The sequence below is a fragment of the Amblyomma maculatum genome, chromosome 7 (assembly GCF_055883805.1).
Source record: "Amblyomma maculatum isolate TAMU_Amacu chromosome 7, ASM5588380v1, whole genome shotgun sequence".
NCBI classification, from domain to species: Eukaryota; Metazoa; Arthropoda; class Arachnida; order Ixodida; family Ixodidae; genus Amblyomma; species Amblyomma maculatum.
Genome location: NC_139350.1, coordinates 143,802,454 through 143,874,542, shown reverse-complemented (window position 1 = coordinate 143,874,542; position 72,089 = coordinate 143,802,454). Strand labels below are relative to the sequence as shown.

The following is a 72,089-nucleotide window of genomic DNA, read 5'->3' as shown; positions in this document are numbered from 1 at the left end:
ATGTTAAAGTATGGCACCCTGCGCTGAGAATTTGGTGCCTCTTGAAACGCGTCAGTGAGGGCTCTCTGATCAATAACGTTCTAGTTAGGTATAATTCAGTTTCTTTTTTTAGGCTCATTGATCTGCTCGCTTCGTGAAGCCCACCTCTTCCCCCTGCCCCCGTTTTAGCTAAAGAGAGGCAGTGAGGACCTTTCTCCTTTCAGACACCTGCTGCATACGTATAGTGACTTTATTTTTGTATAAAAATGCACTCCAAAGGCATCTAGTTTCATCAATCGCTTTGTGAACATTTCTAGCGTCTCTTCGTTTTCATTGCCCTTCTTAGTTCACCTCGGTGCAAAATTACGTCCCCGCAATCATGTGATGTCTCTAAACAACAGCAGTGGAGTAACTGTTACGAAATGCGCAGAACGGCAGCATGTGGCCAGCATCAGGGCGGGAGACGAATACGAAGCGGACGCATCCTCCTGTTGGTCAAAGTCACTGGAATATGTTGATGTGCCAGACACAGCTCCGGTGACAGCAGTTTCGGTGGCTGAGAACAAATTTCATTCCGTGAGTACTCTCAACGAGGCAAGCTTATTTCCTTGTGGAGGAGGCTTGGTTTGCATCTAGGTTCCAGCTGTTCTCTCAAAACGCAAAAAGGCCATACCAAATTTTTTTAAATTCATATGTGCTTACCATTTATGTGCTGTACGTTAATGACTTCGATTTAAATAGCTGACAATTCATAGTTTTGTAAGTTTGAGGTGCATTCAAAGGGTACATTTGTACCAAATATTATGACAATTCTGAAATCACATCGCAACAGTACAAACAGCAGGTATCAGCTGCTAAGGGCCAATGTACTACCATATTTCATTAATATTAATCAGCCACCACCTGTCGCACACTGATATTTGCATCCAAGAAGTAGTGCTGATGCACAGTGTGTAACACAATGAAGATACTAATTCAAACCAGTGTCTCTCATTTTGTGATGTGGTGTGTTAATAGGCTAAATCGAGGGATAATTACTACAGGAATGGCACCGAAGTTGAAATTTTATCTGATTTGCTAATGTTGTTTGAAATTCGAGGTTATTCTGCAACATTATCGCCCTCGTGGTATATTGAATTACAAGAGCACATCACTCTAAATTTGCATTATCAAGTGCTTGTTTTTTCATTTTCCTCTACAGAAGACCCGTGCTGTGTGGCAGAAGATCGATTCGCCAGTTATCAAGAGAACCCGCATGGCCACCTGTGCTTCTGCAACTGGGTGGTCAGTAAATTTCGTCTCCCAATGTCAGCTTTGCTGCACCAGTTTTGTTCAGTATTGGTCTTCCTATATTTGTTTTTCACACTTTCTGTATTTCATCCTCTTATTCTTTTATTATCTAAAGGAACTGTACATGACCTTGCTTCTCGCTTCTCTTTTTTTTTTTCAGCGTTGATGCAGCTCTGTCGGCGAAGAGCGACTCCAATCGGCGAGTCTGCACTGGCCTGAAGAAGTCAGGGTCGCGATGCAGGGCAAGCTGCGTTAAAGGACGAGATTTTTGTCGGCATCACTGCGAGTGATTAGTACTTATAAGTCATCGCATTCCCTTCTTCTTCATCATCTTCTTCTTCTTTTCTTCTTCTCTTTCCGCCTTCACTAAACATCACCTACTTGAATACTCCGAGTGTATATATCAATGCTTTGTATAGTATTTGTATAGTCACTGTCTAAGCCATTACAGAGACTTCTGACTGACTGCGCGGAGCTTTTCTTGATCATCCATGTTTATGGTGTTGACAAATGCGGTCACATATTTTTCTGCAATCTGTGCTGAAAGTTTTATACATCGCATTAGCCCAGAAGCCGGCGCTGTGCGGCACCTGTTTATGGCGCAAACCGAGATGTCACTACACTGTAGACTAATCAGAAACACTTCGCCAAATTCGAAAAGGACTCTTGGCCCAATTGAGGCACATGTCATAGCAGATCAGAAATATTCTGATTGACGCCAAATATTTCTGGAACGCCGTTAACCAGTGTACAGGTGTAAAAAATCGGTAATATTAATAAGGTGGAAAATAAATCCGCTTCCTCAGCGACAAGAAGGACGCGCAGACCATAGGCCATGAAGGTTGGTTGGTAAAAGTTGAGTTGGTTGGTCGGTCCAAGTGAATGCTCTGGGAAATTATTGCTTATTATAGTCTGTGAGTGTGAAGGATCAAAAATAAACCTTAGGAAAGAAAATTACCATGAGACATCCACGCTTTTGCCTTCAGATTAGGTAACTAGTCTCAAGTGGCATCAATAGCTTTGTTTTTTGGAAACACTTTTTCATCATGTTCACACAATAGACTCCCTTTAAAGGGTCACTGACGACCCTAAGAACCAAAGAACGTTCTGATCAGTTGGCTGTGAGGCGTCGCCTTACGAACGAACGGCCATGAAACTCAATCTGTCACTTCCTTCTTCGGAGTGTTTTTATCTCCTGCCTGCTCGAATTACCTTCGCAAGCGTTATTTGCCCTCCTCCTGCGAGTTTGGCGTGAAACGTACAGTCATGGCCCCGCCTTTGCAGGTAGATTTTTTTTTTTTGCTTATTACCAAGCATTCTAAAATTCGGAACCTTTTGTTGCGAATTGCCGAGAAACGAGCATTAGGCGGCATGTTTGTGCGCCTTTTTCTTTCGGGCGGCATCAGCTTAATCAGGGCCCGATGTCCCGACAAGGAGCTTTCTCCTGCAATTCTTACAACACTGGGCTGGTGCACGTATGCGTGTCTCTGTATGTTTGCGCAGATATCCGAGTTTAAGTATTTCCTGTATTACGTGCGTATGAGCAGCAGATCTAAGCGAACACTCTGAGTCGTTAACGGACTAGGAATAGTAACTAAAAGACTCCTTTTTGTGAGGTTGCATGCATTTGCGAAAACGAAATAGGTCTAAAAATAGGTCTTCACCAAGCCTTCACCAAGCCTTCACCCGCCTGTCATGGAGAAGAACCAACCTATGACGTACCTGCCAGTACGTCATGGACAGGTCATCGTAGAGAACGTCATTGGCTTTCTAAAAGCGGCTAGCATGAGACAGTTTTGATTTGTATTGGCGAGCGAATACGTGTTAGTTTAGATACCACTCAGTCTTTTGAGTTAGTGCATGAGTTGATCCAAGACACTTGTGGCTAGATTTGCAATATTTTAAGTGTTTAGCTCCTGATTAAAAGGGGTCTTCTCGATATTATTAACTTACATCGAGTCGTGCGCTTTTTGTTGGAGTTTTGGCAAATTTAGCAGCGGTTAAGTGTGGAGACGGTGCATATGATTACTTATTTTAGTAAATGAATGATGGTTCTAAACTGCAGAAGTCGTTTGTTCGCACTTTGTCGCATCCACTGGAAAATATTTGCGTGTGTTTAACAGGTGGCTTCCAAACATCCTTAGTATAATTCAATCTGCTGATACTGCATTTCCAGTGAAGACGAGCGGGCTGTTAGCATACAACGATATTTATGTATTTTTCCCACGGATGTTTAAAACACAACTAGCATCCTATTAATGTTAAGCTTAGCCGAGTAGCTTAGTACTTTATATTGTTGGTGTCTCATCGAATTTTCAACCAGCTAATTCAACTTCTATCGAATGCCTTTCCGCGTCAAATGGGAAAGCCCTGGATTTTATTAAAAACCGATGAACGAACACTTTCTATATTGCCCTTGTCAATGTGGGGCATATAATGAATAGGTGGTTGTCGTTGTGCCCTCGGTAAAGTGTGCATACCCTCGAATTTAAATTATTAACTGAAAGATTAAACCGAAGTCTGGCATTACAATGAGGAATTTGAAAGGCGAAAAACAAAAAGAAAACGCTGCCTTTCCTGTAATCTAGAGTAGATATAAGCATGGTTACAGGCATAGTACTTCGTCGGCAGGGAAACTAATACTCTGCTTTTCTGTACAACTGCCAATGTGATCGCTTTGCGCAAGGCTTTCGTCTGGCTTCATCAGTTCGTTTAAGCAGCTGCGATGGTGACCGCATTGAAATGCAGAGAAATACAGAAGCGTACGCGGCTACGAAGAGCCGCTGGCCTCACAAGAGAAGCGTTGCGCGTTGCAGAATGCATTCGCTGCTACTACCAGACACGTTCAGACGGATAAAAAGAGGAAAAACGAAACAAATTTCTCATTTCGCTAGCGTGCTGTACAACGCAAATAGCGCGCGAAACGACGCCAGTGAATCTAAAAGAAGGGTGATTGCGTGTCTTGTTTTTGTGCAGGCCTAGCTTCTTTTCGGTTGTATTGGCAAATTGACTTTTCTAATCATATCAAATCTAATTTATTCGTTATTTTTTATGCTGGCCACAAGGAAAAGAAATGTTAGGGTAGGAACGAAAAGCTGCAAATGCAGTAACTTGACGACGCACCTACCCCTGCTCGCATGGACCACAGACATTACATATATTGGCATGTGGAAACAAGCGAAAATTTTTGCAAAGGAATGTACAACATAGACAGGTGCTACATTCTTAGGCTGTGTACTTAGAATGTTTCAAAATTAGAACATTCTAAGCCGTGCATCGTCCATGCATTCCAAATGGCACGTTTTTTTCCCAACTTACCCGCCTTATTCTTGGTGAGAAACCGAGGGCACGTATGTTTCTGTCCATGCGACTGCCGATGCACACTATAGAAGCTACGGTGGCGCCACCTCAAGGTCGATTTCAGGCCGACGAGCCGCGAAACGCCGGCAATTTTCCGGCAATATCTTCTGTTGATGATTATGTGCTCAGCTGCATCCATAAGTATCGACATCGCGTTATCCTGTCCTGTGAGATTAACAGCACAGCCAGATGTGGAGTTCAGGATAGGGCAAGAAATTTCAGGTGGGGGTAGGGGGCTAGAGAAGGTCTATCTGTCTTCCACTACTTCCAGCCTAATTTATCTATTTGGCCTATAAACAAACCCTATGGTATGCTCACATTTATTTATTAGAGTTTTGTTTAAGTATGTTTGAGATAATATTTAGTATCATAGCATTTAAATAACGGGTTGTAAAAATGAATTCGCAAAAATAGTGTGTGCATTGTTCACTTACTGACGCAAGTGCCACCTCAGCAAGTACGCAAGAGTCAAGGATTCGGCAAGTTAGAAAACACCTTTGCCTTCACATGAAAGCAATGTAAGGCAGTTTCGTTTTTCGTAGAAGAGTTCACTCCGCCGGGGTGGCGCAGTGGTTACGGCGCTGGACTTGTGCGCCCAAGGACGCGGGATCGAATTACGGCCTCGACGGCCGCTTTTCGGTGGAGGTGAAAAGCAAGGCGTCCGTGTGCTGTGCGATGTCAGTGCACGTTAAAGAACCCCATGTGGTCAAAATTCCCGGAGCCCTCCACTACGGCGTCTCTTATAGCCTGAATCGCTTTGGGACGTTAAACCCCACAAACCTACCTTTCGTGGAAGAACACAAAACGTGCGGCTTTTTGCTGCGTGAAGGTTCCTGGAATGCTATGCGAAAATCTAGATACATACGCCTTTGTAAGAACCTATCAGAGGCCCACTTTTAGGTGCTCCATTCGGCCTGTTAGAGGGTAATTCCCGGAAATCAAGATTTGCAGTTGTGCCCTTATAATCGAATTTAATTTTTATGCACCTACATATGTGAGATCTTAACCGTGAAGAATTGGCCCTGTCTTTGAAAATTAGAGTAATGGGAAAAATGATTTCCGGGTAGGAGCAGAGAAAAAAATTTGTTGTGGTTTAACTCTGATGAACCCTATTTGAATTGCGATAGCCACGACGGAAGCTTCGCTTGCCTGCTACATTATTCCCCTAACACGCCCTATCAGTGTAAGGTGCTACATTATTGGGAACACTTAAGCTCATCCTTTAAGAGTATGACGCGAGAGCATAAGCTACCATCTCAGATATAAATTAGAATGGTTCAATGCTGCTGAACCGAATGTGGAGCGAAAGCATCAGCTGCTGGTGACCAAGCGTTCTTCTTCTTTCTTTTCTTCTCTTTTTCTTCTTTTTCTTATCCTTCTTGTTTTCTTTTTCCTTCTTCTTTTCCTTTTCTTTTCTTTTCTTTCTTATTCTTTTTCTTCTTCTTGTTCATCTTCTTTTTCTTTTCCTTCTTCTTTTTCTGCTTCTACTTCTTTCTCTTCTCTTTCTTCTCCTTTTTCTTTCCTTTTCTTTTTTTCTATTATTCTTATCTTCAAGGTCAAACATGGCCCTTCCCAGACGATGCCGCGGGCCGAATCCTGGCGCAGTATTGCTATCCCAATAATGAAGTCCGCATGGTTACCGCCCTTTTCGCGCGGTATTCAGCGGTAGCTCTTCGGCTGTTTTCGGTTGCCTGTAGATAGATTCAGATGCCTTGAACGATATGTGCATGTATAATGAAGCTCCTTTATTTGGCAACTATGCATGTAGCTATTCTGTATCAATCTTCGACAGTCATGAAGCACGCCTTGCCATTTGACAACTAGGAGAAGATCAACTGATGTATCTGTATCAGTCAGCAATTTATTGTGCAGAAAAACGTGCTTGCCATCTAGCCCAAGCATATTTGTCAGGTGCATTATTTTATACCGAAAAATTTTCCCAGCGGGTGGCGTGGTCGCTCCACTTTTGCGCAGGGGTGTACATATATATCACTGCCGACGGATGCGCAAGGAACACATCCAGCATCATGGAGTATAAGATAAGCTATGTTCAAGATACGTTTTATCTGCATTGTCCAGAATTATTGATGTGTCAATGACGCAGAAATTGCCTTTCTTTCCTTTATAAAACACTTTAATTAGTTTGCTGGCCCTCGTATTACTACTACGTGCAAAAATCCGCACATCAGAAAGACTTGCTTCGCAGGTGATTGAAGGTCAGGATCTAATATGCTTCGGCAAATTTGGACCTCTTTATTTCGTTCTACCTCTCTTTCATTTTTCAGGATTGGCTCATTAACACATCGTATGGTTAGTCCGATGTAGGACCAACCGCATGGGAAGGGAACTTCAGACACAACCCCTTCGGCACATTTTATGAATTGCCGCCCATGCCTCGTACCTCAGCCTTTTTCCTTCCTTTTCTCTATTCGAGAGCAAAGGCTTCCGAGCTGCAGGGGAGCCGAAGAGACCAGTGATACCTTATGCCTACTCGCAACTTTCTTCAGGATAAGGGCCAGCTTGTGCACATACGGCACGGCCACCGGTCTCACCTCTTCTCGAGGGACCACATCCCGTTGTCCCACTGCCTTCTTCTTCATCTTCTGTAGAGGCTTTCAGCGACCTGAGCCACGACTGAACCCGGGATCCTGGCTGAAGCCAGCCTAGCCAAATTGGTTTTCAAAACGCGGACGCATCTTGTGAACGCATGACTTCTTTAGTGCAGTCTTGAGACAGCGCTAAGCTGTACCCCTTGTCACTAGTTTACAATGAGAGGAGTCAAATAACAGAAGCTCCTTTTTTGCGCGTGGAACATATGCTCAACAAACCTGATCTTTACACAACTCAGTGTTTAGATCTAAAAACTAAAAAAATTATTTTCTGGCAGTTCAGAGGTAAAATCCAAGCCTTTTTTATGTTGTCTAAAAAGAGATAAAGCACTGTCTACTGTATCAGCCAAGTTAATGCTACCGTCCTTAGTTAAAATAACCAAAAAATAGTCAACATATCCAAAAATTTTAAAAACATGGTTAGCTGGTACAACGAGCTGAAACATTCGATCCATTTGTGAAAAATGTTACATAAAACCGGAGTGACACGAGCCAATGCAATTACCGGCATTCTTCAGATATATCCATTGGTCAAAAGAAATAAAAGTATTTTGTAAGTAAAACTTTGCAATACTTAATTATTAATGGAAATACCGGTGCAGTTTTGAAAAGGAACGGGATCATTTCTTTAAAAACAGTCCCGAACGGAAATAAATACGGCATCCACGGGGTACAAAATAAAATAAATCAACAACATCGATAGAAAAGGCATGCCCAATCCCAGTCTAAGTTTCCAAAATTTCATACACGTCTTCTGATCTTTTTGTAAAAAAAAGGTCACCTACTAGCCTAATCAAATGCTTCAACAAGTACAGTCTAATCTGCTTCTTTCACGGCCTCTTTTCTGTCACTATTATTCTTAAAGGTATACCTAGCTTATGGGCTTTCACCGAGAAGAACACTTTCAGCGCATTATTTTTGGTTTTCTTAATTTCTTTTGCAAGGCTGAACAAGCCCAGGCGCTAACACATATATGCGGCACGGTTTATTACTTTAGTAGATTTAACAGCCTTGGGTGAAAAATTTTTTTCTTTTGTGAGTGCGTTTTGTTTTGGCGCCTTTAATTTAGAATGAATAGACAGGATCGAAGCCAACAAGAAGTTCTCCGAAGTTGAAGATAATTTGGTGGAATGCAGTGTGAGAAATGAAGGCATCCCCCACCAGCATATTCCCATTTCATGTTAACATTCACTTACTTCATCTGACGTGCAAAACAGCACCACAGAAAGTCCCGCAGATATACCTGCACTAACGTAATCGGGTACTCACGTCGCTTTGCTGTAGTCTCTGCATATCCCTCGTAAGCTGCTTGTTCAACGCACAGACCTGGAGATCTTGGCGTCTTCGCAAAGCTTCTTTTCCAGGGGCACTCTGTGCTGCTACTTGTCACCGATGACATTTCCTTTCGGCCTCGGCGGTGCATACCTCCGGATCTTGACGAAAGTGGACGTTTGCTCCGGCGGTACGTTGGATTGGATTGGTACTGAGGCTTCCTTTGTTTTACTAGGTGGACCCGAAAGGTCCTAGCCAAGTCAATTCCCTACTGTGACGGAGTCTGTCCCGTCATGGCGCAACGCCATCAACACTATTTATCTAGGATGCCTTATCCAGTTCTCAAAGCGTCGTTTGGTTGCCTCCACTGCCACAGCCCTCTCATCCCGCTGTGTCGCATCACTGTCCACCGCAGCGTCTCCTTGCGGCTGTCCAGATGTGAACCCCGGCACCTGTGGCAAAGTTGACCCGCTCATATGGGATGATCACTTGGTAAGTCAACACAATATGTTCAATCGTCTCTCTCCTGCCCGCACACCGCACACAAGACATCCGCGTTGTCCTTGCCCTCGATCCGCGCGTGCCATTTCTTCTTGCGCAGCACCCCCCACGGGCCTCAAAAAGCAGAGCGCTCCCCAGGGAGTTGTCATAGAACTGCTCCTGAGTGATGTCCCTCTTGTGCGTGGAGTACATACCAAGAGCCGGCTTGGCAGCTGCAACCGTTCGCCACAATCTGGTCTCCGTCGCTGCCAAGCGTTCACGCACCTTCCAACTAGTCCAGCAAGTATCTTTAGTGTTTGTCACAGGTTGGCAGTGGTACTTCATACTCTGCACTCTGTTCGCGGACCCTCCTCTTCCAGCGTGTGCATACTCCGCAATACAAAAGGCGGCGTTGTACTCGATGAACCCAGCGGTCCACCCCCAGAGTCCACGAGCGCATTTCAAAACTAATCTTGACCACTGCCTCCCGGGCCTCGAAGCAGGACCACCCAGCATTACCCTGTACCGCCTCGTTGGGGGATGAACGATGGGCTCCCAGTGCCTGTCTTCCCACCTCGCTTGTCTTCGCTCCATAAATTCCCGCGTCGAGGACATGGTACACAACACTGCATTCGCATATGTCAGCCCTGGCAACATCACCGCCTTCCAAATAGTGCGCAGGACCTCCATTCTATTGAACGACCACAACGCCTTGGCTCTGAGGACATTCTGGCTGCGCACCCCCTTCGCACGAAGGCTGCTCTCGTAGTCTACGAGGTAGGCACGCTGTGTCATGAGGTCTATCCCGAGGTACCTGTAGGTGAAGCCCACGAAATTTCGCGCCCTTGTAGGAGACGTCTCGGTTCCACAGCCGTTCTGACATGAGACCAGCACAGTACTGCACTCTTCCTCGTGCCGAACTGTAGACCCAACTGCTCTGCATGCGCTGTGCAGATCTCAAGCAATGTTTGCAGTCTTGCCTCTGAGCCCACCATAAGCACAATGTCGTCTGCGTACAGCAGGCCCGGAAGGAACTGTTGCACTACCCGGCCACTGTCCATGTATGACAAGTCAAACCCTTGCCACACCTTTCCAGTTGACCCTCAAGATCGCTCAGCAGCAGCATCAACAACAGCGGGAAGAGAGGGCATCCCTGTCGTAGACCCCGCTGCACCTCGACCGGACAAGACTGGAGGCCTTGCCACTCCACAATTACCTTGGTGTCTGTATAGAGGGCGCGTAGCCGGGCGATGACCTCTTCAAAAAGACCCCCGACGCGCAGCATCCTTCACAGGACATCATGTTCCACGCAGTCATATGCCTCCTCCACATCAAGGAATGTCGCCCAGAGCTCCCTACCCTGTCCCATCGCTAGTGTGATGCACTGCGTCAGAATGAATAAATTGTCCTCCAATCTTCGGCAATGACGGAAACCCTGCTGCAACTCACCCAGCACTTTCTCTCGCTCCCCCATGCCTGAATTTGTCTGCGTAGGATTTTAGCAAACGCCCTGTATATAATCGGGTTCACCGTGACTGGACTGTAGGCCGCAGGGCTGCTGCGATTGCCGGAGCCTTTGAACAGGAACAGCATTCTGCTCAATCTCACTTCATCAGGAATTTCCCCGATTCCGAGTAGTAGCTTAAAACTGCTCACAGTTCCTGTCTCTGTGTAGGACCCATCCTCTTCAGGAGCGATGTCGGGACATCATCTGTGCCCGGTGCTGTACCGCCCGATGATACCCTTCAGCTCCATCTCCCTGACGTGTTCCAACCACTTTTGCAGGTCCGGTTGTGACCCTGTCATTGGTAGCCCTGGCTCGTGTTCATCAGGCTGTGCGCTGCCCTTTCTGAACGACACTCTGACTCAGTCACTCGATCATCAGCTCTAGGCTCTCCTTTGGCGAGAGCAACTGTAATGACTGGCGCTCCTGTAACTATTGTTTCGGTGCTGCATGACCGTACAACCTCTTCACATGTTGCCAGACCGTAAGTGGTGCTTTCCGCCCACTTTTCCTAAGCTCATCCAAAAGCTTTCTATTCGAGGTCCTAATCTTCTGCTGTACAAGGCTGGCTTTCTTCTCCTTGTTCTCCTTATACACCTGCCACAGGCACAGAATGACTCCTTCGGGCTGTATAGTTCGCAGCACCAGTCGATGGTGTCAGTATTCCTCTTTCCTTTCCATGATCGCCCTTAGGACCTCAGCATCCTACCAACGCTTGGTAGTATAAGCCTGCCACGCTTACTTCTGTGCCTTCGTTTATTGTGAGGCATCGTCTGTACCCGTTCAACCAAGGCCTCATATCCTTCCGCCGGTGATAATTCTGAGCCCTCTGCTAGGTGTTCTATGTCACGGCCAGGCAGGAAAAGACGCCTGTGATCTGGTGCCCGCTGAGTACAGGTATTGCCACCAAAGTCCAGTCGTATTCTGTTGTGGTCGCTCCCAAAGCTATTGGTCAAATATTTAGGGGAATCCCCCAAGGTGGAGTAGATTTGTAATAAGGGAGTAATTACTCATTGCATCCACCCAAGCGCAGCCATACGGCTGCGCTTGGGTGGATTTCCAAAGCTATTCTTGCCTTCTTCGTCCACAACCATGCTAGATAAGAGTGCATACAGCTTTGGTGATATCAGTGCAAAGCCGATGGAGGACCTTTTGCGTCTTGAAGCGTAGGTAATCTAGCCGTCACACTTCGGCTGTATATTTCCTATTACTAAATCAAATTGGTCTGTAGCACGTAGTAATTATCGGCCGCTAGAGTCTGTATTTGTATCGTTCTCCTCCAGGTGCCCAATGAAATCTCCTAAGACCAGTATCTCATGGTCCTGTCGGAAGGCCTCAATTGCTTGTCTTAGACAGTCCCACAAAATGTCATTTTTCTCATTGGCCGCATTTCCACACCACATATAAACAATCGCCACCGCTAACCTCTTTCCTAATAGCGTTCCAGTAATCCTCAAGTGTTCCTGGCATTCTGGCTTCGCCCTCGCTCAGCCACGGTCTGGGCGCAAGACAACACCAACACCTCCCCCTTTCATTTCTTCGTTCACCCAGTTGCATCCCTCCCGCTGATGATGATTGACTTTGACAGTGTGCAGCGCTCATTGACAACAAAGAGGGAAACAAGCACTTCTACACAGAAAACAAATGAAAAACGTCTGCGGCATCCTGGTCCTCACATTATACGCCAATCTCCTACGCCGGCAAAAACAAAGCTCTACGAAACCACCCACCCCCTCTTCTATGTCTTAGCTGAAGCTTGCTAGGCTAGATTTGGAGTGTAGTCACAATACAGTCATACATGACGTCCCCGGCTTCCTAATACTCAACGTGAAGCGTTGCATTTGCTTCAGAGGCATAATGATTAAAAATCAATATTTTTACATCGTGACCACTTTCTGGACGGCTCTAGCGACAACCATCTTCGGTTAACGATTTTAAATTTTGTGATGTCCTCCTACTTTCATGATAAACCTTCCTCTATCACTCCTACCTTCCGCGCGGTTTCCATGGAGCAGTTAGCATCGTTGTTCAGAAAGAGATTAGTATTACTCCCACTGTAACTGCTTCTCAGCTAAATGCATCCATTCATTTCACTACTCTCATTCTTCTGGTTGGCTTTTCTAATTTGTTCTGTTTAATTTTTTAATTAGGTAAGATTGCCTTGTCTATCTTATCATAATAATAATTTTAAATCAAAAGCGCGAACAATTAATGTATTTTGTCTGATTAGAATTATCACCTCGTGGGCATTTTCCATTCTGAAGAGGCTCAACAGTAGAAACATTGCACTGTGTTCTGGCCACTCCTTCAGTGTTTGCATATGCCACATGCACAGATACGAGAAGAAGAAAAAATGAGAGCGGTCTCGTGTTTTCGCCTGGTTCACGCGCCAGTGTTTTCTGCGAACGGCGACAGCAGAACACCGCAAGGGCAACCGTGGCCTTCAACATTCCAGGCCTACTTGTACGAGGTAAGTCCATGGCAGTGTTTTATTGCCAAGCAGTGACGACAGCCAATGACCTGCGCTCTAGCTCAGGCCAGCGGTGGGCCTTGGGCGATTTCGTGGCGGCTATTGCTAGCTCCACCAGGCCGCGTGCAGCCAGCTCCGGTTCCCTGCATGAGGACATCTTAACTAAGCATTTGGTTTGGCGTTTTAAGGCGAAGGCCTTTAATGCCTCATACTGTCCTTAAGAAATGTGTCCGCGTTTCGGGTGCATACCTTATATGTGAATGTGCCAATCACCATTGAATCAATACTTAATCAATGCAATCGGATGATATCGAAGCATGATGCAAGGCCTTTTCAAGATATCATGATAACTTACTATTAATAATAAAATAGTTAAGCCGATGCCCATAGGAACCCATGCATTTGGAGGTCGTTGTGACTATCACTAACCACCCCGCCGAGGTGGCGCAGCCGTTAAGGCGCTCGATTAGTGTGCCCAAGGAAGCGGAATTGAAACCCGGTCTCGGCGGCTCCGTTTTTATGGGGGTAAAACGGAGTGGCGTCTGTGTGCTGTGCGATGCCAGGGTACGTTAAAGAACCCCAGGCGGTCGAAAGTTTCCTAAGTCCTCCACTACGGCATCACTGATAGCCAGAGTCGCTTTGGGACGTTAGGCCCCACAAACCAAACTAAGCTATCTCTAACCATCACTTACTAGTGAAGGGGTGTTTAGCTAACACCAACCAGACATGAACTAGTACTCAGAAAGTGCAAGTCATGGTTAACTATCATTACCCAAAAGTAATGGTTAGACGTTTCTAGACGTCAATTGCCGTCACATGGTGACTTCATTGGTTGTGCCGTCATGACCGAATGTGATGCCATCACGGCGTCACATTTGGTCATGTGTAATAACCATAAGTGATCATGACGTCACACCCGGTCATGACGTCACCAGGCGATTCACGCATATATGAACCTGACCCCGCCGCGCGTTCGATCCAGGCGTCTGCACGGAGACTGATTTGGCGCTTCTTCGAACACCGCACCACAGAGCATATATGGAAATAGCATAGTACATCAGGCATCAGCGGCGTTTTAAATTTGTTGACAGCAAAGACAAGGCTCAGTATCTGTCACAATTCTAGTCAATCACTAACGGTCTCGCAGGGGATGACTAAGCAATGTGGCGAGGAAGGCTTAGTGAACCAAAAGTGTCTCCTGCATTTTATGAATGACTTTGCGCATTCTGAGCTGCGTTAAATTATGTGCCAACAATTTCGCGTATAGACTACAAGCGGCTGGTCACTGCAGGCGTTTTCAGAATACCGCACTGACGACAGCCAATGACCTGCGCTCTAGCTCAGGCCAGCGGTGGGCCTTGGGCGATTTCGTGGCGGCTATTGCTAGCTCCACCAGGCCGCGTGCAGCCAGCTCCGGTTCCCTGCATGAGGACATCTTAACTAAGCATTTGGTTTGGCGTTTTAAGGCGAAGGCCTTTAATGCCTCATACTGTCCTTAAGAAATGTGTCCGCGTTTCGGGTGCATACCTTATATGTGAATGTGCCAATCACCATTGAATCAATACTTAATCAATGCAATCGGATGATATCGAAGCATGATGCAAGGCCTTTTCAAGATATCATGATAACTTACTATTAATAATAAGCGCAGCCACTCACGCCATTGGCAACCTGAGATACGCATACGCCTCCACAACATAAGAAGGCAGCAGCAAAAGCTAGAGGGTATCTCGATTCTGGACCCCACCCGCGGCTCCGGCAACATCATTTATTAGGAGAAGCCTATAGTGCCCTACGTACCTCCACTAGCGACGTCATTTTCATAAAGGATCAACTAAACCTGTATGCTTTGTTTCTCCAGCTTAGGTCATATTGCGAACAATAAAAAAGTGGAATAAGGTATTTTTGTACATGGTTTAAACAGTGACAAGCGTACGTATGGAGGTTCTATAGCCCATAATAATTAGAAATGCTTAGTTGTTTGCAAATTACGCTTAAATGCTAGTGTTTTTTATTAAGACAGCATTGGTCTCTGGCCGCCATATACATTTAGTCCTGCGGGACGAAAGGAACAAAGGCGGCACTTGGAAAGTCTGCCCACAGACTTTACATGCAGGCTAGTTCATGTTCTCACAGTTGTGTGGTATGTTTCATGGTCAGAGTTGACCCGCAGGGGTCGTGCTGGAGGGCACTTATTCATTTTTGTTTCTTTGCAGAAACTATAAGTTCTCCGAACTGTCATACATAACGGTACTGTCACTTAGGTGTACTTATGTGCGGAACGGCAGCAAAAGAATCTCCATGCAAACCATTTTCGTTGCCCATCATGTCAGATTTTAGTTCCCTGTTATAAACTGCAAATACCTTTTGTTTTTTGTTTTTCTAAAGTGATATGGCTGTCATGAAGACATCTCAAACAGCAACTTTTATAATCATTAAATCAAAAAAGTCATTTTTGTGTTCTGTATCATTGCTTTCGCTTTCATTGTTTTTCCCTCATGCAAATCCAGACCACCCGTCGCTACTACCGTTGCCCGCCACAGCGCTTGCAGCGCAGCCAAGGGTTGAATCGCAGCATCCCCCAGCAGTAAGCAGCATCTCGTGGCTTCATTGTCCGGATAAAGGTAATTCAACGTGAACGTGCGTTTTTCAGGAGCATTAGATCATTAGTAGCTTCTTCGCCCTGCTTTGCAGCTAGCTCTCGCGTCTTCGGAGAAGGATGTCATTGCTCAGCGCCTGGTTCCCCTATTCATTATGTACATCTTGCGGGTGGTACTGGGTATAATTAGGTCGCCACCATGGCGCATGTAAGAGGCTAGAGTTACTCGAAGCTTTCCCAGAGCACCGCAGTCCTCCTCCGGCTCCGCCCGAGGATTTGGAAGGTAAATACATAGCTTTTACAGCCTAATTAGGTAGCAGCGAGAACAATGAATTCCTATACTGAGCACTAAAGGCTCTACTCCGGCAAATAATTTGCTGGTCAGTAAGCGTTTCATACCTGCCTTGCACAACAATTACGCCGATGGTTCCCGGCATAGCTTTCTTCAAGCAATGCCCAGTGTATGTTTGCAGACATTACCTGCCCTTTTATGCGAATTCTGTTGGGCACTTTTGGGCTCCGACCATCATACACCTTCGATGTCCATAGCCTGAGGATTGCGATCCGGTATTCTGAAATTTTTTCGAGGGAAGCTAACAATGAGCAGAAATACTGTTCCGGGGAATTTGTGATATGTGGTTACATTATCAAGGTTGGGCACGAGGTATCGTGCTGGCGAAACAAGGTGCCAAGAATCGGATTTTGTTCTGTACTTGGTACGGCCTCCAACTTGGCGTAATGATTAAACTTTTCGGTACTGCCTTTAGGTGTACTTAACCTCGAATACGAATCACATGCCTGCTTAATCGACGCGCGGGCTGATTTATTGCAGCACACTCTAGTCTTTGCCAATAATAGCCTCCAAAACGGAACGCGATGTAGCTGTCATTGCTTTTTGAAGCAGAAAACCTATTCGAACTCGCGTTTATCGCATTCGCCTGAGCATCTTTACCTCTTTTCAAGAGCCTTAGGCAGTGACAGGTTCGCTAGCGGCGACAATTGTAATATATATTCGCCTAAGCCGTAGCAGCTACGCCTGTTGTAAAGGCCAGCAGGAAAGCTTAAATTTACTGGTACTTACTGGGACGCATGGACGTTTCCGGACGGCTAAACAATGCATAATCATCTGATTTCCAGTGTGTACGCGGAACATTTTGATGTTGAATAGCTTGGTAAAACAACGGATTGTTTGTATTGAGCCAAACGGGTTTCTTTTAGATGATTACGCAACTACGGTCCAGCTTTTTGCGGTCCTCGCTATAACCGCGGCCGTGGAGTGTTACCCAGCGATGGCGCTGAATGGACATTTTCTCAGTAGCTCAATCTTCTTGTCGCTGACAGCGATAATACGTTTCACGGAAAGCCTTAATCCGTGGCATATTTTCTGCAGCGATTCGTTCAATATAGCGGGTAGGGATAATTTTTCAAGCAGTAGATGAATGCAGGGCTCGTCGAACCAAGTCTGTGAAGAGAAGCGTGAGTCCTCTGTGGACACACAACGTTCACTTATTGCAACCCACAGAGAAGAGTGATTTAAGGCATTCGATATGTTATTTTAATTACGAAGGGTAAGCCCCTGAATTATTGTGAGAGGTAAACGTTTCTATTCATTCCACATCAGACGCCGCCGGCTAGCTTTGTTAGACACCGGCTCTTTTTCAAACGATGCCTCTGCCGCTGCAAGGTCGCTGGTTAGCTGCGATTCTAGATTTTATTATGTGTCATAAGAACCACGATGTTTCATGGCATATGAAGCGCTTCTTCTGTCAATAATGGCTACTCGGTACAGCACGAAGATTGCTGGTGCCGGCGACCATTGTGAAGTGCGTGTCTACGAGGGCCAGATATTTGCACGGCGAGCTTTGACCTTTCTGAGTATATCGATTTTTTTTTTTTTGGGGGGGGGAAGTGGGGGAGGACGTCTGTTAGTGGTTAGTTTAATAGAGAGGGTACAGGGGGGGGAGGCAGCTATTAGAACATTTATCGCCGTTTTTCTTCGAAAACTGTTGGCTGAGATGATCTGCTTCTCCCTCCTTTCAATCCCCTGCTGAACCAGTGTCGTATTTTCAAACGACATTTCTAGCTTGAGCGCAGGAGTGGTAACACTTGAATGTCACCCCGAAGATTTTATGCATTAGAGCAGCCATTAATCCTCCTTATGGTTATCTCCCTTTGCGGAAAACAGCAGCAGCACCACGATACTGGGACGATTGGGATGGAGACCGGCGACCGCGTTAACACAGTGGACAGCAACAAACCTGGTCCCAGTGGAAATGGCAGACAGCCCCGTAAACGGTAAGAACCCCGTCGAAAAAATCTACAGAACTGTGTCAAAAATACGACAAAATATCCTGTAGTTCTGTCGTAACCTTAAGAATTTTCTGTTGTTCTGTAGTACTTTTCTGTAGTTTTGTAGTTTTTCTGTAATATATTTCTGTTGTATGTAGTTCTGTAGCACTTTTCTGTTGTAACTACAGAAATTTCTGATGTTACTACAGAATGTTCTGTAGTCACAACAGGTTTCCCGTCAAAAAACGCACAGAAATTCTGTCGTAACATCAGAAAATTTTCTGTAGTCTTTTCCGACTGGGAAATTCTGTACTTTTTGTCCACCAGTGTTTTGGATGAATTTGTGTTGCATCCGGCATAATTACATTCTGTGACGTAATAACAGAGTTTATTATAAAGCTAACTTATTCGGCCTTACTATGCTGACATGTGTTTCCGTTGTATTAATTGCCCATACGACGCAAGCGCCTTCACTAGGACAGATACGCTCAACTCCACCCCCCACATAATTATCCTAATCAGGCATCAGAGGGTCCCATGACATCTCCCCAGACCGCATTTGTACTACGACGGGATTCAGGCGTAACGTGGTATTTTCGCTTTTCTCGGGTCAGTTGCTGTGACCAACAGGGTGCCGGGACTATGGCCGCCGTATGGGTTAGGGCGATACTGTTGCCTGCGTCTGAACACGTGGAGGCAATATCACATTTAGGCTATTTTTTTAACAGATGACGGCGCCGTGCGTCGGCACCCCAATGCACGTCATATTGTTACGTGGCGGCAAGCAAAGAAGACTGCACAACATGGCGATAGGGTGAAGGATGATTTCTTGGTTGGCCTAGCGCGAGGGCTTCTCTCGCGCCACTGCCTATCGTCTTCTTCTTCTTAACACTTCCCGGGGCCACCGAGCGATCGTCCCGATCGGTTCACTTAAAGTTGATGGTGACGTGACGATGAGGATGTTCAAGAAAAGACAGGACTGAATAACGTGCTTGCCACCACGATGTCTGATGCGTGGGTGATCCGCCTCCCCTGGAGATCCGTCACCAGAGTCCATAGGACCAATGGCTCGAGGTCACGTCGAACGGCTTGGGCGGGGGTTACGTGCTCGTGTCCATCGGTTCCTTCGGGTCATTCGGGTCCTTCGTCTCGTTTCTGGTTGGACTGTCTGTCCTCCTTGTTTTCATGTCCGGGCTGGGGGCTGGACGATGGTAGTTGATCGGATCTGGGCTGGAAGGGCTAGGGCGAAGCTGCTCGGCGATGTCCCTGGGCCCTCGGATGATGGTCCCGGCTTGCAGATGGCGTCGATGCTATTAGGCGAGGATGGGGAGGACGTGCACCGCTCCTCCAACGAAACATTTTACCTGGCGGCAAGCGAACAGGACAGCACAACATAGCGATAGGGTGAAGGATGATTTAATGGTTGGCCTAGCGCGAGGGCTCCTCTCGCGCCACTGCCTATCTTCTTCTTCGTAACAATAATAACGGCCCTTAAGAAGTCAAAGCTGCTCTGGAGTTTGCCCCTTGTTGCTCTATTAGCTCTTATCCTCTCGCCATCTGAATAAGTGTCACGAAATCGGCGCCCATTTTCATCAAGCCGGTACGGCGCGAGGCCTGCACGGCGTCGCGTGGAAGGCATGGAGAGCAAAGCCCCCTTCCCCGCGCGGGAGAGCGTGTAGCTTTGTACGCGTTGTTGTCACCCTCTTTCCCCTTGCCCGGGGAAGACGGTGGTTCATCGGCCTGGAATGCGCCAGAAAAATCGAGCATCTGCTATGGGACCTAGCCAATGACGACGCGCGGCTCGACGGGAGGAGAAGAGGGAGCTATAACCAGCGAAGCTATGTGTGTGTGCGCGCTAGCTTTGGCGCGTGTTAACAAACAGACGCGGCGCGCCCTATTTAAAGCGACCGCGCCGCTTGTTGAGTCAGTCAGTCAGTCAGTCAGTTCGTCAGTGTTTGCGACGTATTCGCCTGTGCTTCGGCTGGACTCCCGGGGATCACCCGCTGCTGGCAAGCCCACGGACTTTCAAGGGAGCGGCGCTCGTCTCGTATGGCGGCCACATCGTGACTCTTGAGGCGTCGGACTGCAACAGTGCCCGGTGAACAATTTGGTGTTTGTTTATGTCTCTCTCGTGTTTGATCTGTTGTAAAGCCTGTGTTATTGAATCATTCTGTAGTCGCATGCTTAGCGTTTGTATTCTGTGAACCTGTCGTCTGTGTATTTCAAGTGATCTTGTGTATTCCTTTGTATCGTCTCTTGCTGTGCATAAATTGTGTTTTGTTTGTTACTTCTGACTCCGATCCTTTCTCTGGTTTGAACCGGCGACCGCTGGGCACCAAACGACCACCCCCTTCTGTCACCACAAGGTAGTTGAATTCCGGCTGAGCTTGCCACGCAGGTCGAGGGCATCTCCTTTGCGACCGGAACAGCTACCCCCACTCACTCAAAGGGTGTCTGGGAGTGTGCGCACCGTTAAGGGCGCATCGTTAATAATACCCCCTTAATTATTAACGGGTGACAATAAGGCAGTTAATGCAGCATTCCATTCCTTGTCGTTGCTCCATAAACCAACGATGTGTTTGCGCCCATCCGCCATGAAGGAACATTTTTGCCCTCGTCTGTATCACAGGAAGCGCGCACTTACACTGGAATTTTAGCACGGACATGCTCATCCTTGCATTGCTCCGCGCCAGGTGCGCTGATGTTGTATTAATGAAACATCTTTTACAGGTTGTTATTTTTAAACATAAAAAAACGTATTATGCGGGAAAAGGCGTGATTGAGAGAGAACAAAAACCTGAAAAATGTACTGACAAACGTAGTATGGAATGTACAGCCCTGGCAAACGTGTAGAACCCAGGGGGTTTGCTTTTGAGGTGTGTAGTGGCGCTGATTAAGCATTAGAGGAGATCCTTCCCATAGGAAAGGGTAGGGCGAAAACAGGTTTGGAACACTGCAAATTTATTACAAGCCGCTCAAATTGGCTCAGAAGCTGTCCCCCTGGGCTCAAAGCTTTCGACAAAGACTGCTTTTGTCAAAGACTGTACATACACTTCTATCATTTACTGGAAACTGCTGTTAGATATTGATAGCGCAAGTTGTTAAGGTCGTTGGTGGTGGTAAAACCTTTTTTAAGGTCTTATAAAGTTTTTGTTTTGCTTTCTATGCGTTCACCACAGCGGGAATTGATATGTGCGATGTATTCTATCTGTAGAGTTAAAAATAGCAGCAGGTACCTCGCGCTCATCATTGTCGCCGTTACTTTCGAATGTTTCTCTCCCTAGAGGCAGCACATACACCTAGACATGATTTTTTGTCGGCGCATGTGTACTACAGGTCCTTGAATCTCCTGAAGTGAAGCGGGTAGAAGGGTTTCAAGTGAATATGGGCGTTGGACAAGAGTCCTGCTAAACAGAATCATATCTGCGGGAATCAAAAGAAGAGCGGGGCTTTCAACATTGAGCTGGCTACTCCGCGTTTTAGGGTACACGCCTCAACTTTGCGATAGGAAGAAGCCGCCGTGGCAGCTGACTGCCTATTCCGGCTTTCTTCTCACGTCACTGACAGCCAGGCCCCACGCTCGATGTTTTCGCTTTAGTAGATTGTCGTTGATTTTCTTTTTATGCTCCTCCGCTTACATTTAGGCATTGGGGGAAGCCATCCTCACAGTCCACTGCCACTGCACTGTGGCGAAGCCTCGGCTATCCTACACGTTTGAGTGCATTTCACACCTACTTGAAGGAATGCCACGATCATCACTTTTTTATTAATTTAGAGCACAGGAATTGCCAATAACGCCGCATCAATATTAACTCTAAACGACACGTTGCGAAGCGTGATCTATCTTGGTCCTAATCAGAAAAAGCAGAACGCCAGGTTTTAAAATTATTAAGTAAAAAATATTATATATAAGTAAAAAAATTATTAAAAAAAATTAAGTGAAAAGAACTAAGTTTGACAATATCGGATCGGAGCGTAACTTTACACTCCGCAGTAAAGCACTGGTAGCGGTAAGAGAATACATTTAATTAGGACACGTAGTGACCGAGAATCTGGATCACGTCGGTGCAATAACAATTGGTAACTTACAATGGGATGGAGTGCACTTGGCAGACACACGCAGGGGATGGAACCCAGTTTGTCTCTATTCCCCAAGAGTAAACTATATAACAACAGTATCCTATATTAGTACTACACTACATGGCGCAAATGGGAGACTAACGGAAAGGGTTGGACTTGAAGTGAGGACAGCGCATAAATGCAGTCAAAGAAAGAAATAGGTAAAATAGAGACAGGTAATAGCAGTTTGAGTCACGGTAAGATTCTGAGTTAGTAGCATCTAACAGAAATCCAGAAGCGTCTTTGGGCAAGGGGTATAATATGAAAAATAATAATAAGCCATTTGAAAACAATCAATTCGAATATAACACGATCAAACTTGGCACGGGTCGTCAGATTTTGCGGGAGGACGGGCAGTTTTCCTGAAGGAGCACTTTTCACCTCCAGTGTCTGAATTCGAGCTGTCGCCGGCGGTGACCAGTATTAGCCCGGGAAACAATATTCCGGTGATTTCCTGCCAAAACAAGCTATAATACGAATTTGTGAAAGATATCTCGCTTTTTTCGAGCGCACTATATTTGATCAAACAAAGTTCAGCAGAGCTGTTATTTTGGCTTACTGAGACATTTTGTCAACGATAGCTCAAAATAATGGACATGCGCTGATGTGGGCTACCTGCTGCCAGCATGTGCGGTGCCATCTATTCAGGACATGTGTTCTAATTTGAGCTCACCTTGGAGAAGCTTTAATTTCGTGCACGTTTTACTTCCGGAGCCTTTTAAGGCGACTTTCAAGTTACAAGAATCGTTTTTGCATTTCAGCGCGGAAGAAGAAGTGACAGAATGGCATTTGGAAGATTTTGACATGGGGCCCTTGCTCGGAAAGGGGGCGTTTGGAGAAGTGTACCTGTGTAAAGAGAAGAGTAACGACTACGTCATAGCATTAAAGGTCAGTACTGAGAATGTAGAGTACATGAACTTATTGATTCGATTATTTCGCTCTTGTAGTAAGCATTCAATTCGTACGGTACACCATTGCTGCCGTACGGTTCTATTATTCGATCTTAGAGGACTTACATGTTGCATCAGCGGCTGCTTGAAGGCCTCATTTATGCGGAGTAATTTATTACACGTTGCCGGAGTAGTATTTAAAAAAAAAGCGCATATAGGTAATCGCGGTGCAGTGTAAAGTGGCATCATGTACGGACCTTGCACGGTTATGACTGGGTGGTTCACTATGTAGAAGTAGCGAAAGAAAGTTTTATTTATATACGATGGTTGAAATATAACATTTCTTCCGAAAACAAAACAGAAATGTGGGTATTTATTTAATTCGCAATGACGTCTAATATTTAACACTCTATCATAGACATAATGTCACTCTGCTTTAGAATCCGGCTGTGGAAACCACAATTACGTTTCTTTCAAGGGTTCCAAAATAAACACCTGCACACGGGGCACAAAATCATCCAGTATATGCTCTCATGCAGACGAGAGTCGTCATATGGTATTAGAGCACAGAGTCCACCAGTTCTATGGACACCGCCTCAGGCGGGCCTGATTTGAACAGCGGTCAACGCAGCCATCTGCCCTAGCAGGCAAATGGTCGCTCTCGCAGAATAAGGCTAATTAAGGAAAATACCCCGTGAAAATTCGGATACAATTATATTCGTTGCTTTCAATAAGGTATACTTTTGATGAAGTTGTAAGAGCATAATGCGCCTTATTTCTTTGTTCATGCTGCTTGTTTAGGGAAAAGTGTGGATTCATTCTTACTAACGCTGGAGGCTCACGCGAAATTATTTAATGACGACGCCCGATAGTTTTATTGCACGATCTTGTATAGCGGTTATTTCTAGCGGGCCGTGCAGTGGACATTTCACGGTCAGAGCCCCCCATTTCTTCCCGTGACCTGCCTCGATTGTCCTGCACACTCTTATCACGAGGAGACTCACTACAATTACCGTCCGAACGCAGTACGTTAGGTCTTCGTTACGATCTAGCTCTTTAGTTCGAATTTGCGGTGTATTGAAACTAATCTTCGAGCTCTATTTCGTTCAACTTACCGAGTCTAGACTGTTTTACGGAACAATGTTGCTCTTCGGTGCTATATGTCTATGTGAAATGCATGTCTCGGTGATTGGCACAAATAAGCCACCGTGCCCTTTATATTTAGAGTCACCGGATATTTAGATTGATGAGCATACACAGAAGCGTCATGTGCCGAGAATGAGTGCACAAAGAAGGCTTTTGAGGTTGTTTCTTTATAAACAAAATCAACATACAAACTCCGCCCTGTCAGAACATGTGGCGTTTGCGACTTCATCTCTCGCTTTTGTAAGCAGCTCGCGAGCGTGCTTTTAGAGACAGGTAAGCGCATGTATTTGCAGCGCCACATATCTGTGTTGCCCTATCTATCGGAAGTCAAGCGCCTGATTTTAGTCGCCACCAAATAAATAAAAAACAACAACGCAGGGTCGAGGAAAGGGTAACCATATAAACGGAGGTGTACCTGCCACAAGGCTTGTAGGATTGCAGGATGATTATGGCAGCGCTGTTAGGTAATAATCTTGGTCCTGCACTGAACGCATCCACTGCTTTTAGAGTTAGGGGCTTAAAATACTGAAGCTGTTTAATATCTGAACTAGGGCTCAGAGACGTCCGAGAGTTTTTCTATGAAAACGCCCGTCGGAAAGTGAAAGCACTCCGAACAGTGCTATACGAACAAGCATTTGGCGAGTTTGCAAAGTAAATGGAAACGAGTACATGTCTCGAAGCTTAATACACGTGTATCCAAGCGGTTTAAGCCATGTGACGCGCTTAGACACGTAATTACCTGCGACTCTGTTAGAACATTTCGCATCTGCTGCCTTGCTTAATGTCCAATCAGCGGCATCCACAACCGTAGGTTTCCTTGCGAGCACGATTCATGATTGGAGTAGTTCAATCTTGCCAACGCATAGTATAAGATGATTCACGATGCTTATATAAAATTGGTGGGAGAAAACAAACGCTTGATCTATACTGAGAAAAATATTTTTTGAAGCCATATATGGTGGGGGGGGGGGGGATGTTTTTCCTATTCTATTGTTTAGGGAGACCAGATATATTACTAGGAAACTCCAGAGAGTGAAAGCCTTCAACCCAACAGACAAGATAATATATTCAGAGAAATGAAGACTAATAAAGAAGTGTAGTGTCCGACATGAGGAAGTATATTACAGAGAGACTTGAGCAGGATGTAAAGAACGGCGGTGACCTAAAAAGAGTGAAAGTTAAGCACAAGCAAAAATCAGCTGTTCGCGCGCAGAGACAAGGGGGACATTGTCGTTAGCAACATGGATATACTAGTAAATGTAGCCGAGGTGTTCTACATTGATTTATACAGTAGAGGACTTTTATCAGCATGATATTGTGAGTAGTGGTAGTAGAGAGGAATCAGATGTTCCGTCGAATATTATTTGGGGAGGATCTGATTTTTTAAAAGGACAGTGAAGAAATAATGGTGAACATTCTGTCCACCCTTGTATGTAATACTTTATCTCCTCCAGAGTACTGGAAGCTTGGAAGAGCGCTACTATTAATCGTAATCCTTAAGAAAGTGGACGTCAAGGATATAAAAAATTAGGCCGATCTGTTTCGTGTTTCCTGTAATCACAAACAGAAACTATAAAATGCTTCGAGAGCCTTTTCTCAAGGCTACTGTACGATTGGCCACGTGCACTGTATGAAACAGGTGATAGAAAAACCCTCGTGATATGAACGACGCCTGACATAAAATTCATGCTTGGAACGAAATCCGCTAGCAAAATTCGTCCGGTTATTCTAAAGCTCACTGATTACCGAGAAAAGGTTTTGGAATTAAAGAACTGCTCAAAGTTTAAGGGATCTGGGCAGTACGACACTCATGATTACTCGCAGAAAATACGCGCTATTAGAAAACCATTGTGGGACAGCACTGCTAGCATCAGGGACCGTAAAGAACGCGTGAAACTAGTATTCGACAAAATAGCAGTGAATGGAAATCTTTACCTATGGAATTTCGATAAACTATAAAAAGTAGCCGTTCCCAATCGAACAAAATTGTGACATGAGAAGAGCTCCTTCCCATTGTAGCTCTTGAACGTTAACTGTCGAAGCGTTGTAAATAAAACTGCAGATTTGGAATACTTGTTTACCATTCAGGATCCTGACGTGGTAGCAATTACTAAAACCTGGTTACATGATGAGATAAATGACAGCGAATTTGTTCCCCCTGAGTTCGGAGGTTAACGTCGGGATCGCAACAATAGCGACGGTGGCGTTGCACTACTGCTTAAGAAAAAACTTTTGCGCATGAATGATCACTAACCTTGAATGTTTGTTGGGCAAAATGCTCTGTGATGAACACTCTGTAATGGCTGGCGTTGTTTACAGACCGCCAGGTTCTGGTTTGGATGTGCTAGAGAACTTGAAAACCTACATTATGAACAGCACGACCATTAATACCAAGTTTGTGCTATGTGGCTATTTTAATCTTCCGGGTAAAGATTGGCCTATATTTTCGTCACGTAGTAGTGATGTTGCCCATAATGAAAAACTCATTAACAATGCGTTTTGTTTCGATTTAAATCAGTTCGTCAGAGATTACACACGTATTCAGGGTAAAAGTAACTCGGTTCTATATCTGGTTTTTGTACGTGGCAACTTCCCCTTTGAAATTCAATGCGAGGTTGTTGATGGCACTTCAGACCATCAAGCTGGCTTAGTTCACTTTAGCTCAATTAAACAAGGTCAACTAATATAGCTCGTGTGCCAGTTTTTTCTTCTGCAGATGACATTAGTATTATAGATAGATCAGAACTATTATTTGGTGAACTTCTAATTGGCGCAAATAACAATCTTGATGACGTAAACTGAATGTGCCTGAAATTCAAGAACACTGTGCTTGCCTATATTCAGCGGTTGGTTGCCTTTACACTTAGGAAAATAAACATGACTAATCCATGGATTACGAGAGATGTAATTCATTTAAAAAGAAAAGTAATCACGAACGGAACAATTTTTACAATGGTCACTTAAGTAGGCTATTATATGAATCTCCTGCTAATTTCTGTCGATTCATATCACCAAACACATCTCGCACTGACAAATTTGTGATAAACAATCGGTCAACATGTGATGAAGCAGAAATCTCAGACGCTTTATATGAACATTTCAAATCGGTCTTCACACGTGATAACTCATGCACACCTCATTTTGCTGAATTTGATTGCCTGCCTGCCATTGAAGACTTGGAAATAACTGGACCGGGCGTGATTAACCTTTTATTAAACTTCGACGAGAGAAAATCCTCTGGGCCAGATGAAATACCCAATTCCTTTTTGAAGAGGTACGCTGAATGGCTGTCGAAATTTCTGACAATTATCTTCAACGCAGCTCTGTCGTCAAGTACTTTGCCGGAAGACTGGAAACTGTCACAAATAAAGCCGTTACATAAAAGCGGAAACAGGCAACTTGTCTCGAATTATCGACCAATAGCTCTAACCTGTACCTGCTGTAAGTTATTGGAGCATATCATTCATAAACAGATTACCGCATTTCTTGAAACTCATTCCATTCTTTCACTAGATCAGCACGGTTTTAGGACGGGTTTCTCGACTGTGACCCAACTTGTTGAAGCAATTCATGATTTTTTATCTGCTATAAACGACCGAAGTCAAATAGGCGCATTATTTTTAGACTTAGCTAAAGCATTCGATAAAATCGCTCACTCGAATATACTAACTAAACTTCGTAGCATATAAAACATTCTATACTCTGTAACTGTTTTCAAGCGTACCTGACATCTAGACACCAATATGTTGTCTATAGAGAATTTTCTTCTAAATTTTTGCCAGTTGAATCCGGGGTACCCCAAGGATCAGTATTTAGACCTTTACTTTTTCTGATTTTTATTATTACATTGTTGATGGTTGTGGCGCAAAGCTCCGGTTATATGCTGACGACTATGTATTGTACTGTGTTATTAATTCACATGAAGAATATGTGAAGTTGAACACTGATCTCAATCGGGTTCTAAAGTGGTTTGCCACCTGGCAGATGTGTGTAAACTATGCCAAAAGTGTGTTTTACCTGTCACAAATAAGAAGCATCCACTGACGTTTGACTATTCAGCTCACGGTAACCAACTTGTCCGAGCTTCTGAATACAAGTACCTAGGTCTTCACATAACTCACGATTTGAGTTGGCACCATCATATTATACACATTGCTAATAAATTCATGACAAAATTACATTACTCGAAGTGATGTCTCCGTAACTCGTCAAAGGATGTTAAGCTGCGTATAAATCTCTAGTGCTACCTCTTTTTGAATACGGCAATATAATTTTGGAACCGCTTACTTTAGTTAATATTAATAGAGTGGAAAGAGTGCAAAAGAAGGCGGTCAGGTTTATCTTCAATCAATGTGGCAAAAAGTCGGTTACGGAACTCAGGGATAGAGGAGGTTTGATTGCATTATCAAACAGAAATAAGATAGCACGCTTGCGTTTCCTGTTTAAAGTTGTAAAAGGCAAATTAAGTAGCAACACGCATGAATTGGTTGCCCTTTCTTCTGGTTATGCTACGAGACGCAGAAATCCTTTTACTTTGCTTCCTCTTCAAACAATGTCTTTTAAGTATTCACTCTTCCCTCGTACGGTAGTAAAGTGGAACGGCCTCGATGGTGCATGGTTTGAGGTGGGAGACATCCAGCAATTTTAGGTGTTTATTGAACGTAGCATGTGAAAAATAGTCATTGTTATTTACAGTCACTTGTTTGTTTTTTAATTCCATTCATGTGTCTAGGATTTCATGTATTTTATCCTTTTGGACAATATTTCATTATTGTTTTTGCTATTGTGATGTTCACTGTGGTCATTCCCACCCTGACACGGCTCCTACCTTCGGGTTAGCAGTATTGCAAATAAATAAATAAACAAATAACTAAATGCCCTACGAGAAGGCATTTATCCCCTTCGAAACCACATGAGTCATGGCTGTATAGCGATATCAAAATGTAGATGGGCCATACGTGAAAATAGTGGAACATTTCTATAGCGACTGCACAGGGACCATGTACAGTCCTCCATCAAGAAAGAAATAAAGTTCCCATAAGGAAGAGTGTTAGGTAAGCAGATAACTGTATGGTTCACCCGCTTCCTTAAAGTAACAATTCGGACACCTCACTTGAGAAAAGTTAGGGAGGATGTTTGATGAAGAGTGCCTCAGTAATATGCGGTTTTTCGGATCACATTGGCGTGCTAAGTAACTCAGGGGACAAATTGTGAACTTTTATATTGATTTATTGAGGAAAAGCGAAATGGTGGGTCTAAATAGTTATATGGAGAAGATTAATGTTTTACAGCCGCGAATACATGAGCGCCAATACATGGTGGAGAAACCGACCTTCAGGTTTCTACATTTTCAACAAAGCCTGTACATATTCCAGCACGACAACAGTATCGTGTGTACAATCGCCAAATAGGCGGCACACGATGTGGGAATGTCTCATAGCACAAACGTCTGGCTTACATACGCCACCAGCCTTATTCCGTTTTTTATTCTCCGGGCACACGTTCGTGAATTTGGTATGGAAGCAAAGACTGTGCGACATTTCTTGCCATAACCTTTTTGAGGCCATGCAGTCTGCGACGAATACGCCGAATGACTGCATGCGTATGTGAATTGTGGTTGGTGAAGAGTACCGACATTTTGGAGTAACTGATTGGAGGACTCAGGAATAAAGTGTGTGCATCATACGCAGCAGAGCGCTGCCAAGTTTTTTACCCGTGATACTTTCAATGAAGTGATAACAGGATTCCAAGAAAGCTGGTAAAAGGCAACACAAAAGTATTTAATTCTTGAGCACTTTTGTGCACAGACTGGAGCGGTAACTGGAAATTATGTAGACTGAAATTCCTATGTTTAAACGCAGATCTGAGAGAGCATGAGAACTCAAAGAAAGGCAACTGATACCTCACCTGTAATTTCGTCGACAAAAATGGTTCTGCATGGCGCAATTCAAATCACGCATGTTCTTAGGGGCCGTCTGGACGCACACGTGAGATCATAGGCGCCTACTGTACGATGAAAGTATTGCCGTTTTGAGTCAGCTGCGATCGCATTGTCTGATAAGGAATAGTGCTATTTAAATGATACTTAATATTTATGCCTTACTTCATTAAATTCGAACGTCCGGCAGATATGTTTCTTCACGATTGTACGTTTTTATTCCCGGGCAATGATTCTATTTATAACTTTATACCGCATTTTTTTTTTATCACGGTAGGTTGGTTACTAATCTTGAAAATGCACAAAAATGTACTCATCCTGTCTAGTTCTGTGTGACTTTAGCATACCGTTGTGTCTTGTGTACGCTCCGTTTCAAAGCGGTTTTTTAAATCATTGGTGTATGTGAATGCTGCAGTCGTCTTTTAGGGGCCCAATCCTTACTGGAACTGAGAAAAACTGAACGCCTGCTTCGCCAAGTGTTCTCTGTCTTTGCCGCTAATTTGCGCTAAGGTGTCTCTTGAATAAAAGGACTCGCTACAGAGTTTCGAAAACTGTACCATCCAGCGTAAATGGTCTTTATGAAGTGAGAAATGTGTTAGCTTTAAAGACCCATCGTCCGTCAGTCAATACTTTACAGACAGCCAAAAGAAACCGTGTTGTTGAAGATCGGAGGCGGACCTTTGAGAGAAAACATTCGCTCTCTCGATGCTCTTGATGCTGCCTCGTTAGCCGACTTTTGCCCCTTGAGGCTGTCTGAAAGAGTACGGGAGCTCACCCCCATAGGTACCAGCAGTCAGCGTAGAGACGCACTACTGGTTAACGCGCCTCATTCGAAAAGCGGAGGCATCAATCCGCCCACCTACGGGTTAACCGAAAACTGCTTGCTCCTTTTTGTATAGCTCCGTGTTAAGGCGGCACAACGAAGTTCAGCGCAGGGTTCCTGTTTCCGCGTAACTTTTCAACGCCTACTAACTTTGCCTGAATTGTTCATCATCACAACTTTGCGCGTGCAGGTACTGGACAAGGAAGCTGTGCAGAGGGCCAACATGGAGGCACAGCTTGTTAGGGAAATTCAGATTCACGGTCAACTGAGGTGAGCTTGCTCGCACTTCGCTGTCGTGAATGCGCTGTTAGTCTAGCTTCTAACACGTTGCGTAGTGGCTTATGCTGTTGCGCAGAGCTTATCCCTGCTTTCTGGGCTTTCCGCATTGGTGGAACTGCCAGCACGAATCAATTGCTTGACTCCCCAATCGTGCCCTGAGGGAAACGGTGAAGGAAGGAATGAAAGTAAGAATGGTGGCAGTCCTAGAGAAGGGCAGCGTATAGAGTCCGTCCCTTGGGTTTTAACGTCATCTGAAATCACACTATAAACAGTTACGTTTTGCTTCCAATGAAACATATAATTCGAACTAGCGTTTAGTACGGTTGCAGAGCAGGAGGCGATGAGAAAGTTGATACAAATCCGGCTTTCCGGGACATGTAATTTTGCGTCAACACACTAATGTAATGTGATCGGTAATATGATCTAAGCATGCTTCTCGTTCAAATTAAACTATGTGTGCACCAATTCGTGCTTTTTGTTAAATTTCTTTTAGTCTCGTTTCTTCTATTTTTGTTTTCACCTTTGAAATAGGAGACTTCACGGGCCTTTTTTCCTGAGATGTCGGCTGAGGGGTCCAACACTGATAAATTTATATATTGCTGCATACCATTCAATTATGTATTTGTCGCAGCTGCTAGCTTGCTGCATTATCTGTGTAATTGTAGAGCACAATTGATTGTCGCGAGACGCAGCTTCATCAGCTACTTTGACGCGAAAGAAGCGCCGAAATGTGTCCCAATGATTTCGGCCGCTACGTATGTTTCTGTAAGGGTCTAGGTTTTGTGGCTTCATCTAGAGGTTTCTGCGCCGCCTTGAAATTGAGTGATGATGGGTGCGACACGTTTTCTTTGTTCGACGGCAACCAAGCATGTTGGCTGTTATCGCCGCCGCCGAATCTCTTAGTTTTTTGCGACCGCAAGTCAGCCAAATAAATGTTTTAATCAGTAAATTCCAAGCCTCTTCTTTCGTCTCCAATGGCCTTGTCCCCAATACGTGACAATATGCCTATTCCATGGGCGTGATTTCAGCTTCCAATGCATTGAAAAAATTGCGCCGGGGAGTTGAACACTTTATAAAAAACCAATGCACAGTTTTTTTGGAAATATTGTGTTAGAAGCGGTCAAATATTCTAAGACATATTTATGAATTTGTTGTTACAGTTTATATACACCTGATATACGCAGGGAAACATTGCTCCTAAATTTGTCGTGAGCTGGCATTGTGTGGTTAAGACTGTGATAGAAACCTACGGGGTCTCTTTTCGAAAAACTTATAGTGTGTAACACACATGCTTACTCCGGATATATTCATTTTTATGGTGTCATTACGCGATAGGTGAAACAATAGCCTTCGTAAGCGCTTTCCCAAAACTTGTTCAGGGTTTTTGGGTACCATTCGTAACGTTGTTCTACAGCGTAGGCTGTTCTTTCCACTGCTTCTTTTTATGCACCGTCCAGGCGCCCAGTCAGTATTAGACGCTGCTACAGGGTCTTCGCGTTTCCTACACCTAACTAAAATTTGAGGGAAGCACACTCCCTAGCCTGAGTGTCCCTCGGTAATTTCGGCGAGTAGACAGAGCTTCCAGAACAGAAGGTCGATCATCGCGTTCTGTTTTATGCTTTGATTGGGGCTTCGCAACGTCCGATTGGGGTTGTCGCTAGGACATGTTCAAGGCTTTGGTGCTAGGTCGTCCCGATGTTTCAAAAATGACCAAGCAAGCAGCACGTGAGCCGATGGTATTCAGACGGCTGATACAGGTTCTTCAAGACAGTGCCGGCAATATATCGAATATAAAGCTGGAAGGTGACAGAGCAGTGTGTCTTTATATTAACAAGGCTCGTTCAGTTTTTCACCACCATGTGGTGGTGCATGAAATGCGTTGGGACCGATGCTCCTCGCGTGCATATGATGACACCTCGACTTTTCGGAGCAACCTGTACGATGTTCTCGTTACCGTACGTGCATGATCGTGATCAGCAGCTTGCACCACAGTCTACATCTGACATGAATAACTTCACGCAGTTTTATTTGGCTCCTACATGGCCCATATCTGCTGGACGCGCTCGTTCGAAGGAGACGCAGAAGGACGCGTACAGGGGATGCAGCGAGAGCATCTTCCTTTTATTGAGAGCAATGCGGGGAGGGATGGGGGGATGGGGACTGTTTCGGTTCCTGTCCGCGTTTCCGGTCTTCAGTACAGTCCGCTTCTGTGAGCGCTTAACCGGAGAGCTCCAGTGTAGAGACGTCACAGCAATGTCACCAAATTTAATTTTCTCTAGTATACTTTGAATATGGCAGAGTTTCTGGAGTTCATTTTGCCAGTTTCTAAGCAATGCAGCCACATTTCTTCACATAAAAAGAGTTGTTTGGTTTCATATATCCCTCCAATGTCTCAACACTCCTTGAATTCATGCTGTACAGAGTGTAATTTACCATGCAGTCCAAAATAATCATTGAACGTTTGTTTGTATATAATCGCACCAGAAATCACGGTGATGTAAATGGCGCACACGTTCCGATTTGTCACGTCGTATATTTCCAGAAGTGGAGTACCTTCGTGTGCAGAAAATATCTGAATTTGGATAAAATCTTGGCAAGACATTATTTTAAATTCTACGAGCTAAAAAGAGTCCCATGTGCGAAGCTTAAGTGTAAAGAATGCGAGGCATTTTGTTTCGTCTCAGGACTTGTAATGGCCAAGTAATTGACAAATTATGCCGCTCCGCGCGTTTAGTCTATTTAGCAGCCCGCAGTAACAGGTAAAAGGCCGTGAATGACGTATTCACTGCAGCGGTGCGTCTGCGTCTGGAAAGCGACCGCTCTAATGAGGAAAACTAATTCTTCAAAAGTCTACAGAGCTTTCCTTGCCTCGAAAAAAAAAATGCGCCTAGGAAAGCGTAAGCGAAAGATACGGTGATCTTACCTCCCAACTTTTTTGACGCGATTACGAGCTTCTCCGCAATGGTCAGGCGCTATGCGAAGCCTGAATATTATTTCAGCTGTAATGGGCTTGAACACTACTTCCAATATAGATTCTACTGCAAACATATGCTTGGTTTACCTAGAAGTGCCATGTCTTCAGTTGTTGGAATCGTTCCAAACTTTCCGAAAAACCAGAGAAGTGATTGCTATGCGTGTCAGTGCTGTTGCGTATGCTTACATTTGCTTGGTCCTTCTTCCATATAAAAATGAGGGAGCATTAGCTAGATAACCAGGTCTTCTGACTGCGTGATCGTTTTTCCTCTCGCGAGAAAGCGCACGTAAAACACTCTTCAAGCCCCTCGTGAGCTTTCCAAAGTAAAAATGCTTGCTAAGAACCCATTTCTGTTTTCTCGTTTTCTGTGTCGGATTGGATCTAAGTGCCTTGTGTATTCCATTTTCTGGCTACTGTTTAAATTCGTGGCACTCCAACATTATTCTAGTTTACTCAAAAGTTTGGTAATACTATAAATAAAAATGTTGAAATATATACTGAAATGCTTAAACATTTTCGCATCACACTTTATGCACCTTTCAATTTATACGTGCGCATACTATACAATGCTATGTTGTACACCACCAATGGTGACAGAATTGCTCAGCGGCTACTTTGTCCCACTTCTCGCAGACACCCGAACATCATTTGCTTATACAATTGGTTCCACGACGAAGACAGGGTCTTCCTCATCTTAGAGTACGCTCCGAAGGGCTCGCTTTTTGACAAGCTTATGAAGGAAGGATGTCTGTCTGAAAACGCAGTCGCAACGGTGAGTTCTCTGCTTCCTTCTGCTTACCCACATTTAATCGTGCTGGATGCTTTGATTCCTACAATCACCCATGCGACGTTTTCCAGACGCCCCTTTTAATGCCGGGCGAAAAGTGCTCTGCCCATGAGCACAAGAATCGGGGTTATCTTTCTATTCGGTCAATAAAGTCGTAATGATTCTATTGCTGAAAGTTGTAATAAAGGCACTGTTGAAACAGGGGTACTGAACGCGCAAGGGCGCGCAAGTGCACACCCACACACACGCACACACACAGACACACACACACGCATGCACCTCACTCTCCCTGTCTCCTTGTGTAGTGTTTTACTCATTTTCACGGCGGGAGCTGCTTGGAACTTGTTTTGTAGAGATGAATTCGAATGCGAGGTGTTGAGTCCCTTCTTGACGCTCATAGAATATGGTTTCAACCGAAAATATAGTTTAAATGCAATGGGAAACCAAGCTAAGCTCTTGCCATGAGGTGGCGTATATAGTATTAAGTGGCCAGTAACTAACTGTCCTGTATAACAAGCGAATCTTCGAAAATATGAATTTAACGTGCGGAATAGCTTGGCAACGCTGTGAGAAGCTTGGGTACAGGTGACTATTTGGGACACTTTCGCGTGCCTTATGAGCGGCGGGAATAAAGAGGGTATTTTTTTACCATTCACAGATACTTACTACCTATGGGTTACGTCGGTGCTGTAGTATAGGTGGATTGTACAGCAATGCTGACTTTGAGCACCTTATACGGTTCGCGTAATTTACGGAGCAAGGTTATGTTGCGAAAGGTATGGTCATGAGAACCTAACTCATGTCAAAATTGTTCTGGATTTAACAATTTGGTTGAAAATAACGAAGCACGAATAAATTTGAAGGCTTGTAGAGTTGGCTCTTCTGAATCAGCGATTGCAGAACAGCGTCCCTCGCATTTAATAAATATGTAATGCACATTCCGCTGGGGTACATCACAAATAAGGGAACTTCGCTTTGGCAACGGTAAGACGTGCTGCGACGTTATTTTATAACAGTACAAAACCAACTCAAGCAATTATGAAATGCGCACTTTTGAGGATCGGTATTTCAGTCACATCACCGATCAAGTACAATTAGGAGCTGAATTTACCTCCGATTGTGCGGTCCTCAATTCGGCATCTTGTTTGTTCCCCATGAAATCTATAACGTAATTTTTATTGCGTAGCGTGACTCAACCGTATTAAATTTGACTATTATATGAATATATCTGCGTGGTTGTGCAATCCACCACTTAAATCGCCACTGAAGTATCTCTCCCGATTTTTGAAACAATTATCTGTGAACTTGAAAAAGAATCATCTAAAAAGCAATAATTGCTTTGGAACGAATCGTTCAGTAGAGGAACTCAATTCTTGAGCCCATTTTAGCAGGATGAAAAGAGCATACAGAAATCTGAGGATATATCAGCCAAAACAGTTAGGTTTGGGAGCATGAGTGGAAGTGGAAGCTAGCAGGAAATGAAACCTTGAGGATTTCCAGACGCCACATGCTTGCTGCAAGTACACTACCTCAAGTTCTTGCGGAGTCCTCTATATGCGGGCACAGCTGCAGGACATTCTAAAACCCGCCACAAAGGTGACATACCGCGTTTCCATCCCAGCCCCACTCAATGCACATAGGTCTCAAGACAGCTTGGATCTCGTGGCACGTGTGGAACGCTCTCAAGAGTATCTGGTTCTAAGCACACGTTCCCGATCACCTAGAAGTGCACACATTGGGGATATCCCTTTGTGGAGTAGGCGTACGTGAAAGTTGACGGCTGTGGCATCAAACTATATTGGGAGCGGCCCTGACAGAAAAAGAAAGTGTTGGCTAGAGACATTTCTCAAATAACTCATTATATCCCCGTTTACTGCAAAAGCTATACTGCATGTCCTTGAGTAGTTACTGTCGGTGATAAGGAATCATTTAGCTGCACGCGCTTGCTAGTAAATTTGCCGAAATCCTAGTAAGCATATTCTTTGGCCGTACTTTCTGCATATAATTTCGGGCGCACCACCATATCGCTAGCAAACGAGAGCACTCACTCACCTATTTGTATTTGCAGGAGCGCCGGAGCGCGTTGTGTTCGCAATAAATGCTGTGAGGGTTGTACGCAGTTCTGCAAGATAAGCCCAGCCTTTTTGATCTCGACTACAATTCAGTGAAATGACAAGTTTTTAGTTATTCCTCACTCGTTGATAAGTAATTTTTCAATAAATAAGAATACCAGAAATTTTTTCTTTCGTTTGGAGAATTCCTGAAGATGCACTGGAAATACCTGATGGGCCCACATATGTGTACATTATTAGCCAACATTCGTTCGACGTCTAAATTATGCTCCTCTTGAGCCATACTTGTCAAAATTTGTAATGATGCAACAATCAAATTGGCATATTTTTGGATATCAGAGTGCTAGATGTTGCAGAACAAACAAAACAATTTAGATACACACATAAGCCGCACACGCGCTACTTTACAAAGAGAAACTTTCATCCTAAAAAAAACGAATTTATGCTTTCTTGCCTTGTGTCTCGTTTAAGATGCTTCCACTGGACTAGTTTCGAAAGCATCACGGTCATAACCGCCATAATTCGCCCAACATAGCGTTTCAGCAGCAACCATAAACGATAAGAAAGGAGGAATGCTGGGCTTCTACAGAGACACTACGAATAAACTTCAAACTTCAAAGTGGTTTTGCATGCTTGAGACCTGCCATCATTGTGGTGCACATGACTAGCACTGGTTCGCAGCACTGTCTTCTTGGGAACCCTAATGGCTGTGTCAGCTAGAAGGGGCTAACACTGGATGATGTGTGAGCGTGGATTTTATGATATAGGGTCCCTGGACGTTGTGGACCCCTTTAATGATGTCATATAGTTATTGGTTTACTTCTCTAGCGTCGAGGGCGACAGAAGTTTCGGGAGCGTTGTATTTTTTAACTTTCAGCAGACCAATAGGCTTAAAATCATGTTTCCTTTTAGGTTTTAACCAATCTTGCCTTGCTGTGTTCGAAGTTGCTAAAGTTGTTCGGTTTCTTCTCACATTAAACAATACTCTAATACATGAGTACTGGAGGTGATAACATTTTAACGTAGAGCAAGTAACAGTAACTCTAGGTGTTTACTGTACGCGCGTGGTTTAAATAATGAATCCATAAGGCATGCCAAGAAGTCAGTTATCGGTAACTGGAAAGGCGAACTGAATAGGGGGATTCGCTGGTCAACGCATGGTGTTGATTGAACTGAAGCCGTCAGTTTGAATGACTAGAACTGGGCGGGAAGTCTTACGAGGTGCACTCATGAGAAACGGGGCTTGTATCGGTATCTTCAATATCATGCCCAGAAAGATGAATCATGTAGAAACAAAACGTTTGCGACATTTAAAAAAAAATCAAATAGAGGGACACGTATTTCAAATATGTTGCAATGTGATAGAAAAAAAAAAGCAGCTGATGACATCCGCATTTATGCCATTTTTGCGTCTAGAGAGAGTCTGCAGATGGCATGTTCCTTGCAAGCTCACGACGAAACCCAAGAGCCGAGAAAATAATTTATTCGTGCGTTGTACCTGAAATGCTTCGGTGCTTCTGGAGAATAAAATTAGACAGTGAAAATGGCATTAGATACCCCATGTTTTCCAGTGTGGCATATAGTTGCCTCAGGTCTCAATCGATTGGGCCTTTTGGGCGGTTAGTTCCCGGTACAATGACAGTAATGCAGTGAACACGCGTGACAGATCTTTGGTCGTCCAGTTGGGAACTGGGTTCTAATATTTCGATGAAAGGGCAATCCAGCCTCTTTTAAATTTTGGTGTGCATTCTTTTTTTGCATTCTTGGACGATACGCTGCGTACCTCGCTCTTACAGCTGCTCATAAGCACTCCTCTCGATGCCTCTCATGCAGTATGTGTTCCAGTTGTGTTCAGCGTTGAACTACCTGCACTCAAGGAACGTTATTCACCGGGACATCAAACCAGAGAACCTTCTGTTAGGCCTCCACGGTGAAATCAAGGTGGCGGATTTCGGGTTGTCGGTGCAAGCTGTGGCCTTTCAGAGGTGGGCACACCGACCAGCTTTCATTAAGTATCGGTCGTCGTTTGTAGTACCTATATGGAGACTACTAGCGCTGTTTACAGTTATGTCTCCATGGTAGGCAATCAGAGCAACGGGTTTGTCTTAACAAAGCGCAAACTAATTTGTTAGGTCCAGAGGGGATTGAAATTTCGAGGTAATGTTTGGCAGGTATAGACAACATTTTATTCTTACTCGGCCAGCTTGCATTTACCGCTCCTTGTAGGGGCGGCTTCGTTCTTCGGTTGGCCGGTGTGCCATCTTTTCAAGCAACGTTTATTTTCCCCTAACAACTAATGATGTGCGAGGCGGGGCTGAAACTGACTTCAAGCGATTAGCCGGGACAGCCGCAGATACTGGGGAACTAGTCTAAGCTAGTTATGAGTTTCAGCACCTCGCTAGAATTGCAAAGAGATGAGCGTGCCTTATTTCACGGTGCATAAACGCGCATGTTGATACTTGCAATGCCCTTTGCAGGCGGAAAACGTTTTGTGGAACTTTGGACTATAGCGCGCCTGAGATGATAACCAAACTACCATACGACAAGAAAGTGGACATCTGGAGCCTAGGAGTACTCATTTACGAGCTGCTCGTGGGAAAAGCTCCATTCCAGGCACCTACCGCTACTCGCACCCAGGAGCGCATCCGAGATGCCACGGTCATGTTCCCGATGCTCATGAGCAACGCCGTGTGCGACCTCGTCGGAAGAGTGAGTAGCCTCCATTGTCTTAAGTAGCTTGAGCTTGAGGCTGGTGGCAATAATTGGCCTTCATGCAAGTCAACAAATCAAACGAGGAGTTCATTATTTTGTCCACACGGCTGGTTAACCAGGCGATTCAAATTATCCATAATGTGTTTTTCAACAACCAAAACATATATTTTTTGTAGTGACTGCTGTTCGTGGCGCGTGTAGGAGACATATATTTCACCTGATAGCTTGTAACGAAAAGAAGAATAATAAACCAATAATTTCGATGTTGGGACATGTAAATATAATACTAAGGTGAAGGCCGTCCAAATTGCGAAATCGTATACAAGGAGAAGTTTTAAAATTTAGCAGTGGAAGTTATAGTGCGTGGTATCAAACGTGAAGAAAACACTAACGAAAACCAAAGTTGGCATTCAACGTTGCACATTGAATAAATTAATTGGCTTTGAGTAAATGCCGACACAGCTTGCTTCTTTTCTCATGTGGAAGATGTCAAACGTGATTCCTGTGACGATATCACGCCACACAGATGCCATTTTTACACTGCGCGATGCAGCAGAACGACCCTCGGCGAGTAGTAAAAAGCCTACCTTTTGGGCTAAAAACGTACGAACAACGATGCCGTTTAGGAATTTTTATAAACTTGGCCTAACTTCACTGTAAAAAATCTTCGCTTTCAAAATATTCATTGCTGGATGAGGTGAAATACGAAACAGTTGATCATAAATTTATGCAATCAGTTTATTACGCACTACGCGCAAATAATATACTCTCTACTGCAAAGCGCACCAGCAGACAAACCGCTCACATACCTTTCATGGCTTTTCAAAGAAGGATCTGAATTAATAATCTCAAGCACAGCATATCCTGTAGCCGCCGCTTTGTGCTCTTACTCCTGATAAGGACAGAACAATGAGAGATGGCTCGACCATGGTCTCCTGAACCAATGTTACTAGACTAGCTGCATATAAACTCTCCGCCCGTGCTTTTAGTGTTGATGTTTTCCTTCCCTCGCAAGCCTCCCGATGCTGGGGCCGCTACATCTTGCTCCGCAGTAGACGGTCCGTCGCAGCCTACAGCTCGCGTAGACGTGTAGCTTGTGTGTGTTTCAGGCTCGCTGCTATTTTTCCTTGGCAAACTTGCGATACCAGGAAAAAGTGGTACTCGCCTAAAACGTCTTGGCCAGTCTCATCGCTGCGTTTACTTGTAGACTGTTTACACCACTGTATCAGAAACCTAGCAAGAAAATGGATGCATCGTGAATAATAATTACTGGCGTATGTACCGAGCTCCTGACAAAAAAACGCAATAGCCACCCATACGCGCATGTCTGTACGCGACCACCCACATATGCGCGCATGGAAACACATAACGTCCACACGCATACGAATGCACACTCATGTAAGCTCCCAAGAACACACGCACATATCATATGCAGACACGGACGCCCACACAAGCTTACCCATACGTGCGTGCCCATACGTGTCCGCGTGCGAGTACATTCAGTCGCACTCACGTACACTAACAACTGCCATGTACACGCAAGCACTCACCCGCAAATACTCCCCACACACACGCACAAATAGCCATTTTCACGTACGCAGACACTCTCGTATACCCACATGCAGGTATAGGCCCCACACGCTGAAACAGACGCACATAAATATGTGCGCCCACATATACCATAGGCGCGTATGTACACACACGCTAGCCCACCTTCACACACACATGCACACACTCACACTTACGTGCACGCGATCGAACTCATATACGCACACAAACGCACAAATACGCACTCACTCCCCAACACGCACGCAGGAATTTACGCAGATACCCACCCACGCAAGAACACATGCGCACAAACACGCACACGTGCACATACGCGCACAAGTGCGGCCAGATACGCGCACACTGACCACACGCATACGCAAACAGGTGCTGACCCTCAGACACACATAGCACACAGGAATGCAAAAAACACGCATGCATGCACGCCCACAGAAACACAAACACACATACATACGCACAGACGCATGCCCACATACGCTCCAACATACGCGCATGCACGCGTAAGCACGCACGTGCGCACGTAGAACAAAGAAAATATGAGAAAGCTGCGCTGCACAGCGCCACCGGCTAGTGAGAGAGGGAAGCAAGTTGCTTCTACAGCTCCATGATGGCGCAGGTACGTGGAGCTCACGCAGAGCCGCCGAGCTTCACAGCTAGAGCTTGTATACTAACTTTTATTTCTAAAGCAACAGCAGAACGTCATGAGGCAACAGAATATGAAGGGATGTCCACACAGTGCTCACTAAAAACGAAAATATTATTCAGGAAGCAATTTCTTAAAAAGGCGCTGTGTGAGCAAGCTCATTTTTGATGCCATAAGGTGAACTACGTATGCAAATATTCATGTCTTTACTGCAATATAGCTATACAATGGGTACTTACAAAACTCTGATCTAACTGCATTGCCTGAGAGGCCTCGAAAATTTCTTTAGCCAGCTGACCTTTGGGTTTATGCACAATTCGCCTGTTTTTATCCAGTCACTGGCAAGAAGAATCACGGCAGTCAACAGCAATGTGGCGCGCGGTGTTCCTCGCATTATGTTTCTGCTCCCTCAGTCTAACATTCAAACAACGATCAGTTTTGCTAACATAGCATCCTCCGCAACCGAAGACGATCGAATATGCTTGGTTTTTTACGAACTTCGCATATTTTACCTCATGCTCTTTCGTACAGACGGGACCAGCTTCACTTGACTTTTCGAGACCATTTACACGAGCACAGATACTTCTCAATTTCACAGGAGCTGAAAACCCGCTGCAGCTCTCCTTACAATTTTTTTCAAATTATAGGAGACGACATGTACGTAACGTATCACAGACATATTTTTTCCTCCGCTCCTTTGGTTGACTGCTGTGCCAGATTTTAACTTCTTCAACATGCCCTCCGCTACTGCTACTAAAATACGAGGATATCCTTCAGTAATGAGCCTCTCAAATGGACAATGAAAGCTGTTGACAGTCCAAGGGGGTGCATTATTTCTTCATGGCGTTACTGAGTCAACACCCGACAATGCCCCTTTTTACGAGCTTTGAGTGAGAGGAACTGTTCGGAAGCTACGGCATTATATTTTTCTCTTCATAGGACCAGCACATACGTGTATCAGTGAAGTACAAAGTCAAGAAATTTTCTAGTCATTCACAGGCGCTTAATGTGTCACTTCAAGAGGCGCAAAAACTTGAAAAATAGACCGAAATGATAGCAATAAATTCTTCACCAAAATTTACCGAATCAGATTTAATCAAAACCAGATAGTCATCTACAAATCAGAAAATCGTACGGCATTTGAACTTATGAGATGATTTTAAGTGTCCGGTAGTGCATAGCTCAATAAAACTCTCTGAGCATTGGAGCAGTGCACGCACCTATGCGCCTCGCTTCTGAATAAAAGCACAGATATACCATTCAGAGTATGTAGATACAAGGTATGTTTCTATAAGGGCCAAAATGTTTTGTACAGAGATGCAAGACGCATTTTGGAAAGTAACTGCTCCGTACCTGTCAATTACTTTACCAGTGCAATTATCACTTTGTCATGTGGGATACAATATTACAAGTGTTTGACGGGAATAGCGAAAGAGCTCAATCATTTGTCCTGGTTATTAGGAACTTTAGTAACTTGCACATCCTTATGCCATGGCTGACAGAAGGCAAAAAGAAAGCCGAATGACAACGAGAAGTGATATTGTTACGCCGCGTAGCGGCGCATGAGAAGCAGAAGAAAGAGAACAAGAAGAAGCAGGGGAAGCGACCCGCGCACAGACTGCATGATCTGGGTTTTGTGAGCCGTGTGCGTTCGTCCTTCATACGATGTTCATCCGTATTAAAACCATTTCATCCGTTACAATATTTGCAAGTACCCACCGAAGCTGCATGTGCAGTGTTCCAATTCGCTGAGTGTTTGAAAAACTGTGGCATGCAGTCAGCTGCTTCATCAGCAGCTCAACTGAGTTCATGTGGCAGCAGCAGCTTCCACTACTTCCAAAGAAACCTTCGAAAAAAGCCAAGATGGATGCTTAACAAAGTTTATAACCAGAAAGTTATTCCTAATCCGGAGGATGTTCAGTGCGTCCTACGCCTCGGCCCAAAGTATGCGGTTCAGCGAAGGATGAAGCCCACTCCCATCCCCCTCCCCTTCCCTTCCTCCCTAGCTACTAGAAATGACACGGCACGTTTCCCGACCAGCTGAAGAGCCTAGGCCATTAGGTGTTTCTGTTTCTCGGACGGAGCGGACATGGTGCTGCGCCCGAGACCTCGAACAAAAAGCCTCCCAATTAACAAGAATGTCACCCACTTGCGGACGAATTCTTTGTTTTTATTAGCCGCGGGCAAAGAATGGAGTTTTTGGGGTATTTCCCAAAGATTGCTTAAGCAAAAAGCGGGCGATGCGGTTTTCTCGGTTTTTAATGAAAACGGAACAGCCCATCTTGCGAAAGCGAAAAAGAAAGCTAAATAATTGTGCGAAAAGTTCGATACAGAAGCCCTGTTTTTATTCATAGATAAGAGTGTATTTTTTTTAGCGCAAAAGCTCACCAATTAGTTATGCCTTTACGGGTGGTTATTTAATAAACAGAACGTAGCAGCAGTGCCTTTTTTTTGAAAGTGAAATTCAATGTTTATTAGATTGAACATGTTTACAAAATGTATAAAAATACAGACGAGGGTCCCATAGTCATAACACTGCACCGGGACCCTCGATAGATCACTACAACAAAATAAATAATAACAGCAAAGTTAGCGAAAGCTTATAACATACAAAACATGGCAAATCGGTATCTTTACACAAAAACAAATGCACTAACACAGAAATTAGGCGAATCAGTAGTTTTACACAAAAACAAAGGCACTAACACAGGTATCAGAAATAAAAAATATAAAACATCAGCAGTTCAACAAATATTCCTTCAAGTTATTCTTAAATGTGGGCAAGGGCATATAAGTTTTCAGTGTTAAAGGCAATGAGTTCCAAAATGAAATGGCTGCAAAAGATGTCGTCATTTTTCTATAATTAGTACGAACTTTCGGGAGTCATCATCATCATCATCATCAGCCTGATTATACCCACTGCAGGGCGAAGGCCTCTCCCATATTTCTCCACTTAACCCGGTTCTGTGCTAGCGGCGTCCACTTGACCCCTGCGAACTTCTTAATCTCATCCGCCCACCTAACTTTCTGCCTCCCCCTGCTACGCTTTCCTTCCCTTGGAATTCAGTTTGTTACCCTAAGCGACCATCGGTTATCCTCTCTTCGCACTACATGTCCTGCCCATGTCCATTTCTTCTTCTTAATTTCCACTAGAATGTCGGTAACTTGAGTTATTTCTCTGACCCACTCTGCACGCTTTCTATCTCTTAATGTTACCCCTACCATTTTTCGTTCCATAGCCCTCTGGGTTGTCCTCAACTTAAGTAGAACTCTCTTGGTTAGCGTCCACGTTTCAGCCCCATAGGTGAGTACAGGCAAGATGCAACTGTTGTATACTTTCCTCTTGAGCGATACCGGTAAGCTGCTAGTCATAATCTGCGAGTGCTTGCCAAATGCGCTCCATCCCAATCTTATTCTTCTTGATATTTCCTTTTCATGGTCCGAATCTGCGGTTACTATCTGTCCTAAGTAGACATATTCGCCTACTATTTCCAGTATTTCGCTACCTAATGTAAACTGCTGTTCCTTCCCGAGACTGTTGAACATTACCTTAGTCTTCTGCATATTGATTTTCAAGCCTACCTTTCTACTTTTTCTGTCTAGGTCATCAATCATTATTTGCAGTTCATCCCCCGAGTTGCTTAGCAAGGCAATGTCATCAGCAAATAGCAGATTACTGAGGTATTCTCCATCTACCCTTATCCCAAACTGCTCCCATTCCAAGTCTCTGAATACTTCCTCTAAACAAGCTGTGAATAGTACTGGGGAGATTGTGTCTCCTTGCCTAACACCTTTCTTTATGGGAATTTTGTTGCTCTCTTTATGTAGAACTATGGTTGCTGTGCAGCCACTATATATATCTTCCAGCACTTTCACGTACGGCTCGTCTACCCCCTGATTTCGCGATGCCTGCATCACCGCCGAGGTTTCAACTGAGTCAAATGCTTTTTCGTAATCAATGAATGCTATCTATAAGGGCTGGTTATATTCCGAGCATTTTTCTATCACCTGATTGATGGTATGAATATGATCGATAGTAGAGTACCGTTTCCGAAACCCTGCTTGATCCTTTGCTTGATTGCAGTCTAAGGTTGTCCTGATTCTATTAGCGATTACCTTACTAAATACCTTATACGTAACAGACAGTAAGCTGATTGGTCTGTAATTTTTAAGGTCCTTAGAGTCCCCTTTCTTGTGAATGAGGATAATGTTTGCATTCTTCAATGCTTCTGGTACCGTCGATGACACCAGGCACTGCGTATACAGGGTGGCCAGTTTTTCTAGCATGATATCCCCCCCGTCCTTCAGCAAATCTGTAGTTATCTGATCCTCTCCAGCTGATTTCCCCCTTTTCATAGTTTCTAGTGCTTTCTTGACCTCGTCCTTCGTTACTGGTGGAACGTCTGACTGTTTTTCCCTACCGCCAATCTCATTACGGTCCTGACTACTTTGGCTACTGTAGAGATCTGTATAGAACTCCTCGGCTACTTTGACTATCTTGTCCATATTAGTGATGATGTTGCCCGCCTTGTCCCTTATAGCATACACCTGGTTTTTGCCTATGCCCAATTTTTTTCTTTACCGCTTTAAGGCTTCCCCCGTTCTTTACAGCATGCTCAATTTTCTCCATGTTATACTTCCTTATATCGGCCACCTTGCGCTTATTGATTAGCTTTGATATCTCGGCCAATTCGATCTGGTCTGTTGGATTGGAAGCTTTCATACTCTGCCGTTTCTTAATCAAATCTTTCGTCTCCTTAGACAGCTTACCGGTATCCTCTCTAACTATCCTACCGCCTACTTCTACCGCGCACTCAGTAATGATATCTCTGACATTATTGCTCATTGCCTCTAGGGTAATGTCGCCATCCTCAGTTAGAGCTGAATGCCTATTCTTTAGCGAGATCCTGAACTCTTCTGCCCTCCCCCTCACCGCTAATTCGTTGATGGGTTTCTTTCTTACTAATCTATTGCTTTCCTTCTTCAGATTTAAGCTGATTCGGGACCTCACCATCCTGTGGTCACTACATCGAACTTTCCCGATTACCTCTACATCCTGCACAATGGCGGGGGTTTGAACACATTATGACGTCGATTTCATTTTTAGTATCTCCGTTAGGACTTTTCCATGGCTATTTCCGGTTCTTCCGTTTGCTGAAGAAGGTATTCATGATTCGTAAGTTATTGCGCTCTGCAAACTCAACTAGTAACTCCCCCCTGCTATTCCTAGAGCCAATGCCATAGTCACCTACTGCATTGTCTCCTGCCTGTTTTTTCCCTACCTTGGCATTGAAGTCGCCCGTTAGTACAGTATACTGCGTCTTTACTTTTCGCATTGCCGATTCTATATCTTCATAGAAGCTTTCAACCGCCTGGTCATCATAACTACATGTAAGTGCATAGGCCTGTACAACCTTCAGTTTATACCGTTCATTAGGCCTAATTACGATGCCCGCAACCCTCTCATTAATACTATAGAATTCATCTATATTACCCGCTATATACTTATTGAGAAGGAAACCTACCCCTAGTTGTCGCCTCTCTGGTAAACCTCGATAACACAGTACATGCCCATCCTTCAGTACAGTATATGCCTCATTCGGCCTCCTAACCTCACTAAGCCCTATGACATCCCATTTCATGCCCTCTAGTTCCTCTAACAGCACTGCTAAACTAGCTTCACTAGCAAGGGTTCCAGCATTAAACGTTGCCAGGGTCAGTTTCCAATGGCGGCCTGTCCAGCGGAGCCAGGCTTTCTTAGCACCCCCTGCTGCGTCACAGGTCTGACCGCCGCCGTGGTCAGTTGTTCCGCAGCCGCTGGTGACTGAGGGCCGGGGTTTTATGGAGCTTATCATAGGAGGTTGTGACCAATTACTGCACCAGGGTGGCCAACTCCTGTTCTGGTGAGGGAGTGCGTTGCCGGATGTGTTTACCGGCATCAGGTCGCACCCCAAACCTGTATATGCAATTCCATCGACACGCGGATTTTTTATTTTTTTTTTGTCATCCGGTGGAGAATTGCGCGGCACCGGGATTTGAACCCCGGTCCTCTTGCATGCGAGGCGGATGTTCTACCGCTACGCCACCGCTGCACGCTTTTTCGGGAGTAGTAAATTGTTATTCGCTGCAAATCTTGTAGAGTTATAGTCCGAAAGTAGTAACGGAATAACAAACTGGAAATGCAAGGTGCTATTCAAGCTGCTTTGGGAAGTTCCTACAAAAACGATTAGCCCTCTTAACTGTTGACGACCCTTATAAGAGAAAGAAATCAAACGACGGTAATTGGATTTTTTTAAATAACTAAGACAAAGTGCTGCGTGCTTGCCCTATTGTCGTCAAAGACATGTATTGTTCTATTCCGCATGAAAAACTGTTAAAGTGTATTGAAGTAAGTGAGAGGAACGGAGCAGTTGCTTTCTAGAATGCATCTCGCTTCTCTGTGCAAAACATTTTGGCCCTGATACAAACCTACCTTGAGTTTACTTACGCTGAATAGGATGGCCACGTTATCGTTCAGAAGAACGGGCAATACCAAGCCGCGTGCGTAGGTCCATTGCTCATCGATTTGGACTGAGGTATGTACGAAAGGACACTTAAAAATCGTCTCACTAGTTCACATGCTGCAAGATTTTCCGCTTTCTAGATGGCTATCTGGTTTTGATGAAATCTTATTCGGTGAATTTCGATGAAGAATGTATTGCTATTGTTTCCGTATTTTTTCATACGTTCTTCCGACTCTTGAAGTGACACTTGAAGTGCCCATGAATGACTGGTAAAATTTCTTGACTTGACCTTGTATTTCACTGTTGCACGTAAATGCTGGTGTTATGAACCGATAGGTAAATGCTGTTGCTTCCATACTGTTTCTTTCATTCAAAACTTGTAAAAAGGGGCACTGTCTTGCATCAGTAATGCCAATCAAGACATCATACACCCACTGGACAGTGAATAGCTCTTATAGTAATGTTGAGAGCGTCGCACTGCTGAATACCCTCTTAATATTCTAGCGACAGTAGCGGACAATGTTGACAAAGTTGAAATCTGATACCACAGTCAGCCACACTAACAGAGACGAAAATTAGTCTGTGGTACCTTATGTTCATGCCGTCTACCATAATTTGAAAAAAAAATTGGAAAGAGAGCTGGAGAAGACGTTTTCAGGTCCTTTGAAATAGAGAAGCATGTGCGAGCATGTAATTGGTTAGAAAAGTCAATTTGAAGCTGGACCCTTGTGTACGAAAAAGGATGAAGTAAAATTTGTGATGTGCGTAAAAAGCCTGGTATATTCGATCCCTTTGGATTAGGGAGGATGCTATGTAGGCCAGACTGCTCGTTATTATAATGATAGGCTTAAGGGAACACAAGAACAATGTCAATAAATCAGTCGACCCCCCCCCCCCCATTGGACCTTACTGCTGTGATTGTTCTTGCCCCCCCACTGTATAACGACTGCCGAATGACAGATACATACAAAGATCATCTGACTAGAGAAATTATCGAAGCGTCAGAGATAATGAAGTTAAGTCAGAGGTGTGTATGTATTCCTTCTGCAGCTATCTTGCAGAAAACACCCGATTTTTTATACTACTGCACCTTATGGTACCAAAACTGCTTGCTCAGAGGGACATTTGTCGTTATTTTTTGTTTGTTTGTTTTTTCAGTTTTTCTTTTTTCAGTGTCACTGGCACATTTATAAGCAATGGCTTCCTTATTAAAACTGTATTTGTAAGTCAGCGTTGTGTGTCGTCCTTTGTTGCCCCTAGCCTCGTGCCGTTGTGCTTTTGGACTATAAATAATGTCTGACGAACGGACCCATCAGCTATTGTTGTATAGTATCGTTTGCCAACCGGCAAGCATGTTTGGCACCTTTCGCAACCCTCTTGATGCATGGCTCAACTGATAAGTGAGCCCGATGGGGGCCGTTTCTAGCGTGGTATTTAAGCGCGTAAGCACTGTATGATTTCGCTAATGCCCACAAAAGACATAATTTTTGTTCCGGCGTGCACTAAAAGTAAGGCTAGGTCGGACTTCTACTTCCAGGGACTAAACATTCTGCTGCTGTGGGACTGTGCATGCGATGGCAGAGCTTTCCTGCCTCCCTTCCTTTCGACTGGAGCATGATAAAACAAGTCGAGAGTGGTATCAAATAGACGGATACTCTAGTGCAAATATCTGTGGTATAATGCAGGGCTTTATTGGAGTTTGCGGAATCGAGTCAAATGTCCAGAGGGAATTCTTTAGCATGGTCCCGAGAATAAGCAACAAAGCAACTCATTAGCAGAATGTTGCATCAGCATATGGGAAAAAATAGGCAGAAAATAAATAGTTACCATGGTAACTGGCCAAGGGCTGTCGTTGAGAATAAAAATGGCGTCAAATTGTGACCGCTTAATATGATTCAGAGGGTAAATCAAGTGGACGCTTAAGTAGCTTTAAGAGCAGAATGGAACATCATTAGAGACTCCACGATGTTGTGTCGGTACCGGGACGTTGTTTCTCTATTATGAGATGGTATTACTATGTCGCTATGTTGTGTTAGAGCAACTCGTCTGTGCCACTCCACGAAACCAGTGAGGTAACCGTGGTCGTCTTGGTACCAGAGTGTTGATCAGTAGGAATTCCTGGTAGCACTCTTCATAATGTGTACGTCGTATAGTGGCAGTGTGGCAGTCAGTGTTACCATTTTGCAGCAGTATATATCCAGGAGTAACAGCTGCACCCTAACACCTAGTAAGCAAAGTCTAGCCACCTAGTACCACGGAGTATGTACCGAACAGATATTGGCAAGAGTAGGCCTTCGGTAGTCTCCCTTATCAGTACACATAGGTGTATTACTTTTTAAGACGTTATACGCCGTCCTATCCACTGAGGCACCCTTCACCTCTCACACTCGCTTTCCTCGTAAAGGCGCGCCGTTCCGTATGCTCTCCTTTTGTTTCTGCTTGCTCCAGATTCATGCCACCTCTTTCGGCTGCCAAAGTCAGCCCTGCTGCCCAGCAGGGGATATGTGCTGCTATGCCATGGTTTTCTTCATACCAAGCAACAAACTCTCGGCCTGAACCGCTGTTATGTTGCGGACATTTGATTATATGATAGCCAAAGAAATGTGCTAAAGACAGATAGCCGGACAGATAAACGGACAGGTATGATAGAGGTAGGTAAATCGTCTTACATAGAACCTGATAGATACATTACCAGCCGGATACAGACAGTAAACCAAAGTAGGTTATTTATATAAGGAGAGATAAGTTGATCATGACAATTTCGCGATTAAACAATGCTAACTATATCATTTCTTCATTCTTGTGCAGCTGCTGAAAAGGCGTGCAGAAGAGCGCCCAACGTTGGACGAAGTGCTGGCGCATGAGTGGGTGACCCTTCGTGCTGACACTTCCGTGGAGTGTAGCACTCTGTAAGGCCGGGGTGACCTCCAAGAAGGATGTGCAGCAGGCCCAAAAATTGGAAGAGCCCAAACGCATGAAAAGACATTGGCATCAATGAGATTCAAGCAGGAATCTGTAGAAACAAAATTTGCAGCTAGGGCTCAGCAATTTCTTGTGGTCGTTCCTGCTGGCCGATCCAATCTGTTCCCTTACAAAAACTGAAGTTTTCGAAAGGTTCTAGAGTTTATCTGCTGCGTTAAACACTGACAGAAAACATTCGAATGAGCTAGTGAAAGAAAATATTACAGCGGATTTAGCTGAGCTGGCCAGATGTGGAGTATGTGCGCAAGCAAGTAGTTTCATTTCGTTTTCTGTTCGCCACATGAGTTCATGACAGGCTTCAGGGAGAATATCGCTGAAATTATGAGTAGAAAACATACTGCTGCTGCGCAATAAAATTTCGGCACCGCTTGAAGCACTTTCAAGGGCAATGCCAAAGAGATTGAAACCACTGTGTACTCATGGAAAATGATGAAGGCGACAGCACCCACTATACAGTAAGAAAGCGCCGTTTAAAATAAGGAAGATATTCGGCTCCTTTTATAGCTGTAGAGCACTCGCTTTTCTAGAACAATTTCTTTCAATATCCTCTAATGGATAACTTTTCAGTGTGTGCGAAGGCCGAAGGTGGAGTATTCCCACACACCTGCTATGGTTTCCCAACTTACCCGGAAAAAAAAAAAAAACTCTAAAACTAAGTCAGGAGAAGGGACTCGGCAGGAATGGGCCTAACAAATCCAGCCGTCGCACGCGGACTCTAGTATACCCACCGGCTCGACAATCTTCTCCCACAATTCAGGCAGGTCGGAGAGGCTGGCAATGACCTATATTTCTAATTCACCCTGGTCGCCAGGGCGTGAGTGGCGTCAAACACAATTGGGGCTTCGTAATTGTAGCTTCATCTAGATTTGAGGACCTGTGAAAATAGGGTCTGAACCAAAACGCCTCTTTGTAGGTAATAGACAATACATATTTACCGCCACCACCACAACTGACTAGTTCCTACAGGGTGCCTCGATGCCTAAACTACGACTGCTAGCAGCGACACTGCTGCATGAATTTCGAAGATTCACTTCGTGTCTTTAGACACAATAGGTGAGTGTCTTAAACATAGAGACAAGGTGGTGGGCTGCCAAGTATGGATAGTCTTCAGTTTATCTATTTTGGCTTTTCTCCTTACTAACATTACTTTTCGAAACGATATGAAAGCTGCTTTCTAAAACTCATAGATTGATCGTGAAACACAGTGCGATATAATAGCAGAAGTAGATTTCTTTAGTATGCTCTAATCGTGCGAGCTGCAAACAGAACGTTTTAATGGGACAAAATCTCTACCCTCATGTTTTGGCGGAGGAGAAAAAAATTCACACTTTGTGATGGTGGCGAACATGTATATCGGACGTTAGCTGAAGAAACACGAAAACATAGCAGTGGTTCATCCTTCGGACGTATGCGATTTGATTGGCGGCGTCAGCTGTTGGCACACTGGTGCGGCAATATAAGTATAATTTAGATGTTTTTGTTTTAATGTTTTGCTCTGATCCCACGGTGTGCATGAGGTCACTGGTAGGCAGACTGTCTCAACGCAGAGGGAAACACCTGTTGTAATGTTAATGTCAAGGGTAAAGGCCAGCATCAGCCCGAACTCGCTGTATGTATCGCTCATACCGCAGCAGACCGCTCTAAAACGTTTTTAGCTCGAACTTCGCCTTAAGAGCAGACTCGACAGGGCATTTAATATCACACTTTGTTTCGGTGAATATCCCTTCGAATGGCATAGCTGTTCCTTACCATACGGTCGTGTGTATGTGCGTGAGTGTGTGTGTGTGTGTGTGTGTGTGTGTGTGTGTGTGTGTGTGTGTGTGTGTGTGTGTGTGTGTGTGTGTGTGTGTGTGTGTGTGTGTGTGTGTGTGTGTGTGTGTGTGTGTGTGTGTGTGTGTGTGTGTGTGTGTGCGTGCGTGCGTGCGTGCGTGCGTCCGTTCGTGCGAGAATGAGGTTGAACGAAGACGGAAAGAAGAAACTGTATGGGATTGTGCCTCATGGTTAATATGCCGCCATCACTTCCGGCATGAAGATAGGAGAGAAAAAAGGGGGAAGTAGAATTTTGCGGTACTTTGGGCCACTAACGTGTGATGAGGCGAAAGCCTTTTTTGGAAACGCGGGTGGTTCCTGCTTCTTCTGTATGATCTGCGGTGCGGCACGCGAGGGCCAACGTAATGGCTCAGCAATGACGGGTCAGCTTCGTATATGCAGTAATCGCCTAGTGATGTCATTGGTCCTGAGTGGCCGTGACGTGATGGTGACGTGAGTCTAATTTATTGTACGTGATCGGATGTGACGTCATGATGTCCCATCCGGTCATGCCTCATGTGGGGTCATGGCCGATGAAATCATCAGGTGATGACATAAAAACTTAGCGGTATTTCGCGGATTCTCGCGAAGAAGTCTGGCATTTCTCGTGGGCGCACACTGATGGCCTTAATGTAGAGAACAGAGTCGCGCGAAGCTGGAGTCGCAGTTGTGTCCTCACCTCAGAGTAAGGCATCCACGTTTATGTCTTGAAGAAACTGGAGAACTGCCCGGACAGCCTTGAATATCTTGATGTTGAGATGAAAGTAGAGATCTACAGCACCCCTTTTTTCTCGCTGCCCATATATACCGCAACAAAACTTCAGTTGGCGCCTGCGTACGCCCATATATCTGTGTGTTTTCGTTTTGTACTTCGCATTGCTCTTTAAGTAAGCTTACCCAACTCGTTCTGACGAAAAGCCGTGCTGTCGTCGTAGTGGTCGTGGTAAAGATTATCATTATTACTAGTCTGAGTTATTACAAAGATGACGAACTGCTCAGAATGGAAAGCCAATGTAAGCTGTTCCGACTTGTCGGTGCATAAATATAAGAAATTACAAGTTATAGAAAATCAAGAACATAAAATATAAAAAATAATAAACAATGCAAAATCAAAAAACAAAAACAAGCATGTTATCAGAGTGACGAAACATCGTCCATATGGGGCGACACTATCGCCTCATGCCCTCAACCGATGAGGTTAAGTGTCACCCCTAAACGTTTTTTATCTTCCTTGTCGTATATGGCATCAGCCCAAACTAGCTGAATGTCCGCAGTAGAGTTAAGGCTCGAACAATCGTGCCTCGACCAGGAATGGAACCACCATCCAAGCAGATTATCTTCCTTGGACCAGGCGCGGTAGAACAATCGCCGTTACCTGCCACACCTCATATAAAAGTGCAGCGCACTGTCACACTGTGTTGTAAATGTCGTCTTTATCAAGTTCCATCTGGAAGAGTTTTGAAGCGAAAGCTTCACTACGCTAGGTAGAGACTCGCTTCGCGTGGGCTTCAATTTGACCTTAATGTGACCTTCAGTTAGCAGGACAAACTGTTTCTAGGTGGTTTAGGTCTCCAAAAATAAATGTGACAGATACTGTGCCATTCCTTTCCTTTAAACCAACACACAATGCCAGCGCGGAACTTGTGCTATGCGATTCAGGTGTCCACAAAAAACTATGACTGATACTCTTTCTTTTTTATACCTAACACATTACGACACTGTGGGCTAGCCATTGACCTACAAGAAACCAGAGGGTAAAGCAGGGATAAAATATACTCTGCCTTCCTTTTCCCAAAACATAATACCACTTGAAGTTCAACTTTGCGGACCACACCACCAGGTCACGTCCTCAACCATGTCATCTTTGACATTTCAAACTTGGAGCAGAGGAGAGAGTGAAAGGGGTGGAGTACGTGAATAATTCCATGGATGACGTCACGTCATGTGATTCTTCGATGGAATCAACCATGACGTCAATCGATGGTTATGAGAACTAGGGGCAACCGCGCTTCGAATCATAGGCAGCCACTGGACGCCAGCGGCGATGATGCTGCGCTTAGCGCGTCGTAGCAATGCCAGTTAATTCGGGCTACGATACAGTTCTACCAAGCGTAACCATGCTGTGAAGCTTTCGCTGATTACTATCTTTAACTATTTAAACTTCTGCTAATTTGTTGCGGTGTGAATAAACGCCCCAGAACCCTCTCCTACTGGGAATCACTGTTTGTCGTATACGCCCACCGAGAGCACGTCGAGACCTGCTACAACTGCTGGGTGACGGGACAGAGGACTGATGCTCGCTCCAAGTCATGGGGAAAGTGCTACCGAAGATGCCGCGGAAAGCTCCCGAAGCCACAATTGGGAAAACTGCCGGTATGCTAACCTGAATGCATCGTATTCGAGGGGAGGGAGGGGGCAAGGGGTGCACACAAACAATCGGAATTTAAAGAATATTCTGCTCAAGAAAATAACATATACAAAGCCAAGAATGCCACGGAACACCATCTCTCTGGGCGCCAACAATTAATGAGGCAAGAGACCGCACTGAACTGGGAAGCTGAAAACTGGGATACTCTTAAGTAGCCAGGGACGGAACCTCTCTGAGCGAGCTGTCGGATCTAAATCAGCAGGTTGAATATGTAGACTCATAAGTGATGTAAACACGCATACTAGAGAGACTTGAACCCCCAGAAATCATATTACGAATTCGAGACTTGTCCAAATATGGGACGCCCATGAGAGCTTCATGAAGGGAAGGAGAAAGCAGATGCGCATTAGAAGGATAAAGAAAATGTCGACTCTTGAACGACAGATGGAATAGTACTCGAACAAACTTCAGAATCAGCACTAGGGACACATTTGCGATGAAATGAATGGGGAATGTGAAAAGAATACCATTGTGTGTAAGTTATTCAGCCATGCCATCAGGTCAGCAACTCCAGCTATATGTTGGGACCATTAGGTGTTCATTGCACTTTACTTTCCGCTGCCACGCGGGCAACAAGTTGGGCATGTTCATGCACTAGAAGCGCCCTAGATATCGATTACCGATTTTTTTTGTCTGATTGGTTTTACTCCCAAAGAGTACGTTCAATAGAAGCCGACGAGTATAATTGTGACAACAAGGTATTATGCGTTTTTCACACGAAACATTATTATTTAAATAGTACTAACCCGTCTATGGAAACCAGAATAGTCCCCATCGTCTATAGGCATAACTAGCTGCACGACACTGTGGTGAAAGTTCCATATTGAATGAGGCCGCATAGAGTTTGCTAAATGCTGTAGCCATTTGCTGCTATTGCAATACAGCCTCCACGGCAACGTATTGGACATTTTCTCTGCTTTCAGTAGCAGGTAAACATATGTGTTGAGTCAGTACTCGAGGAGTAAGCCATGAGGCCTATTCTGCTCGTTCCTGGTATCGTTTGGTTTAAAAATGTTTTCTTAGACGTCCACATCAGCATGTCATACAAATTAATCGAAGTCGAGCGAGAGCTCCAAAAGCTTTTTCTGCAAAAGACAAAGCCAAAATACTTAAATCAACTGAAACGAAAAATTACTTTGCGCTGGTAAGGAAGCTAGCGAGGAAGATCACGAAGCGGGCAGTGGCGCGGGGCGGAGTGCTTGCCCCAGGCCCGTTGGCCATTAAAGCATATTTCATCGTCATGTTATCGCGTCGTTCTGTTTTTGTTGTATCGCCATCACTTGTCATGCCACCACGTAACATTTTGTTTGGAGGTGCGGTTCATCCCCATCCTCGCCTTGCCCCGTCGAAGCCAACCGTACGCGGGTCCATCGGTCGAGAGCCCGTCGAGATCGCCGCCAAGCTTTACCCTAGCCCTTTGTGCTCAGACCCGACCAGCCACTCTCCCCAGCCCCGTCCCCAGCCCTGACCACAACACATGACGACCAGGAAGAGCCCAAAGCCAACCCGACCGACCCTACGACGAAGGAACCTCACGACCACTCGAGCGAAGACAGCACCCCTGCTCAAGCCGTTCGTCGTGTCCATGAGCCTTGGCCTTCGGCGAACGGTGAAGAATGGACCTGATGCTCCGGGGCAAGCATTCATCCCACCTTCACATTCACTGTGATGTCCAGCGTTTCATGTCCTAATCCTTTGTCTGTGTTCATCGCCACTTCATGGAATGAATTTGTAGCAATCGATCGGGACGATCGCTCTGTGGCCCCGGGTAGTGCTACGAAAATGACGAAGCGGGCAGTGGCGCGGGGCGGAGCGCCCGTGCCAGACCCGCTGGCCATTAAAAACATATTTCATCGGCATGTTATCGCGTCGTTCTGTTTTTGTTGTGTCACCGTGTTTCATCACTTGTAATGCCACCACGTAACAATATTTTCGGAAAACATGTCCCTAGTGAGGCATTCCGCCTTTGCATTCAGTAGCGAGTGTTTTTTTCTAAATAAGATCAAACCTGCTACCGCTGGCGTGTAAATGCGGCGCTAATTCACTCCTTTGAGCCGCTAGAGCACTCCAGCAAGCTTGTCGTGTGCGGAGACGAAAACGACGATGCGCGGCCTTTAAGGGAACTATGAAATAAATAAACCTCTTTTCCTTCGATCCCATGCCCAGCGCTTTACCAACTGTGCCACGCCCAGGATCATGAAACGCTCTTCATAATTCCCCTTTTCTATCGTGAAGATGACAGCAGGATTCCGCGAACGACAGATACTGCGCGTTTTCTTTCCTGTAAATGAATTATAGACTGCCGATGAACTTTGATGCGTTTAATGAAATGCTGGTAGTGTTCGACAAGGGGCGCGCGATGTACCGTCACGACAGGTCATGACGTCGCCAGGCGATTCATACATATACAAAGCTGTCCCCGCCTGGCGTCCATCTAGGCATCTGTGGGGCGCCCTTCATTTGCCGCTTCCTCGAACGCCGCACCACACGGCAAACAGAAGCAGACCCAGATGTCTAGGAGGCGTTAGTACAGCAGGCATCAGCGGCGTTTGAAATTTATTTACAGGATAAAAAAGGCGCAGTATCTGTCACAACTGTCCGCGGACACATGTGCCACGCATTACAGGAAGGGAGGAAGGTGGGAGTGAAAAACGCGAGGGAAATACAGGTGCCTTAGTCGATGGCTACGATCTACAGCGCTATAATGGCGTTCGCGTCATTGCACTTTAGGAGTACAAGTGCCCTCTAGAACGTTTTATCTAACGGTTTGGCGAATTTGACTTAGCTCGTCATTTCTATAGCGCCTTTCGAAGAGCCAAGGTGTGTGTGCAATGTTTTCGTTTGAAGCATATCGCGGGAATCTTGCCACATCGCGTAATAGAGAATTGGGCGCATTGGGTTGCGTGCTTAATTAACAGCGCATGTGAAAAAGACACGCGTTCGGATCACAGCAACCAGGTCGAAGCATGACCGGCATTTGATTATACTTGCGGACAAGCTTTTCTGGCTATGCAGCCAAGGCTACGGGGACGGAGCATTTGTCATGATGTTACCACCCCTAAAAGCTTTGGCATATTTGGCCTCAGGTGCGATTTCGGTTTTAGTTCCCCCTTTGCTTTAACGAAAAGCTTCCGAGCCTCCAAATACACAGGAATATCTTTCTTTAGACTACTTAAGCTCCAAGTGAATGTATAATAGCGGTTAATGAATGTACCGCGCTACGTACGATGCCGAAACAAGCGGATTACAAAAGCGCGCAGAAGCAGACGGGTAGAAGCAGCAACAGCAGGCGACGTACGCTTCGGGATATTCTCGGCAGAGGGCGCAGCCATCCCGTTTGCACTAGTTTGTTTTCTTTTTCTTTTGTTGGACTTTTTGGTTTTAGTCGGACTCGTGTAAACTGACGTGCACCAGTTGCATAGAGCAAGACTGTGACATCATCGTCATCATCATCATCATGATCACTAGGGATGTGATCCAACATGTAGTGATCGAGAGCCCAGAACTGCGACCCGCCCCCACTACAACAGCGACAACACCAACGGAGGCGCTTTTGACACCACTCGGTCTACAGTCGACGTCACCACCCGAAGAGACTAGGGTAATCATGAGGGCAATGGAGACGACAAAGCGCCGCCTCGAGGACTGGTGGCGCAACAGAGAAGACTGTTAAATTTCTCTCCTAGCCTGATCCAGAACTTTGTGATCCCCCGATAGAAAGGGGAATGGCCGCATCAGCATCAGCATCATCATCATTAGGGAGCTTACATGCGCCACGGCACAACATGTAGGCTCCGTAGTTTATACGGTGCCGTGCACTGACTGAATTAACGTTCTTCTGGCCTATATCATAATACAATCTATATCTAATAATAACATAAGCGTTCCTGTAATGATCTAATATTCCAGAGCACGATTCGCGTAATTTATCAAGGAACTATATTCCACTGCGCAGTGAGCTGATGCCTTTCGGCTCTGTAGCTTTGGCTGCATACCCGTAAAAACTTGTCCTGCAGTATAGCGACCAGCTCTGCCTCTGTATGGTCGACAGTTCCTCTAACTAGGGAAAGAACCCAAGCTTACTCTCCCAGAGTACTCCTCGTCATCGTTGATGGTCAGCTGGGTGCAGATGAAGTCTTCGTTGTTGATGCCATGGAGGTACGGCGATAAATCGACACCGGATTACGGGTTGCTGGGACTTGAGCCGAAGATCACCCGATGGCGTTTCTTGCCCATTGCGTCCGGGTGTAAACCTGCGCAGGGGCAGAGCAAGCATGAGACTATAAATCGCGGTGTATTCGCTTCATAGACTTCTTGCTGCCGTTTTGACACCTTGATACCTATTATATGACTGCGCACACATGGGTGAGGCTTCGAAGGATATCTCAAAATAACGGCTTGAGGGGCTAGTTGGTGCTGCATAACAGTGCTGCATTACATTCTCATTACAGTTCGTAGTGTGCGCGTGTGTTGTGTATCTTCTCTTGTGTTTGTGTTTGTTGCGCCAAATTTCTCAATACTTCGAAGGATAGTCCGTCATGACCAAAGAAATTCTAAGTGTTGAGTCAGTTCGTCATAGCATAAAGGTAGATGCAGCAAACTATATCTGCCCCTAAGGCGGAGCTTTAACGACCTCCTTATTTTATCCACCTCCAATTCAACCCAGGCTGCAGCTCGCGAGTAACTCCGAGCGACTACACTCGGCCACCGGCCCCGAAGCCACTGCAGTTAATCACGCAGTGCAACGTACTGCTCCCCGTGACGGCGAACTTTGTTACGACTGTAACCGGCGCCAGCTACGCCCTCTGAGTGCACGTGTTTCACCACGCTCTCAAACTCTGCACCTCGGACACGGAGAGTCACGTGACAAAAAGCAGGATGTAGAACTACATCAAGGCTACTTATTGCCGCAGTAGTATGGCTTGCCCTCTCAACACGCTTCTTTTTCCTATTTTGTTCCCTCTGTGATGGCAGGCGCTTTAGTTCTTTACATCGGCTTTTAGTATTTTTTTACTTTTTTCCCTCTTTTCCCAGCAGTGGCAGGTGGGCGAATGGGCAGCTACTAGAGGTGGTCAAGATTTTATGCGCCGATAACACGGCATGTCGGTAGGAAAGGAAAGGCGCAGAATCTGTCCTCCATCTCAGTGGACACCAGTCTCTACTAAATTCGAAAATGAATTGTGGGAATAACAAATGCGAAGAGGAATTCGACACAGCAAACAGAAAAGGTATGCTTGGTTTGTGGGGTTTAACGTCCCAGTGCGACTCAGGCTATGAGAAACGCCGTTGTGGAGGTTTCCGGAAATTTCAACCAACTGGGGTTTCTTAACGTTCACTGACATCGCACAGCAAACGGGCGCCTTGCTTTTCGCCTCCCTCGAAAAGCGGATGCCGAGGCCGGGATTCGATCCTGCACCGTTGGGAACAGTAGTCGAGCGCCGTAACCACTGCACAGCCTCGGCGGGGCAAAAGTTTGCTTGGCACATATCAAATTCAAATTCATTTATTTCTGCCTTGTAATGTTATTTATCAGTACTGTTAGCCCTTATTGGGCCAGAACATGGCCGTAACGTTTATAGCAGCACGAGCACATTTTATCAAGGACAGCGTAAGTTCGCTGTTCAAGCTAATACCGCACTTAAATAAACAGAATCTCCTCCGCGAATGGCTCTTTTCAACGCACTGGCATCTGTGGATTAAAGAAAAACCAAGAGCACGCAAGAATTCAAAACACAAGAGCACAAGAAATAAAAGAAGACCAGGAAAAAGAGTGTGAGTGTTCTCGACTACACTGCACATCAGAATACCACGCACTTAAAGGAAGCACATACCTCATAGATTGCTGTTTTGAAATCATTTATTTAATAGCGCCATAGCGGGAGATAGACTCTTCGAACTGGTCCAGTGAATTAACTTCTGCTGTCCGTGGTAGGCAGTTCCAGTGTTCAATTGTTCATGGGAAAAAAAGAGAACTTAAATGTCTCCGTCGTTACCCGTAGAGGAAGGAACTGTGCAGGGTAGTTTCCGCGTACTCGAAGCGATGATCGTTTTTGACGATACCGCTTTGGTGTCAAAATTGAAATTGGCTTTGTTCATTAAATAAAGGTATTTTAACCTGGCTTTTTGTATTCACTGCGAAAGTTGGGGCAAGTGTAATTTCGCAAGAAGTTCTGTGACCAAGTCTGTCGTTGTGTATTTTGATGGCATAAATCTTCGGCATATCTCTGAACTGTCTCAATTTTATATATTTGGCTTTTTGTGAAAGAATCCAATACAACACATGCATACTCAAGCTTAGGGCGTGCTACGGTCATATAGGCCATAAGTCAGACATATGTAAATGCAAGTCAAAGTCTACGCTTCAAATACCAAAGTTTTTGCTCAGCTGACGCCCAAATTATTATTTCCAGTTCAATCGTCAAATATGATCATCCCGAAATATTTGAAATGCCTGACATGTGAAATAGATTTACTGTCTAGCTCGTAATCGAGATGTAAAATATGTTTAGTATTCCTAGTAGTCCTTGCAAAAAATATTTTATTCTAACTTATTTACATTTTTTCTCTGGAACACCATTGTTGTATAGTGTTTATAAGCCCCAATTCACCAAGACTTTATATCCTCGACTTGAAACATCTCAATAAATGACAATCGTCTGCAAACAAACGAAACGTAATTTTTGGATTTAAATTTTGAGCAATGCCATTAATCTAAATTTAAAATTGTACTGGAACCAGTACGGATCCCTGTGGGCTCCAGACGTTACTGGCAATATTTCAAATATTGTAGAAATATACTACAAGAGTGTGAAAAGAAACTGGACCACATTATACAAACATTGATGCTCCATTCTACAAAATTTGCTCGATTTGCCGAATTCTTAGATGAGGTAGATTTTTGCGTCTCCTAAAAAAATCAGAAATGGTATTGGCCACAATGCCTGCAAACTTTTAACGGACATTTTGCAATGCACTGAGTGCCAGTATGACATAGGCGTTTCCAGAGTTTTAAATCATGCAGATTTTTGTATAGTGGCACACAGAACAACTGAAAAAAAAAATCCTGTTGAAGAATTGTTGTTTAAGACAGTTGGTTTTTTAAATATCTTGGCAGAAACTGTTGATGGAAAACAATTGTCGAGATGTGATTCACTAGGTTCAAAAAAACAATGACAGCATAAAATTTATATGTCAATATGTTCTTCAAAGTCCACGAGGGTGTTGCTGTGGGCTAGTGGATTGAACATTGCGCAATTCACCTTTATAGTAATCTTCAAAATCACCAGCCGACATCAGCATACTGAACCCATGATATTCAGACGAGTGATGATGGTCGTGTAGAACATTTTGCTTAGGTGCAATTATTCAAGTTGGGGAAGTTGCATGAAAGAACACTTGCATAAGTCAGAGTGGGACTGAGGGCTTGTCTCACCCCTTCTCTCATGCGTGTTCTTTCATGCAACTTTCCCATGTATGAAGAGATGAGTTTGCCAGTTGCACAAACAGAGGTGCAACAGCTGAAATAGAATTAAGACATTTTTGGAGCAGCGAAATTGCTTTGCAGCTGTAAAATTTATATTTGGAGGATCTCACAGGAAAAAATAAAAAACTCCAAAACAGTCCGGAAACCTTACTTTTGGCAACTAAAAAAAAATGAAGAGGTGTGAATATCGCACCGTATGAATATGATCCAAACGAAATCTAGTAAGGGCCACCTATCACCGGGGCTTAGTATATTTCCTTCGGAAATCTGGCGTGTACCTTTTTTTGTAAGTAAGCAGTTTGTATTGCAAAGCATGCTATCATACAAAAAAAATAGAAAAAAAGAATGTGAGCCACAAAACCAAGTGGGTTAAGTTTTCAAAATTTAGGGACTGAAAAAAAAAATAATCATCCCCATCATCCTGACTATGCCCACTGCAGGGCGAAGGCCTCTCCCATATTCCTTCAATTAACAAGGAGAAAATTCCAAAGAATATGCACTTTTTTTTCTGCACCTAAAGCGGTTTGACAACCTTAAAGTATCTCATCCTGCTCATAAGGCTCATAAAACAATGCTTTACTGTCTACAAACTCCTTAGCTTGTGTAGTGTGAAGGCAGCTCCAGAAGAGCTGAATTTGAAGCCACGTCTGCGATCAACTTGAGCCCAAAGTAAGCGCACTATGAAAAAAATGGATTCAAAAGCAAACCCAACTGGGAAAGAAAAGAAAAAGCAACTGCCCTACATTATGGCCATTGTAACGAGCAGATAATTACAGTAGTGAAACATGAGATCCGTGCATTAGACGCAAGGAAAAGAGCAAAGAAAGTAAACATCTGGTCAGAACAAGAAATGCAGCAATAATATAATAATAGATTACTGCATGCTGTTTGGTCTAGAATCCAAGCTTCCAACTTTTACTTGAATGCAGGAGCACCGCCTGTAGATATCCATTCATTTTGATCACCAACTAACGAGAACACAAAATCTAAACCGATGAAAGCATATGTAGAGACCACAAGAAATGCATCACAATCTAAATGCAAGACTTTCATTCTAGGCAAGCGGATACAAGACCCTCACAATAAAAACAGCTCATATTGCGATTAAAAATGTAAAATCCTGATGCGGGAAATTAAGATCGGTTGGGCATAGTAGGAACTCAAAATAGTGATTTGTAAATTATGCGGTTTAACGTCCCGCAAAGGCAAATAGGCTATGACAATACAGGATGGCTCAATAATATTTTTGGACATCAGTTAATCCGCTACGTGAACTCACAAGGCACTGTACTTGCTTCTCCATTATACGCTTCTCCATTATACCTCAACGTAAAGCGTAGCTTTTTGGGCTTGGTGGTGCACGAACATAGCCATATTGTAGCGCCAAATAGACAAGACACACGAGAAGATCGCTCGTGTGTCTTCGGTCTTCTCATGTGTCGCGTCTGTTTTGAGCTATAATATAGCTAACCTCAATCTAACCTGCTACGTTGGGATAATCAGCGGAGCAGAAAAGCCACAATGACGGATGGGAAAGTGGTTTGAGTTCCTATACGTCCGGAGCGTTATCTTGATAGTCTGATAAACATTTCATATAGGGAGCTTGCATGAAGCGATGCATGCTGGGTATAATCGGCCATGATGTTGTCGCTGGCAGCAGACGGCTGGAAGCGCAGCCAGGCTGAATGGAGCGAATGCCTTGTCATTTTCGACGGTCCACCGAGCACACAAGCGGCTTTTCATGCGCTGTCCTTATGTGTGTGCAAGACCTTGCAAGATATCAGTGGGCAACGTACGCGTCGACGCTGTGCCTGAAAAATCGGGCGCGCTATGAAGAAAGGCAAAGCAGTGCGGCGCTGACCTGGGCGCAGACGACTGGCTGTACTATGCGTCTGGACCTGTGGCCGCCCGTCGACATCGCCGTATCGCCATGACTTCTAGTTCTGGCGAGTAGTTTGATACTTTCCCGGACTAGCGTCGGTCTCTTAGTGTTGGCCCATGCGAGCCATTCGAGTCGGCAACGCTAGAGGGATCATTTGCCTTCCCGCACTCGTGCATGCGTACTTTTGGAATTGTGAAGAACCCGCAGTCGCCTGTCTGATCGCTCCAGCATCATCTGCGCGCCCTACGCGACCATCCAAACGAGTATGAGTGACGTGCTGCGTCGTCTGCTGCCAGCGACAACATCATGGTGGATTATACCCAGCATGCATCGCTTCATGCAAGCTCCCTATAAAAACATAGTAGGTTTCCTTTACTTTGTCACATAACGTGAACAAGCACAAACAGAAACGCCTAGAACGAGGCCGAGACTGACATATTAGCGCTAATCACCCAACGCTCAAGAAAATAATTTCATTTCGTGAACCCCGTGCGCGTATAGACCAACACCGTGTTTACAAACAAACGGGGCGCTCGCGGTATCGCAGCCGAATGGGGGGGAAAAATAGGGTTAGCGCCCATAGGAATACATGGAACCGAAATATTTCTAAGCAGTTTCCTCATTTCACGAGACACCTATGATGTCCTTGTTCCGTGCAGAGTAACCGTGAATATCCTAGAACAGATCGTGAAAGTATGAAATCTCATGACCGAGGCAAAGTATTTTTAAAACACCGCGAAACGTATGGGGTAAACGCTACTTACCGCAACATTTTTCTCGTTTCGTAGAGCACCAGAAGTGGTGGCCGGTCGTTAAACATTGGCCAGTGCTTTGAAGAAGTATGCTGCGTCATTACTGAGGCGGTCTAAAACTCCCCGAATAAACTATGTTGTGAATCCGGACACCCCCAAAATGCTAATGTGGCGAAACACGTAGTTTTGTTTACAGTCTTTTATGCTGCCGCATGGAGTAAATTAGCTTCAAAATACTGTCCCTCAAGTGATACATCCTAGACAGAATTACATTTAAAAGGCAGTTGTCAAACGCCGTACCGAACGGACCGAACGAGAGTCGCGCATTGCAGCAGACGACAGCGCAGCTGGCGATACCCACCGCGGCCGCCTCCAGCTCCGGAGCGTCTGTTAGCGACAGCGAAGGTGGTGCATTGCCATGTGCAACTGTGCGCAGTCAGTTTATCGTGCTGTGAAGGGTCCAGCAAGTCGTCAAACTTGCAGTACTTGCAAGGGAATGTAGTGCGCCATGAAACATAATGTCGGGGCGTGATACAAGACGCTCGTCAAAAAATGAGAAGGGTTCAACGCTGCTGAACCGAGTAAAATGTTGCGGCGTGTTGTGTTTACATGTGTTTCTATTGGTCGCCCTCCCAACTCGCACCCGCATACGTTTCGAGGCATTTTAAAAATACTTCGCCTCGTTAATGAGATTTCATACTTTCGTGATCTGTTCTGGATGTTCATGGTTTATCTGTACCGAATAACGAGATCATAGGTACGCCGTGAAGTTAGAAAAATGATTTGAAATTTTTCAGGTCCTGTATTCCTATGGGCGCTAAGCCTAGTTTTCACCCCCCAACCAGCCCAGCCTGGCGACAGAAGCGCCACCGCATCACGCTTACGTCACAGATCGGTGTTGGTCTATTAAAGGCAAGAGAGAGTAGTACGCCTATAATTTTTGTTAAAGAAAGGAGAAAGGAAAGGTGGCGTGCCCGTCCGGGGCCCCGGACCGCGGAGCGGACTGAATATGCCGAGAGCCGTTTTCAGTCCGCGTGCACCGAGCGTCCGCCGCGGACCAAGATTGTTTTTGCTCTTCTTGCTTTATCGTCGCCACCTCCGCGTTGCTACGCCCGCGCTTTTCGTCTCGTATTCAGTTCGAGCGGGGCATGTTTCTTGTGCATGCGCTCCGTCATTCGCTCCGTGTTCGCAGCAGTGCATCGTTTTTTGTGTGTTAGTGTGCCAATGTTGAAACTCTCGGTAGAAAGGCGTTCGGCAGCGCGCACGAACAGCGGGGGAGGAGGGTACACGTGGATAGTCAGCTGGCTTCGTATGAATGCTCGACGGCCGGATGGACACGCGGACGCTTGATCACGTGGCAGCAGATCCGTGGTGACGCGCGCGGACCGTCCGTGCTCCGGTCCTTTCTTCTGAACCCACCTTTACAGACGATTACGTAAGCCGTTCAGAAAGCTGCTCGTCTTCGCATCACCGGTGCCGAACCAACAAGTGCGAGCTCAGTTGGTCACGCAAAAACCACTCTTTCAAGCCTTCTTCCTTCGAACCTCTCAAACGTGACACGTTGAAGCAACCGTAGCGCTTGAGCAAAACACAAAGAACACGAACACTGCAAACTTGCCGGCTCGATAAATGCCCGTCTGCTTTAAGCATTACCTGTCGACGGCACTTCGGAGGCACACACACTTCTGCTGAAGTTAAGCACGCGAAATGCAACACATTTCACGATGGTTCACAATCGATGAAGCACATTTACCAACCGTCGAAACGTGGTCGAACCTGTCGTAGCGCAAGCAGCCATGTTAGCGAGCGGAATGTAGCCTGGGTAACTACCGGCGACCGCCTGTCGGTGAAAAGGTGAGGGCATAAAGTAACACAGAAAGTTTGTTTCGGTTTCAGTTTCGTTACAAAAAAGAAAAGAAGCTTGAGTGTATTCTGAGTTTTAGTATTAATTCTTGTGCTGTATTTGGTGTAAAGGCATATTGGCGACAGTATACACCAAAGAAATATCCAGGAAATTGCCAGATGGAGATAATGTAGAATAACGACCTGCTGCTTGCTTTACACTGAGTTTTAAAAGTTTACGTGTGAGTTCAGATGGCAGCATTAATATGATTGTCACTTTCCAGTGATAGTTCAGCGAAGCCGAACAAAGTGCGCATGAAATTTGTTGTAGAACTTGAGCAATTTCGAAAACGAAGCAACTGTCTCAAATTTGTGATCGACAGCATGACAAATGAAGCGGCAGAGTTGGAACCCGAGTTGGAAGTCCGTTGTCTATGGTGCGCAGCCGTGTCTCACTATGCGTGCCGATAATACGGTGCTGAACAAAGCTGCCTAGTAGGTGTGCTGACAAAGATTAGACGACACAGATAACTTTCTCTCTTTCTCATTTCTAATTAGGGCTGCGTGTTTTAAAAGGGCTGTATTCGTTGTGGTATAAGGAAATCGAATGCGGCCCTTTTAAAACATATATGCAATGCGTAATTCGAAGAGGCGCTGTGCTAAGGTGCACAGGCTGGAAACTCTCTGCGTGTACGCACTCAATGTGCCGATTAGATGCAGACATTATCGGCGGCGAAAGTGTATTACCGAGAACTTCACAGAATGCCCACACCCAGTGGAATTAAGGCAATATCAAACCATGTTTGGATGTGGGGGGCCCGGTACGCAGCATGCGCTTTGCAGCTGCAACAGCAAATGTACCAACACGTAATTATACATATCAGTCACCTGGCCTAATTTGAAGAGTATCTTTATTCATTGTGTCGTGTCACCCTCCATGCTTTGGCTCATTCTTTGTTCACTGTCGCTTAAATCTAAGAACCCGAAAATATCACATTTTCTGGAATGGACGCAACATCCTTCGAATATGATCTAATATTATTTCCATTCTCCCTGAGAAATTTCCCACAGTGCGATCAATTTTATAATCAATACATTTCTTATGCACTCTGTAAACCAGTACCAATTGTATTTTCTACTGCAAGTGTCAATGTGAATGATATGTGCATGCTAATTGCAATGCATTTGAAAAAAAAAGAAATTGAACGAAACACAACTTTGCTGAGAGAATAAATATCCAATTCAAACATTCAATATTTTCTCGGGTTCCCGTCGCTGTGTCAATTTTACTATTTTATTTTTTCGCGAAACATATTAACAATAACGCTTTGTGATGAGTACACCATTAGAATATATAGTGTGCTTGCAGCAAAGATTTGTTGCCGCGCCCTTTCTACGTCGTCGTTTGCACCCTTCTGGTAGATGCTCTCGTCTGCACCCTTAACGTAGGGTGCTTCGACGAAATAAGGTGGAAATTTGTGGCACACCCTTTGACGCATCATTAAAGGTGAGATACTGCCATATAGGGCGCGTTATGGGGTGCAAATTGACAGCGCATCCTTTTCTTGCACCTTAAGGGTGAGCAACTGTTTAATGTGCACGGACCACAGAGTGAAATGCCATCTCGTAGGGCTTAGACGATCTAAGAAACATTATCTGACTTCGCGGCGCGGCCTGCTGTGTCCCCACGCCTTGGTCCCCACCAATATATTTTGCACCGTGTGCGGGATCATCGATGCATGAGGGCTATCAAACGAGTAGTTAGCAGTCATGTCTAGTAGCCATCAAAGAGCGGGTTTCTGAGTGCCATTCATGTCACTTAGTTGCCAAAATCAGACTAGCTATGACACCTGTGCGGAAATGGAATAGACCTAAAAGAATTGATCTGGGCTCGAACTTGATTTTACCGGCCCGGTTGATGACAACTGCTATGCGCGTGTGGTTGAAGCAGCCACAAAATACCTCGAAGTTCGTCGCGTACAAATATGAAACCCTGACGATGTCATCAAACAGTTGCGTTTCATTTTCGCCACGTTGGGCAGTCCGTAGATGGTCGTCGGTGAGAATGGTACTTAATTTTCCTGACGAAGCAAAAGGTAGTATTGAAGCGGAACACCACGCGACACGTTGCAAGCGAACCGCATCACCCTGCGAGAAACAGACAGGCCGAGAGAAGGGTCAAGAGGACTAACGTGTGGACAGAAAAACTGCAAAATGAATGTATTGCTTGCCGTCTGGCAAAGTCTCCTTTAGCCGAACACTCAAGTGCTCATGCGACCGTTCAGCACACTGCTGGCAAGCTTACGTTTGAACAACACACAAAAAGAGCCTCAGATTTACTTAATCTCACAAATGCGCCGACTCTAATGAAAATGGAGTATACCACCCATCTGGAAGGGTAACCAACACTCGTCCGCAATATCGCCGGCTCTCTGAATTTGCTGGCTGCTAGCGTCACTAGTAACACTGATCATCGTTTATTTGAGGTCTCTGTGCTCAAAGGTGGTCCATTGCAAAGTAGACACGTGGACCACATGCGATGGCGTTAGACCTCAGAAATCTAAACCTTATTCTCACAACCGGCTTGCTACTGCTCCGTCGCCTTCGTTGCGCCGGCATTTGACAGAGCCGGATGTTAATGGGCCCCATACTCCTCGAAATTGGGAGCCTTGAGCTGTGGGACCTTTCGGGAGATTTCCATGGACCGGCAGTGATAGAGATGCGACTCACCAGTAAGCGCGAGTTAGCTTCTCTCACGTGACTCTATGTGGCGGCTAGCGTGCAGCCCGAGCAAGCGAATAGTTGGCGGAGCAGGATGCCACGAAAGAGTGCCTAGATTCCTCTCGCCCCCGCAGCCGTGATAGCGTATTTGCCCTCCCAAGCCAACTAAAACAAGTCTCATGCCCAAGTATACAAGCGTTGTCATAAATCATTCACTTTAATTTCATTTGTATCTTAGTCGCAGTTCAATATAACGTGGAAACATTGCATGCAGTTATGAATTCCACACATTATCTAGATGGTCAAAACCGTCAACCATATTGTCATGTTGTCTGTGACGATACTTTTCCGTGGGATCGCTAAAGACATAGGGTTAGTACAACCCAGGTTAGAGTGAACGCGGCGGCGGCATTCCCATTTAAACCCACTTCACTTCTTTGCTAGTCATGTTTGCAGACATGACTGTGCGTTGTGAAAATATCAGCAGTCTCTACATCACCTTTGGATGAAATTGAGCTCAATTTACGGCGCATCAATTTGGCAACGTTGGCAAAACGGGGATCATAGTAGCCGCTTGTGTCGTACTTCGCAATGCCATGCGTTGCGGTGCTGCACGTATAATGGTGCGGCAGCGCACTCCACTATTGCTAGTCAAACATTTCCTAGTTCGTTACATGTTTAGGCACTTGTGTGAGTTGGTCAAGGTTGGTAAATGTGGCGGGCTAGTCATTAAGAACGAGACTCAGAAATCTTTGCAGAAATGCAGCCGCTAAGAAGCGCAGGTATGGAGATATGTCCATTTGGCGTGGAAAAGAAACAGTACTCGCACATGAAAAGAAATGCTCGATTCCTTTCAGCGTCTGAAACTCGGTGGCTGAAACAGCGTTAGACAAGTGGCGCGGATCGACATGCGCGATGCGTGTGTATTGCACTTAAGGGGAAGATCAATTGATTGCGAGTCATGTGAAAGTGGACGGTTGTGGTGATAGTGTTCTGTTGCTTATGAGCGAAGGTAAGCTCGTTCTCTAAAACACCAGTGACTTTAACTAGCGCGAACGCTGGCTACTTTGGCTGTTTTGGTGGTTCGACAGGACGCCGGGAACGGATGGCTAAATTGCCGACGGCTCCGAAAACCAAGTTTCTCGCGCGTAATCGACTGACGCGCGCGCAAGAAATACTGTCAACCATGCACGAAACCCCGCGCAGTACATGCTGCGTGTAGTAAAACACGCTACGTACAGCAGAACTATCGCAGTATATACTTATCAGCCTTTATATCACTCGATTTTGCAATGGTAAACAAAAATGCAATGTTAAAATACTCTTCTGTCTTTATTGTTGTATATAGTTGACTTTAAAGGGCGTAAAGTGAGAGAGTAAAATGAAAGTAATGAGTTACTTTTAATAACAATACCCACCAGTGAGTACATTCAACCATGGGAGTGCCGTGATTGCGCTACTCGAGTTTAGCCCAACCTTCTCGCCGCGTTTTACCTCCTTGGTTAAAGAACTCGAAATGGCTTCGCCAATAGATTGGCAGGCGGATGTGCTTACATCTAGTCTGCAAATTTCATTTGGTCTAGTTACATAGAATACTGAGCACAGGTGCTGAACGGTGAACACCTTAAGAAACTGACGTACAGCGCTAAACGTGCGAGCTTTACTTTACCACAAGTCTCAGGAGAGGTTGTAGTGCGTTGTGTTGAGTTGTGTTGTGGTGTGGTGTGCACTGCCACAATTGTCTACGCAACCGAAGGAACCGTGATCCGCCCGGGAGATTTCACCGCTTCTTCGGCAAGTAGTATGAATAGCAGAGGCGCGAAGCGTGCATAACTGGGGACAGTAGAATCCATTAAATGTCTCCTTTGCTCTAGTGTCAGTTTAGT

General features: G+C 45.0%; 1 protein-coding gene across 1 annotated transcript; it reads left to right on the top strand.

The window, feature by feature from the left end:
* The first annotated feature begins 17,778 nt into the window (after positions 1 to 17,778).
* LOC146184908 (aurora kinase A-like) lies at positions 17,779 to 51,282 on the top strand. Its single transcript, XM_084608653.1, has 7 exons — positions 17,779 to 17,858; positions 22,733 to 22,859; positions 30,959 to 31,038; positions 34,655 to 34,793; positions 38,714 to 38,865; positions 39,358 to 39,589; positions 51,113 to 51,282. Exons 1-7 carry the CDS (start codon positions 17,779 to 17,781, stop codon positions 51,215 to 51,217), a joined length of 915 nt encoding a protein of 304 aa, XP_084464779.1. The 3' UTR covers positions 51,218 to 51,282.
* Positions 51,283 to 72,089: the final 20,807 nt, after the last annotated feature.

Bases quoted from the DNA above. Each gene is read 5' to 3' on its own strand.
- LOC146184908 (XM_084608653.1), top strand. From the start codon at position 17,779: ATGGAGACCGGCGACCGCGTTAACACAGTGGACAGCAACAAACCTGGT. The intron at 31,039-34,654 runs GTGAGCTTGCTC...CACTTCTCGCAG, and splicing joins CAGATTCACGGTCAACTGAG to ACACCCGAACATCATTTGCT. The intron at 38,866-39,357 runs GTGGGCACACCG...TGCCCTTTGCAG, and splicing joins CAAGCTGTGGCCTTTCAGAG to GCGGAAAACGTTTTGTGGAA.